This window comes from Dendropsophus ebraccatus, chromosome 3 (genome assembly GCF_027789765.1).
Source record: "Dendropsophus ebraccatus isolate aDenEbr1 chromosome 3, aDenEbr1.pat, whole genome shotgun sequence".
NCBI lineage: Eukaryota > Metazoa > Chordata > Amphibia > Anura > Hylidae > Dendropsophus > Dendropsophus ebraccatus.
In genome coordinates this window covers 25590416-25661271 of record NC_091456.1, presented here as the reverse complement: position 1 = coordinate 25661271, position 70856 = coordinate 25590416, and the positions used below count along the sequence as shown (strand labels likewise).

The 70856-nt window shown below is 43.5% G+C and overlaps 1 protein-coding gene across 1 annotated transcript; it reads right to left on the bottom strand.

Annotated features, from left to right (window-relative positions):
• Positions 1–19072: 19072 nt before the first annotated feature.
• SPPL3 (signal peptide peptidase like 3) lies at positions 19073–66123 on the bottom strand. The gene is made up of 11 exons (XM_069964072.1): positions 65814–66123; positions 30884–30961; positions 29536–29624; positions 26998–27117; positions 26845–26923; positions 24928–25040; positions 24394–24500; positions 22396–22559; positions 22114–22313; positions 20448–20557; positions 19073–20281 (listed from the first exon to the last, which is right to left on the bottom strand). Exons 1-11 carry the CDS (start codon positions 65834–65836, stop codon positions 20210–20212), a joined length of 1155 nt encoding a protein of 384 aa, XP_069820173.1. The 5' UTR covers positions 65837–66123; the 3' UTR covers positions 19073–20209.
• Positions 66124–70856: the final 4733 nt, after the last annotated feature.

Here is a 70856-nt window from a genome sequence, read left to right as displayed (position 1 = left end):
ACACCAAAAGATGTCTGGCTGAAAAAAATCTGTCAAAGTCAGAAACGGACTATAAACAGAGAACAGGTCGTAAAGATAAGTCTAAGGGGCCTATTCCACGGAGCGATAATCGGCCGATTATCGCTCGGTGGAATAGAGAAAAAACGATCAGCCGATGATTGTGTCATCGGCTGATCATTCATTTAGGCCCAAACCTAAAATCATTGGCCACCTACGGCTCATCACTTCGTAAAATAGCGGTGCACGGCGGGCGACCGACGATTTGAGAAGCACTATACATTACCTAGCAGGGCTTCTCCTCCGCTCCGTCTTCCTCCCCGGGTCCCGCGTCGCAGCATCAGCTTCGGTGCTGCCTAACTGAGCTGTCAGACCGCTCAGCCAATGATTGGCTGAGCGGTCTGCCAGCTCAGTCAGGCGGCTCCGGAGTTGATGCTGCGCCGCGGAACCCGGAGAGGAAGACGGAGCGGAGGAGAAGCCCTGCTAGGTAATGTATGCTGCAAGGACATCGGTAACAATGTCCCTGCAGCCCTCGCTAATTGATCATCAGGCCGTGGAATAGGGCCAGTAAACGAGCGCCGATCTAGCAGATCGGCGCTCGTTTACACTGTTGGTCGGGCCCTAAGATTTCTGATCTTTTCAAATCCATTCCTGGCTTTGGCTGAAAAAATCTGCAAGATAATCTGTCAGACATCTTTTGGTGTAATAGGGCCTTTATACTGGCAGCTTGTATTCTGATCTCTCATCAAGCTGCAGATCTGTCTTGAAAAGTTGAGAAAGCAACACTTTTAACCAATAGGATTGATTTGGGTTTGCAGCATACAAGGGATGTAATCAGTTGGTTCCCTTCGAAGTGTATCTAGAACACTGAAAATGCTGACAGACAGATTTTCCATTGTAATTATTGAAACTGAAGCCAGGAACAGACCGTAAATAGAGAACATGTGAAAGACTGAGATTTCTCCTCTTTTCAGATCCATTCCTGGCTTTGTTTTCACCAATTGCAATTAAAAAAAAAAATCTGTATGTTAGATCAAACCTGCTGATAGATTGTTATGTTATTGTGATGTCATGCCTTTGTTTAGTAGGTCCACTGCCTCATTAAAGAATAAAAAATTTCCCCCTTATATTTAAATAGGATGTTTAGTGCATTGGAGGCAGTCCTCTAACCCTCAATGTACCAATCCACCTGCTGCCTCCTTATTAATATTTATAGTGGTGCTAAACGCACAAAGTTTGGCCAGTAATCTTAACTTAAAGGAAATCTATCACTCAGGCCCTATCTAAGGTGCTGACAGTGTGCTGTAGTTGGCAGTCCCCTAGTAAGCATGGTACCTTTTGGTAATGTTTTGGTGGAGTGGATTATTCACAATCTCACATCTCCTCCTGTAAAGAAGTGTCAAAGAGGTGTTGTGACTCAGCGTTTGTGCCACACCTTACCACTCCTTCCTCCTCACACTCCATGAATAATCAATGTTGACCGGCCTCTTGCTCACTCAGCTGTCAGTAACTATCAACAGATATAGTTGAATCTCCTAACCTGTGTTGGAGCTTTGGTCTATGAGTATATCACTTGTCTAGAGACCACCAGCAGTTCATTTTTTGGTTCAAATCCCCTGATGGAAATGAAATACAGGTTTTTGTTCTCTCATTATTGTATCATTTTTAACAGTGCAAAGAATTCCCAATCAGGTCCAAAATTAGTTTAGCATTAAATACAGTGATGAGAAATAAAATTTATATATATATATATATATATATATATATATATATATATATATATATATATCATACACACACATACAATGATGTAAAAAATAAATAAGACTAAGTTTGGACCCGATTGGGAATTCTGATAAATGATACAATAATGAGAAAAAAACTATATTTCATTTCCATCAGGGAATTTGAACCAAAGAAAGACCTGCTGATGTTTTCTAGACAAATCATTTACCCCGGGACCACAGCTCCAACACACTTGGGCTCAGAGATTCAACTATATCCAATTGTTTCTTCCATACATAACCTTTCTACAAAAGGCCTGATCAGCAATCAGAGACACTTGCTGACAGTTAAGCAAGAGGCTGGGCAGCATTGATTATTCATGAAGATGAGGAAGGAGTGGTGAGGCATGCCAAAGTGCAGCACAAACACTGAGCCACAACTTCTCTTTGACACCTCAGTACAGTAGGAGAGCAGAGGTTCATAATTCACTCCAAATTTCATAAAGTTACCATGCTCACCAGGGGCTACCAGCTACAGCTCATTGTCAGCACCTTAGGTAGGGCCTGATAGCTGGCAGATTCCCTTTAAAGTGTGACCATCATTTCAATAAATTTGACATGACAATTAGCAGTGCATTGGGGAGGGGGGGAAAGGGGTCCTGGGAGCCAAGATAGACCAAAAGTGCACAAGTCCCCACAAAAGCAGCGATACACAGAGCACAGCGCTACAAGTGTTACTTCACCTTACATGTATCAGTGGTAGAGAAGCAACAGGACAGGAACAGTTTATGATGACTTATTTTATATATTTTCCAATAAAAATGGCATCCGATCATGAGAATAAATAGCTTCTTATCAGCACTAGTAGATCAGATTCTGTTTGTTTTCTTGTTCTAAATATACAGCCCACACTGAGAGCTGCAACACACAAGTGATTACATTAGAGATGTACTGTGTCTAAACCTGAATAGTGTTATGAAAACTATGCAAAGTATATTGGGTACTGTCATTTGCATTTATATTTAGTTTGGTAATAAGTCCCCCTAGAACCATTTCATGTACTTAAAGGGGAAGTTCAGCCAAAAGTATTTTTTAGGGGGTTCTGGTGTAAGAACTCTACTTGATAGTACAGTTCTGGTGTGGGTGTATAGCAAGTGCACTACTTGGCTGGGTCCAAAAACCGAAAAATATATATGCGTAATTAGTAGGCTCTCCAGCATTACCCCTTGAATGATACTGTAATAATGTTTGGTACTAAATATATTAATTATAAAAACATGGTGAGTAATATAAGTCTCGTATTAGAAATGAGTCACAGTTATATAAAACACTCTTTATCTTAAGCAAAATAAAAAAAAGTTAAAATTCATAGAAACATATGTATTTATACACATACACATAATCTCTCTCTCTCTCTCTCTCTCTATATATATATATATATATACACACTCACTGGCCACTTTATTAGGTACACCATGCTAGTAACGGGTTGGACCCCCTTTTGTCTTCAGAACTGCCTCAATTGTTCGTGGCATAGATACAACAAGGTGCTGGAAGCTTCCTCAGAGATTTTGGTCCATATTGACATGATGGCATCACACAGTTGCCGCAGATTTGTCGGCTGCACATCCATGATGCGAATCTCCCGTTCCACCACATCCCAAAGATGCTCTATTGGATTGAGATCTGGTGACTGTGGAGGCCATTGGAGTACAGTGAACTCATTGTCATGTTCAAGAAACCAGTCTGAGATGATTCTAGCTTTGACATGGCGCATTATCCTGCTGAAAGTAGCCATCAGATGTTGGGTACATTGTGGTCATAAAGGGATGGACATGGTCAGCAACAATACTCAGGTAGGCTGTGGCGTTGCAACGATGCTCAATTGGTACCAAGGGGCCCAAAGAGTGCCAAGAAAATATTCCCCACACCATGACACCACCACCACCAGCCTGAACCGTTGATACAAGGCAGGATGGATCCATGCTTTCATGTTGTTGACGCCAAATTCTGACCCTACCATCCGAATGTCGCAGCAGAAATCGAGACTCATCAGACCAGGCAATGTTTTTCCAATCTTCTACTGTCCAATTTCGATGAGCTTGTGCAAATTGTAGCCTCAGTTTCCTGTTCTTAGCTGAGCGGAGTGGCACCCGGTGTGGTCTTCTGCTGCTGTAGCCCATCTGCCTCAAAGTTGGACGTACTGTGCGTTCAGAGATGCTCTTCTGCCTACCTTGGTTGTAACGGTTGGCTATTTGAGTCACTGTTGCCTTTCTATCAGCTCGAACCAGTCTGCCCATTCTGCTCTGACCTCTGGCATCAACAAGGCATTTCCACCCACAGAACTGCCGCTCACTGGATGTTTTTTCTTTTTCGGACCATTCTCTGTAAACCCTAGAGATGGTTGTGCGTGAAAATCCCAGTAGATCAGCAGTTTCGGAAATCCTCAGACCAGCCCTTCTGGCACCAACAACCATGCCACGTTCAAAGGCACTCAAATCACCTTTCTTCCCCATACTGATGCTCGGTTTGAACTGCAGGAGATTGTCTTGACCAGGTCTACATGCCTAAATGCACTGAGTTACCGCCATGTGATTGGCTGATTAGAAATTAAGTGGTAACGTGCAGTTGAACAGGTGTACCTAATAAAGTGGCCAGTGAGTGTGTATATATATATATGTATATATATATATATATATATATATATAAGAAGTGATAACCAGCGGCACACCAATTGTGTGAAGAAAACGTGATGATTTATTCGTGAATCAAAACATCTCAGCAAACACAGTCCAGCACGACGTTTCGGCGGGAGTCCGCCATTTTCAAGTGCAAGGTAGTGAACTTCAGTGCTCATTTAAATACACACATGATTACAAAGGCATACACATGATTGGTGAACATAATCTGTCAGTCTCTGTAAGGGACCAATCGGTCCTAAATAGTGATTAAAAAAGGTGGAAAAGTGTTTCCAAACGTGATAATAAGTATGGTTTCAATATACAAAAACTCACTTGAAAAAGTATTAAAGTACAACTAATATTTTTGTACATTATAGGAGTAGACAACATCGGGTCATTTTTAAGAGGTACGCCACCTAATGAGTGCTAGAAAATAATTAACCGATGGCAATACTGAATGTTAATAATGCACTTTGTGCAGCTGTACACATAATCGATGTATGGACCGCATAGAATTAGGCCGAACTACCCACTGGTCGGAGGCTCCGTTGATCTTCTTCCTGCAATAGGATGAAAGGTCGGCGGGTAGGAAACCAGGACTCCACAATCGCACGGGAACCGCGCGCACAGTGTGAACCGGTTCCAATCCTCTTTCCAAAGTGTGGGTATTTGTCCAGTCAACAATAAATGAACGACTATTAGATGAAAATAACGTGGCGTTAACCTCTCAAGCCCGGTGTGTTCACTCTTAAAGTGCAGACCAAGTCTAAAATCAAAGAAAAAATGGTAAGTATATGACATATTAATAGACATAATGAAGAAATATAATAAAGAAATAACTCGTAAAGTTCACTACATATTATCCCATCCTCCGTATAACAGAGAGCCAGGATAACAGTTGACATGGGGATTATGCTCTATCTGAACATAGCAGTAGTCACTTTATATTCAACATTTAGACCTGTTGGTTGTAAGGTCCCCAACTCATGTATCCAAAACAATTCTCTTTTCATAAGGATTGTTTGTCTGTTGCCCCCTCGTTTTAATGGCTCAATTCGTTCTAAAACCATAAATTTCAAGTCTTTCTCCAGGTGTTTCTCTTCTGTAAAATGTTTAGAAACTGGCAGATCAAGTCTATTTTTCCTAATTGAGTACCTGTGTTGGGCAAGCCGTGTTTTCAGGTCATGTGTGGTTTCCCCCACGTACAATTTTTTGCAAGGGCAGATTAAGACATAGATAACCCAGTCTGATGTACATGTCAGAAATTGCTTAATGTGATATTCATTGTGGGTTGTTGGGTGCAGAAATTTAGTACCTTTAATCATGTACTTACAGTTCACACACCCAAGACATGGAAACGACCCCGTTCTTTTGGAAGTAAGGTAAGTCTGTCTGTCTTTTGTATGTTTGTTGAGTTCTGTCGAGACCAACCTGTCTTTAAGATTTCTATTGCGTCTGTAGGACATGAGTGGCGGACGTGTGAATTCAGGAATATTGCTGTGATTGCGTGTGATGATTTTCCAATGTTTCTGGATAATGCTGTTAATCTGTGAAGAGAAATCAGTGTATGTTGTCACAAATGGTATACGTTCAAGTTTCTGTTGCTTCTGTTTTGTTACCAGTAAATCTTTACGATCCATTCTCGATACCTTCTGTTTGCAGTCACTGATGACCCTTGGGGGATACCCTCTCTCACAAAAATTACTACCCATAGTTTCTAAGGCAATATCCAGTCTTTGTTTGTTGTCAATGATACGTTTAGCCCTTAGCATCTGGCTGTATGGTAAGGCAGACAGTGCTCTCTTAGGGTGGCAACTGTTATGGTGGAGGATTGTGTTACAGTCTGTTTTTTTTAACATAGATGTCGGTATGTATTTCACCGTTATTCTTTGTAACTAGTACGTCCAGGTAGTGTATTTTTTCACAGTCGAATGTCATTGTGAATTTAATGGTGTCGTCGATTGAATTGAGAAATTCTTTAAATTGCATGAGTCCATGTGTATCACCTGTCCAAATAACGAATATATCGTCTATGAATCTCCACCACCTCAGAACATGTCTGAAGTGGTGGGATCCATAGACTAATTCCTCCTCCATGCAGGCTACCACCGCATTGGCATAGGTGGGTGCCACATTGGCACCCATCGCCACGCCTCTCTGCTGCATGTAGATTTTCTCATTAAAGGAGAAATAATTGTTAGTCAGTGCCAGATCCAATAATCTTAGTAGGAAATCTGCTTCTTTGGATGCTAGACCTAGTGAGGGTAAAAGTGTTTGTATGCATTGCATGCCTCTATTGTGATCTATAGAGGTATACAGACTCACGATATCAAAAGTGGCCAATATGGCTGTGGATGGAATGTCTGTTTGTTGCAATTTTACCAAAAAATCCGTGGTGTCCCTCAAATAGGATCTAGCATTCTCAGCCAGGGGTCTTAGTGTTCTGTCAAGAAAAATGGAGATGTTATTAAGTATTGAACCCCTCCCGGATACAATAGGTCTTCCCGGGGGGTTCATCACATCCTTATGAATTTTTGGCAGAAAATATAGAACCGGCATGATTGGATATTTAACCACCAAAAAATCAAGTAAGTCCTCATCGATGATATCAAGACTTAGAGCTTCTTGAAGAAGACAATCAATCTTTTTCTGGATGACAAATTTTGGATCACTGGAAATAATAGCATACACGTCACTGTCACTTAGTTGTCTCTGAGCTTCCTCAATGTATTTGCTGCGATCCATGATCACAATTGCCCCGCCCTTGTCAGCAGGTTTGACAATTAAATTGCGATCCTGGATCAAAGCATTCAATGCCTGCATATCTTCAGACGTGATATTTGGATGTAATATATTACCCCCAATTTTATCCTTTAAACTAGATAAGTCATTTTTGACCAACGTATGGAATGTCTCAATAGTATGGGACATATATGGAGGCATAAAATTACTTTCCTGTCGCAAACCCAACCTTTTAAGATCAAACAGTTTTATAGGTCTATTCTCTTGCATATTAGGAACAGGATTTTTTTGGAACCACACTCGTAGGTTTAACCTTCTGATAAATTGTGTTACATCAATATCTAACTCAAACCAATTAATGTTGGGGCTGGGGCAAAAGCTCAAGCCCCTAGACAGTACATGCAATTGATCAGTGGTAAGTTCACATGATGATATATTTACCACATTTGTGCAGGGTTCTTTTTCTTGGTTCCGGCTTTGGATGTTTGGCCCCTGTTCACTCTGGGCGTTTTCTGTTTCCCGAAGTCGGCTTCCTTTTCTTTTTCTGCCCCCTCTTCGGTTCGGGCGTCCTCTAGGGGGCGAGATCCTAAAAAAGGTCGCTGTTCTTCACTGGTGGATGCAGTACGGTTATAGTCAGTCTTTTTTGTAACTGATTTCCTTGATGTATCTTGAAAATTGGTAGCCGTCCACAGGTATACTTTGCCTGTAAGATAGTCCTGACAGTCCCGATACCATTTTTTTCTTTTTTCTTCTTGGAGATCTGTTTTGAAAGTTTCCAAAAATTGTTTCTGTTTTAGTTGATATCTATCAAAATCATCAGGAGTCATAACAGTTTGTAATGAAATCTCCATCGCTTGTATCTTTGTATTAATGTCTCTCATTTGTCTCTGCATACTCTCAATATGTAATAGAATAAGATCCAATGCATATTTATTGGAAATCATTTCAAACTTAGTTCTGAACTCCATATCCAAAACCGGAACCAAGAAAAAGAACCCTGCACAAATGTGGTAAATATATCATCATGTGAACTTACCACTGATCAATTGCATGTACTGTCTAGGGGCTTGAGCTTTTGCCCCAGCCCCAACATTAATTGGTTTGAGTTAGATATTGATGTAACACAATTTATCAGAAGGTTAAACCTACGAGTGTGGTTCCAAAAAAATCCTGTTCCTAATATGCAAGAGAATAGACCTATAAAACTGTTTGATCTTAAAAGGTTGGGTTTGCGACAGGAAAGTAATTTTATGCCTCCATATATGTCCCATACTATTGAGACATTCCATACGTTGGTCAAAAATGACTTATCTAGTTTAAAGGATAAAATTGGGGGTAATATATTACATCCAAATATCACGTCTGAAGATATGCAGGCATTGAATGCTTTGATCCAGGATCGCAATTTAATTGTCAAACCTGCTGACAAGGGCGGGGCAATTGTGATCATGGATCGCAGCAAATACATTGAGGAAGCTCAGAGACAACTAAGTGACAGTGACGTGTATGCTATTATTTCCAGTGATCCAAAATTTGTCATCCAGAAAAAGATTGATTGTCTTCTTCAAGAAGCTCTAAGTCTTGATATCATCGATGAGGACTTACTTGATTTTTTGGTGGTTAAATATCCAATCATGCCGGTTCTATATTTTCTGCCAAAAATTCATAAGGATGTGATGAACCCCCCGGGGAGGCCTATTGTATCCGGGAGGGGTTCAATACTTAATAACATCTCCATTTTTCTTGACAGAACACTAAGACCCCTGGCTGAGAATGCTAGATCCTATTTGAGGGACACCACGGATTTTTTGGTAAAATTGCAACAAACAGACATTCCATCCACAGCCATATTGGCCACTTTTGATATCGTGAGTCTGTATACCTCTATAGATCACAATAGAGGCATGCAATGCATACAAACACTTTTACCCTCACTAGGTCTAGCATCCAAAGAAGCAGATTTCCTACTAAGATTATTGGATCTGGCACTGACTAACAATTATTTCTCCTTTAATGAGAAAATCTACATGCAGCAGAGAGGCGTGGCGATGGGTGCCAATGTGGCACCCACCTATGCCAATGCGGTGGTAGCCTGCATGGAGGAGGAATTAGTCTATGGATCCCACCACTTCAGACATGTTCTGAGGTGGTGGAGATTCATAGACGATATATTCGTTATTTGGACAGGTGATACACATGGACTCATGCAATTTAAAGAATTTCTCAATTCAATCGACGACACCATTAAATTCACAATGACATTCGACTGTGAAAAAATACACTACCTGGACGTACTAGTTACAAAGAATAACGGTGAAATACATACCGACATCTATGTTAAAAAAACAGACTGTAACACAATCCTCCACCATAACAGTTGCCACCCTAAGAGAGCACTGTCTGCCTTACCATACAGCCAGATGCTAAGGGCTAAACGTATCATTGACAACAAACAAAGACTGGATATTGCCTTAGAAACTATGGGTAGTAATTTTTGTGAGAGAGGGTATCCCCCAAGGGTCATCAGTGACTGCAAACAGAAGGTATCGAGAATGGATCGTAAAGATTTACTGGTAACAAAACAGAAGCAACAGAAACTTGAACGTATACCATTTGTGACAACATACACTGATTTCTCTTCACAGATTAACAGCATTATCCAGAAACATTGGAAAATCATCACACGCAATCACAGCAATATTCCTGAATTCACACGTCCGCCACTCATGTCCTACAGACGCAATAGAAATCTTAAAGACAGGTTGGTCTCGACAGAACTCAACAAACATACAAAAGACAGACAGACTTACCTTACTTCCAAAAGAACGGGGTCGTTTCCATGTCTTGGGTGTGTGAACTGTAAGTACATGATTAAAGGTACTAAATTTCTGCACCCAACAACCCACAATGAATATCACATTAAGCAATTTCTGACATGTACATCAGACTGGGTTATCTATGTCTTAATCTGCCCTTGCAAAAAATTGTACGTGGGGGAAACCACACATGACCTGAAAACACGGCTTGCCCAACACAGGTACTCAATTAGGAAAAATAGACTTGATCTGCCAGTTTCTAAACATTTTACAGAAGAGAAACACCTGGAGAAAGACTTGAAATTTATGGTTTTAGAACGAATTGAGCCATTAAAACGAGGGGGCAACAGACAAACAATCCTTATGAAAAGAGAATTGTTTTGGATACATGAGTTGGGGACCTTTCAACCAACAGGTCTAAATGTTGAATATAAAGTGACTACTGCTATGTTCAGATAGAGCATAATCCCCATGTCAACTGTTATCCTGGCTCTCTGTTATACGGAGGATGGGATAATATGTAGTGAACTTTACGAGTTATTTCTTTATTATATTTCTTCATTATGTCTATTAATATGTCATATACTTACCATTTTTTCTTTGATTTTAGACTTGGTCTGCACTTTAAGAGTGAACACACCGGGCTTGAGAGGTTAACGCCACGTTATTTTCATCTAATAGTCGTTCATTTATTGTTGACTGGACAAATACCCACACTTTGGAAAGAGGATTGGAACCGGTTCACACTGTGCGCGCGGTTCCCGTGCGATTGTGGAGTCCTGGTTTCCTACCCGCCGACCTTTCATCCTATTGCAGGAAGAAGATCAACGGAGCCTCCGACCAGTGGGTAGTTCGGCCTAATTCTATGCGGTCCATACATCGATTATGTGTACAGCTGCACAAAGTGCATTATTAACATTCAGTATTGCCATCGGTTAATTATTTTCTAGCACTCATTAGGTGGCGTACCTCTTAAAAATGACCCGATGTTGTCTACTCCTATAATGTACAAAAATATTAGTTGTACTTTAATACTTTTTCAAGTGAGTTTTTGTATATTGAAACCATACTTATTATCACGTTTGGAAACACTTTTCCACCTTTTTTAATCACTATTTAGGACCGATTGGTCCCTTACAGAGACTGACAGATTATGTTCACCAATCATGTGTATGCCTTTGTAATCATGTGTGTATTTAAATGAGCACTGAAGTTCACTACCTTGCACTTGAAAATGGCGGACTCCCGCCGAAACGTCGTGCTGGACTGTGTTTGCTGAGATGTTTTGATTCACGAATAAATCATCACGTTTTCTTCACACAATTGGTGTGCCGCTGGTTATCACTTCTTATCTGGATCAAGGGTTCGTGGTCAGAACCAAGCCAACGAGCACCCGCATCGCTGAGACCTGTAGTGCCACTCATCTCCACAGTATATATATATATATATATATATATATATATATATATATATATCTATATAAAATAATTGTAAAATTATAAATAATATAGTTCAGAATGTTACCATGGTTGGTTTTTGTAAGTTGTGGTTCATAGAATATGGTTTTGTCCACATGCTAGGGGGCGTGATTCAAATGGCAGAGTAGCTGAGGCGTCACTCGGGAACGCACCGTGCCCGAGGTTGGCGTGTTTACATACTGATGCTGGACGCCGCCGCGCATGCGCAGTGCAGCCACTTCCATTCCGGATGGACTGCGCCTGTGCAGAATAGCCTCGAACTCCGGCTCACAGGCTATTCTGCACAGGCGCAGTACAGCCGGAATGGAAGCGGCTGTACTGCGCATGCACGGCGGCATCCGGCATCAGAATGTCACATCTACTCGGCCATTTGAATCACAGAGGGGCGTGATTACAGCAGAACAACGCCCAGGGGACCGTGACTACCTGCTAGCCGCACACCGCCCAGATGACTACCTTTATAAAGTTACTTTGCGGCTTACACCGGGAAGGCACGGAGGCTATGAAAACACGTGTGGCAAGTGTGCTGTGTGCTCTAACAGCACATTTCAAAAGCTCTATATGCGTTTTTCCGGTGATTGGTTCCCTTTAAATATATCACCTCTGTGAAAACGTTAATAAGTATCATCAACTGTTGCAATCTACATTGAATTGACAAACAGAGAAACAATAATTAATTAAATCTCAGCACAGTAGTAACAAATCACAGCGACTTGCAAGGGCAACCACAACCACAACTTACAAAAACCAACCATGGTAACATCCTAAACTATATTATTTATAATTTTACGATTATTTTATGAGATACATATAGATTGTATGTGTATGTGTATAGTTACACATATGTTTCTATGAATTTTAACCTATTTTGATTAAGATAAAAAGTGTTTTATATAACTGACTCATTTATAATACGAGACTCATTACTCACCATGTTTTTATAATTAATATATTTAGTACGAAACATTATTACAGTATCATTCAAGGGGTATTGCTAGAGAGCCTACTAATTACACAAGTATTTTTTATTACTTATGTAAAGTTAGACAAATTCGTAATGTACATTAATTATGGGAAATGCACATATACTGCTATTCACCTTAATTTAGTAGATCATGGAGTGTTAAAATTCTCAGAAATTTGGTGATGTCACAAACCAGGGTGAAATTCCAATGGAGTGCCCAGCAGGAGGCGGACCGGGAGCCGGGATGTGATTGCAGAGAGCAGCGGCCGGCGGTGGCATAGTTAGAAATTGGAAGCTGCGAGGAGGAGGGGGCATGATGAAGCCCTTGTGAGGCATGGTAGTGCGGCAGCAGCACAGATGTAATGGGGATAGCACAGGTACTACTCCCCCATCATCTGCTCATACTATGAGCAGATGATGGAGTAGTACAGTGCATATGTGGTGGCGGGGAGGGCGGTCTGTTTGGTGATGGCCCTGGTACTACTCCCCCATCATCTGCTCATACTATGAGCAGATGAGGGGAGTAGTAGTACTGTGTATAATTTGTCCAGCACCAAGCAGGGAGGTAATTAGATGCATAGGCACATCTCTCCCTCCCTGCTCGGTGCCCTCCAAATATACTGATTGAATACATTTATGGAAAGTATTCCATAAATGTATTCAATCAAAAACACTGTACATTACATTTACATACACATCTACTGAATTCATAGAGTGTCCAGCAGGGGGGGGGGCGCACTATATATAGAAGTCAATGGTACTTATTGACTTCTATACATAGTGCACCCCCTACTGGACACTCGATTGGAATTACACCCTGGTTCGTGACATCACCAAATTTATGAGAATTTGAACTCTCCATGATCTACTAAATTAAGGGAAATAGAAGTATATGTGCATTTCCCATAATTAATGTACATTAGAAATTTGTCTAAATTTTCATAAGTAATAACATATTAAAAAATACTTTTGGCCAGAGTTGTCCTTTAAAGTGAACCTCCGGTGTTTTTTTCTTTAGAAAAGACTTCCTGCTCTGTTTCTATAGCTCCTATAGACGCAGCGCCATGTAAGTCTAAGGGACTGGGACTCAATGAAGATGGGTAGCTATGAAGGTGTAGAAAGCTCCCTCCCATAACTTTGTTTTTTATACAGTGAAACATAAGGTTTTACTGTATGTGGTGAAGAGAACAGGCACTCTGAAACCTATTCTGATGCCAAATTTAAAATGCATTTACATTAGAGAATTGACGAACAGCACTGCGTGAAAAAACACACTGAAGATAAACTGACCTATAACCAACAAAAAAGTAAGATGTTATCATTAAACAGCGTCAGGTGCTCTGATTACACACCTTGGTATGGAAGAACATATTAAGGACCTATACAAAGATATATGGGCTTGTATTTTGCCTGACAATTCAGTTAAGTCAGATAGGCGTGAATGTAATTTTAATAAATGGGAATAAATATTGGATGATATACGTGATTAAACAGTCAGGTGGTGATTATTCGGCACACACACCCTTCAGTGTAAAACCTTCACCCACACCCATCACCTAATATTGCCATTAATAAAGTGAAGTTCATCTGATTATTAACCCCTTAAGGTCAAAGCCAATTTTCATTTTTGCGCTTTTGCTTTTTCCATTTTATGTTTAAAAGTCCATAGCGCTTGCATTTTTTCACCGAGAGACTTCTATGAGCGCTTATTTTTTGCTAAACCAATTGTACTTTGCAATGACCGGCATTATTTTTCCATAAAATATGCTGCGAAACCGGAAAAAAATAATTTGCGCTGTCAAATTGAAAACAAAAACGAATGTTTTGATTTCGGGGAGTTTTGCATTTACGCTGTTCGCCCTATGGTAAAACTGACTTGTTATGCATGTTCCTCAAGTCGTTACGATTACAACGATATATAACATGTATAACTTTTATTGTATCTGATGGCTTTTAAAAAAATCAAAACATTGTTAACAAATACACGTTCCTTAAAATCGCTCCATTCCCAGGCTTATAGCGCTTTTATCCTTTGGTCTATGGGGCTGTGTCAAGTGTCATTTTTTGCGCCATGATGTGTTCTTTCTATCGGTACCTTGATTGCACATATACGAGTTTTTGTTCGCTTTTTATTACATTTTTTCTGGATTTGATGCGACCAAAAATGCGCAATTTTGCATTTTGGAATTTTTTTGCGCTGACGCAGTTTACCGTGCGAGATCAGGAATGTGATTAATAGTTCGGGCGATTACGCGCGCGGCGATACTAAATATGTTTATTTATTTATTAATTTATATTTATAAAATGGGAAAAGGGGGGTGATTTGGACTTTTATTAGGGGAGGGGATTTTTTATTAATAAAAACACTTTACTTTTTTTTTTACATGGACTAGAAGCCCCCCTGGGGGACTTGTATATACATAGCACTGATCTCTCATAGAGGCCATAGCAATCTATTGCCGAGCCGGGATCAGCGTCATTCCGACGCTGAGGCCCGGGCAGAAGAACGGATCTGCCCCCCGCGATCGCATCGCGGGGGGGGGATCCGACCCACTAGACACCAGGGATAGTGTGCATAAAGCACTTCAATGCAGCTGTCAGGTTTGACAGCTGCATTGAAGTGCTTAATTAGCCGCCGCGGCAACGGGACCCGCGCCGGGTAACAGAGGCACTGCCCGGCTGCACGTGTCAGCCAGGATCAGCCCCGCTCTGAACACCCCCGCGGCACCATGACGTATCAGATACGTCATGGGTCGCTAAGGGGTTAACTTAATAGTCAAACTTTAAAGCAAAAACATGTCAGGAACAGGAGCTCATTTTTGGGAGTGCAGTATTTTTTATTTTTTAATTTTTTTTATTGGCCAAAGTTCCTCTAAAGTATTCCTGTCATTTGCAATAACTTTTGACACGTCACCAGCAGGCCTTCAATCCCAACAGGAGGCAAGAGAACATCACAAAGAAATTCCAACAACATCCGTTAGTGTAAGTCTTTGGTGAAGTTTATCCATATACATGTGAGCAACTTTTCAACCCCAGCGGGATCTGTGATACAGACACTGCTGGGGTCAAAATGATGCTTACAGGGATATGGCTTTTTAAATAACACTTGACCAAGTGTTTACCCTAAAAGCCATATACATGTGGTCTGATTGCACCAGGTCTCGCTCCTCAGACCCGCTGCGATCCCAAGATACAGCTAGCGGGAGTGCGTGTTTCTGCCTGGCTGTCGACCAAGTTCAACTCATTTATAGTTTGTGGTGCAGAGAAGTCGAATGTTCTGCTGGCTGGCGGGTGGAACACACCGCTGCGCACTCCTGTCACTTGTATCTGAGGACATGTCAAAAGTTCCTGTGGATGACAGTAATGCCTCAAGTCATTTTTATGTTACTTACTATAAATGCCTATGGTAGGATAACTACAGCATGGATCACCAGGTCCTTGCAGATGATCTCTAAGTTTGCCAGTCTGACAAACTACATGAAATACACATATTGTAAGGGTAGGTTCCCACTACGAAATAGGGGCAAATAATCCGCCACTAATTCCGTCACTCACCCCCATCTCTGCCCATGCCATAGACGTCATTCTGCCGTCCGATGAAAGGATCGACATGACAATTCTTTTGGCGGAGGGCGGAATTCACCCGACCATACAATGGAGTCTATGGCACAGGCAGAGATGCGCACGGGCGGGGGCGAGAGACGGAATTGGCCCCTATTCCGTAGTGTGAACTAGTTTAAAAGTCAAGAGTTTACAAAACAGAACATCTGTCTAGGTGCCCTATACTATGTCCTAAATACAACAGCTACATGTTACCAGGCTGAAGTTACCTAAATGACCTCAGCCTTTTCCTACACTGCCCCACATTCTGCACCTATTGGAAGAAGAGTCCCCGCAGACTTCAGCTCCTTCCACCTCATGCACATAATAGAGATATCCCGGTTCATTTTTAAAGGGTAATTAAAAGCAGGTTAGAGACTTTTAAAGGGGTTATCCAGCACTACAAAAACATGGCCACTTTCCCCCCCTCTCTTGTCTCCAGATTGGGTGGGGTTTCAAACTCAGTTTCATTGAAGTAAATGGAGCTTAATTGCAAACCGCACCTAACGACAAGAGAGGGGGTAAAGTGGCCATGTTTTTGTAGCGCTGGATAACCCCTTTAACCTGGTATGTTCCCAGAGCGCTAAGGATAAAAGGTAATTTTCTTACTTTGATCCTTAGCGCCTTTTCCGGGATCTTTATTCATTATGCAAAGGACACCATTTGGTGCAATGAAGACGGGACTACCATCCTTATTGCAACGATCTGCCACGGCCAGCCCTCCTAGCGAATATTAAGGCGACGCTCTGCAGTGACATCACTCCAGATGAACATTATGAGGGGCGGGGCAGATCAGCACATTAAGGGCAGTTGTCCCACCCCCAGTGCACCAAACCAGTACATTGGGGGCAGGTACTTACCTGCTGTTTTAATGGCACCACCTGGTAAATATTTATCCAGAGATCTGCAGTGACATGATTTGAAGTGTCACGGTCATAATTTTCAAAATCTAAAACAGTAGATGTGATATAAAGCTGTTTTGCAATTTACTTTTTTTAAGTTATCATGGAAAACACAGCACTTTGTTTTTTCCCCTCAAAAAAACAGGAAGTGCTGTGTACCCCAGGCCATCTGGGCGCTCACAGAGAGAAGGCAGTCATCTGACTGATGGACACATTGAGCCGTGACTCTCTGTACTGGCCGGAATTACTGTGTTTAGTCTGTTTTTTTCCAACCAGCACAAGTCAGAAAATCTGCCTTCAGGAGACTGGACCTGGATTTCTGGTAAGTACAGCTTTGTTGTACAACATAACAATAAAAACAATGAAGTTAAATTGCAAATTTGCATTATATCACATCTACTGTTGATTAAAGAACAAGTCCGGCGAAAATTATTTTTTTATATGTTATTACTTATGGAAAGTTATACAATTTTCTAATGTACATTAATTATGGGAAATGCTCATATACTGCTATTTCCCTTAATTTAGTGTATCAGGAAGTGTTAGAATTATCTCTGAAGCAGTGACGTCACGACCAACGGTGTAATTCCTATGGAGTGTCCAGCAGGGGGCGCTCTATATATAGAAGTCAATGAGTACCATTGACTTCTATATATAGTGCGCCCCTGCTGGACACTCCATAGGAATTACAGTGTATGTAATGTAATGTAATGCACTGTACTGTACTGTTGTGACTTTATGAATACATTTATGGAATACTTTGGGGAGCAAGTGTCCTTGCTCCCCAAAGTATCCCATAAATGTATTCAATGAATACATTTGCAGGGCACAGAGCAAGGAGGGAGAGAGGTGCAATCTACCTCCCCCCCCTTGCTCGGTGCTGGGAACATATACAAAGTACTACTCCCCCATTATCTGCAGATAATGGGGGAGTAGTACCTGTGCTATCCCTATCACCGCCCGCGCCGCCGCCGCTCACACAGGGGCTGCTATTCATGCCCCCCGCCGCTCCCCCTCCTCCTCCCGGCATCAAACTTACGATCGCGCTGCTGATTCCCCGCCACCCGCGCCGCTCCTCACTACCCGCCCCGTTCCTGGCCGCCGCTCTCTGCTCATGCCGGCCGCGTCAGCCCGCCCCCACCCCGGCCGGGGACACCAGGAAGCGCCGTGCTCCCGGCCGGGGTGGGGGTGGGCTGACGCGGCCGGCATGAGCAGAGAGCGGCGGCCAGGAACGGGGCGGGCGAGCGAGCGGGCGGGTAGTTAGGAGCGGCGCGGGCGGCGGGGAATCAGCGGCGCGATGAATAGCAGCCCCGGTGTGAGCGGCGGCGGCGCGGGCGGTGATAGGGATAGCACAGGTACTACTCCCCCATTATCTGCAGATAATGGGGGAGTAGTGCTTTGTATATGTTCCCAGCACCGAGCAGGGAGGGGGGAGGTAGATGGCACCTCTCTCCCTCCCTGCTCGGTGCCCTGCAAATGTATTCATTGAATACATTTATGGGATACTTTGGGGAGCAAGGACACTTGCTCCCCAAAGTATTCCATAAATGTATTCATAAAGTCACAACAGTACAGTGCATTACATTACATTACATACACTGTAATTCCTATGGAGTGTCCAGCAGGGGCGCACTATATATAGAAGTCAATGGTACTCATTGACTTCTATATATAGAGCGCCCCCTGCTGGACACTCCATAGGAATTACACCGTTGGTCGTGACGTCACTGCTTTAGAGATAATTCTAACACTTCCTGATACACTAAATTAAGGGAAATAGCAGTATATGAGCATTTCCCATAATTAATGTACATTAGAAAATTGTATAACTTTCCATAAGTAATAACATATAAAAAAATAATTTTCGCCGGACTTCTCCTTTAAGATTTTGAAAGTTATAATGACAGTGACACTTTAAAGGCAGCCCATCACCACAGTGCACCGAATGAATATTCATCAGGAGGCGGCAGCAGGCAGGTGGATCAGTGCAAAGAGGTGTAAAGTATCTGGAGAGGACAGGCATAATAAAAAGGTAAATAGTGTCCCCTGCCCTAATGGTCATATTGGCAGGTTAATGTCAGATCTCCAGCTAAACTGTCCTTACTTGTCTGGTAGTAACATACTGCAGCTGAAGAAACAGTAGTAGAGGCAGACATACAGCACCATAGTTGTAGTTTTTTTTTTTCTTTAGTTTTTTTTCATGAGTGAGGGTAGTCACATGGAAAGATCAGAAATACAGCAGACAAATGAAAATACTAAAATACAAAAATAATAGAAAAAAGGAAAATATGTATTTACAGGAAGGTAACATTATTATGGAGGGAGCGATGAGCGCAGCAAGTTTGACATGCAATAGTCCAAGGGAACCGCTAAAAAGGCTGCGCACAAATGAAGACAAGGGTTTTGGAACATTTCATCTGCCCTAGGTCACTACATTGATCAGAACCAAATACAGTCACTAAACAGCCCATGAGTACATCAGAACGAGCACACAATACACTGGATTGGAACCGAGGCTTCACTTTGCTGGGATGGATTAGTCATATAAAGCCAAAGATGAAAGTGCAGGACATGCGACAGAACTCAGCAGGCCTGACCCGACCTGGCATTATTCTGTGAATATTTAAACTATCCATAGAAAATATATGATCTCAGACTTGCCCTCTGCAACATGAACTGGAGAAAGGTGAAATGGAATTAAATACGACAGACTATGTATATACTTTGAGTAACTCACACACTGGCTGAGATCTAAAAAGTCACTTCACACCACAGAAAATATTTAAACTAAAAAAAAAAAAAAAGAAAAAAAAAACAAAAAAAAGGAAAAGAAAACAAAAACAAGAACAGAAAGGAGAGCTGGTAAGAGGGCTGCACTGCTCCTCATGGGTCTGGTCCCACAGGTTTCACAGAGCCAAAGTAGTCCGTAGCTCAGAGGCCTTTAAAGTCACATGCTACATAGAGCCACAGTTAGGCCAGACCTTGAAGGAATCCAAGATTTACAATCCATATGGATCCACTGGATCCCAGTTCTTTTTTTTATATATTTATATATATATATAGTTTTAGTCTAAACTCTGATGTTCCAACAGGAATATAGTCCGCTGCTGAGGGCATGTTTCAGAGATAAGGACCCTGCGTAGAAGTCTCTAGAAAGTTTCTTTATTTCGCCATCATTTTACACAAAAATTCCTTTGAGGTCCATCAGTTGAAGCTGTGTCCATTTACACTGAGTTTATCCAGAGGAGAGAGAAGCCAAATTGAAAAAGAAATTCTGCCAGGTTTGGCTTGGTTTCCTGTTCCCATCATACCTCAAGGAAGCGGGAGCTAGTGGCCTTAGCGTGAAACGGTTCTGACCACATTCGGCGCAGGTCACCCTGTGAGAGAGATGGGTCAACAATTACTTTAATGTCCAGCATAACGTTGCAGTAACAGTAATAAGAAAAAGAACTACGAACAATACATCTATAAACATTACATGACGAAACCTCCTTGTGAGGCAATGTGAATTTTAGAAGATGAAAACGGGGGGACATAACTTACCTTTAAATAGGCCATGGTGAGGAGCGGTAATAAAGTAAAGGGAACCAAGTAGAGCAAGGCAGGCTGTGCAGCCCTGTGAATGCGTGAAGCTACAGTCGCTGTTAATAGTCCTGTAATGCAACAGTATTACCATTAATACAGAGAGCCATCATACATACCTCCCCATCTCACAATTTATGCTACTTAATTTACTTGTCAAGACGCATGTGACCCTCAGGGTGGGAGTGTACATGCGTGACAAATGTCAGACATATGTACCCTAGCTAACTACTGCAATATACACACACACACACTAGTGGCTATGAAAATGTAAAACCACTTTAATGTGGATATGGGGGCTGTGGAAGACATCTTAAAGGGGTAGTGCGGCGGTAAAAAATTATTTACAGAATAACACACATTACAAAGTTATACAACTTTGTAATGTATGTTGTGTCTGTGAATGGCCCCCTTCCCCGTGTCCCACCACCCCCACCAGTGTACCCGGAAGTGTAGTGCATTATACATACCTGATTCGTGCCGACACGCGTCCGCCATCTTGTGCCAAACGTAATCTTTGGCCGGCCCGAACACCTTCGATCTTCCAGAGTGCCGGCCGCGTCATCAGCCGCTGAGCCGCGATTGGCCGAGCACAGTTATGCTCAGCCAATCGCGGCTGAGCAGCTGATGACAAGGCCGGCACTCGGGAAGATCAAAGGTGTTCGGGCCGACCGGCCGAAGATGACGTTTGGCACAAGATGGCGGACGCGTGTCGGCACGGATCAGGTATGTATAATGCACTACACTTCCGAGTACACGGGTGGGGGTGGTGGGACACGGGGAAGGGGGCCATTCACAGGCACAACATACATTACAAAGTTGTATAACTTTGTAATGTGTGTTATTCTGTGAATAATTTTTTACTGCCGCACTACCCCTTTAAAGAGAACCAATCACCTAAATATAACTGTGCCTATTATGACAGTACATCTCTCCCTAAGTCTATTCATGAAGATACAGACTGCCTTTGCAGTCTGTATCTTTATACTTTACCAGATCCTCTGTTCCCTGGCTGTTCCGGCGGCGCCGCCATCTTGATGACGTCACGCTGGAACGCACAGCTGGAACGCAAGTGACGTCATCAAGATGGCGGCGCTCACCAGAACAGCCAGGGAACAGAGGATCTGGTAAAGTATAAAGATACAGACTGCAAAGGCAGTCTGTATCTTCATAGATAGACTTCATGAGGATACAGACTGCATTTGCAGTCTGTAGCTTTATACTTACCTATCCTCTGCTTCAGTGCCGCAAACCTGCAGAGGCAGTCTGTATCTTCATAAATAGATTAGAGAAGAGGGACTTTCGATAATACACAGCTATCTTGCGCTGTATAGCGCGAGATCACTGTGTGTTAACAGAGCGGCAGGCAAAGGATCATGGGAACCTTTCCTGCCACTCTGCATGACGGGAGTTTCCTGTCTCGCGCCGGCTCTTTTGAAAAGAGCCGGCTCGAGACAAGAAAGTAAAAAGGGAATAATTCAAAAACGTGACAATAAAAATAATTAATTATATTTGCAAATGTCAATTAAATTATGATTTGCATCTAATTAAGGAATAAAAAAAATTTAACTTTCGTCCATGATTGGTTCTCTTTAAATATCTAATAGAGGAGGCTCTTGCTACTTACCCACAAAGTACCCAATGAGTGTGCAATGGAAGTAGGAGACTTTTTGCATGCGTCCAGAAATGTTGGCAGGTCCCTGTGCACCACAAGAATCAGTAGTTGCCTGTTTCTTATAGTTGTCATAACGCAGAACAAAGCAAAGAAGCAGTCCTGGCATTACAATGTCCCCTATGCCGAGCATGGAAAAGTGACTGCCTGTAGAACTGTGAACAAAAGACGGCAATTAACCTCTCTATGAATACTCAAACACAGGCAGTTTCATCCAGTATAGGTAGACAGCCTTACCTGGGGAATACCAATTTTCCAGGTAGTGACAGCCGAGGTACATCCCTCCCAACGTTAGGGCCAAGATGAAGCTTCCGTGACAAGACATCCAGAGGATTATCAGCAGGTTGTGTTGCCACCTTGACCATCACATTGCTGTTAAATATGTAGGCAGAAAAGAAGACCTGCAGATGGAGTCAGAAAAATTGCATGAGAACTGTACCAAAGATGTGTTCAAAGATTTTATTTTAAAAGTTGAGAAAATCATCAAATTATTCTACTTGGATAGGCAGTGCATAAAAAATTAAATTGAAAAATAAAAAAAAACAGACAGCAAGTTTCTGTCCCTTGCATCTGCATAAAAGTTCTAGACAAATGTAAGGGCCCTAAAACATGGAGTGATAATCTGCCGAATCAGGCTGATTTGTCAGATCAGCTTTCCAGGTCATAAAGACGCCAATCAGGTGATGGTAGTCAAGTAGATAAGTTTAAAAAAATCGTCCGCCGACTGCGTATTGCTGTGTGTAATAGCGATACGTGGCCGATGGATGTGTACATTTCCTGCTTCCTGTAGCCGCCTCTGACACGCCAATCATTTGCTGCAGGGCTGTCCAATCTCAGTGATTGGCTTAGCGGCCTGTCACTTAAAAGAAGTGGCCAGAAATGTCAGTCGGCTGCGGGGAGGAGGAAGCACAGGTAAAAGGCACCAGGACACCGGGGGAGCCTAGGCAAGTATAAGCGTTATTACTTTCTATGTGACAGCAATGGCTGCATAGACATCGCTAAAGATATACATGCATCCCTTACTACACGATCATCAAGCACTCGCTTAAAGGAGAAGTGCGATGAAAACTTATTATTATAACTATTGTATTGCCCCCCAAAAGGTATACAAATTCAATACACTTATTACGGAAAATGCACATAAAGTGCTTTTTCCCTGCACTTACTACTGCATCAAGGCTTGACTTCCTGGATAACATGGTGATGTCACTTCCTGGATAACATGGTGATGTCACTTCCTGGATAACATGGTGATGTCACTTCCTGGATAACATGGTGATGTCACTTCCTGGATAACATGGTGATGTCACGACCCAACTCCCAGAGCTGTGGGGGCTGTGGCTGCTGGAGAGGATGATGGCAGAGGGATGCTCAGTGTCCCTCTAGTGCCCTGTGTCCCTCAGTGTCCCTCTGCCATCATCCTCTCCAGCAGCCACAGCCCGCACAGCTCTGGGAGTCGGGTCGTGACATCACCATGTTATCCAGGAAGTGACATCACCATGTTATCCAGGAAGTGACATCACCATGTTATCCAGGAAGTGACATCACCATGTTATCCAGGAAGTGAAGCCTTGATGCAGTAGTAAGTGCAGGGAAAAAAAACCCTTTATAAGCATCTCCTGTAATAAGTGTATATTGGTGATTTGTATAACTTTTGGGGGGCAACAATACTTTAATGAAAAATTTTGCCGGGCTTCTCCTTTGGGCCGTGTAATGTGGCCCTAAGATTATTTGCAAAGTGGCCACTTTTAGATGCATTAACGCAATACAATGGTTGCCAAGAAGAGTATACCCTTAAACATGTCATGAATGTTTTAGCAAGCACAGGAACACATTTGTCAACACTAAGGGCCCTTGCACACTGAGTAAAAGAGGTTCCCTCGAAATTCAGCCTGTCCTATTTCTTCAATGGGATTACTCTTGCGCCTTTCCACTCAATGAATTAACATGTTTATTCTTTAAGTAGAGAGGCGCAAGAGAAATCCCATTGAAGAAATAGGACAGGCTGAATTTCGAGCGGACTCCGGTCGTAAATTCAACCTCTTTTAATCAGTCTGCAAGGGCCCTTAGGAGGAATGTGTCAGTAAATACCTAAATCACAATATGGTATAATATCGCATAGAAAAAAAATATAATTTAAAAAAAAAAAAAAAAAAAAAAAAAGTGAATTTTTATTCCATAATTGTCCATTGAACATCCCTTAGAACAGGTCAGAGTTTCCGAAGTTCTGCTTACCCAAAACACATCATATATGAGCAGCCCAGAAAGCAGGAGACAGGAAACCTTCAGGCTGGGCAGGCGGACAAAGGCAATCATTGCTACACACAGTCCCATTGCAAGGGCTGGAAAGAGAAACAAAGTAGTGGATTGTTCAAAACTATTTCTTAAGAAGGGAATTCAGGCAATGTGTCATGACAGTTATGTGCTGTATCCAACTATTCAATGTTAAGTAGTAGAAAAGCTATAACTTTCGATCTAAGGGTGCCTTCACACCTACCGTATCGCAGCAGAAAATCCGCTGCGGATCCGCAGCAGATTTAACTAAATGAATGAACACAGCATCAAATCCGCACTTACAAATCTGCTGCGGATCCGCAGCGGATTTTCTACTGCGATACGGTAGGTGTGAAGGCACCCTAAAACAGCAAGTGACTCAAGGTTTAGGAGAAAGCACATTAATGGGGCACTAACCAAGGACCTCTATATACAGTCTGACATCCATATACAGTCCTACATCCCTTTCAGGAAAAGAAAATAGAGGAAACTCACCATCCATGAGCAGCCAGTGGCCTGTCAGCACCCAAATAAGAACTAGCATTACAGAAAGAGAAAATGATAGCAGCTCTGCCACTGTAAATCGGCCACAGCATCCAAAAGAAATCCTGAAAAATGCAAAAGAAAGTGTTTGTAGATCATTACCAGAAATTTATGTCTGATTATTACTAGACCATAAAAATAAAATGGCAAACATCTACAGGACCCAAGGATATAGTGATATTTAACCACTTAAAGCAGAAGACGCAGGGGGTGGCAGTGCCAATTTGCGATCATTACATGTGGGCATGGCTGCACAGTGTCTCCGCAATATTGGAGACACTGCAGCTTTCTGACATCACATGCTGGAGTAGTTTCACCCACGTGTGACGATTGCAACTCAGCCCCGTCGCCATGTCACAGAAGGCTTACTTCCAAGATGTGGAATCTCAGGAAGCGAGCACTGGGGAGCAGAAGGCTTCATCGGTTTTCTAACCTGCTCAAAGTTTCCCTTTAAGGCTGGGTTCACACATACCATATCCGCAGTGGATTTAACGCTGCAAGTTCACTGCAAAATCTGCTGCGGATACTTTCCCATTCACTTCATTGGGATGACATACTCGCAGCGGGATTGTCATCCCACCACGAGTAAGTCAAAGTCAGCGCCCTTAACTCCCTGCAGCCGGGTACATACTTTACCAGGTCCCACAGTGCTCAGCCAATCAGTGGTGGGAGCCCCTGAAGCAAGCTGAAGGGCACTGACGTTAACATACTCTCAGCGGGATGACAATCCCGCTGTGAGTATGTCATTCCAATGAAGTGAATGGAAAGGTATCTGCATCGGATTTCATTGGGAACTTACAGCGTGAAAACCACTGCTGATACGGTGTGAAAGTGTGAACCCGGCATCAAGGAGTTGTCCAGGGAGCAGAAGTATGTAACCTGCTGATATCTTCCTACAGGACATGAGGCACTGAGGATGAAAGTAAGTTTCTGTGATATTAGGAGTTAAATCCCTTTGCAAATAAGTCATTTTGGTGCACTGGGGGGCAGGACTACCTCCCCGGCTGACATGGCCCTTCCTAAAGAATATCAGCGGGACAAAGTCGGGATGATAGGTGCAGATTCCCATCTGCCACATTAGCCGGGCTGACAGGTCCTCTTTTAGTATGTGGAAGAATGGAAAAACTGCAATATTTACTCACTTCTTTTAATAGTATTGAGGGTAAAAAAAAAACAAGTTAACTTTACGTATTTGGCACTGTTGTAGTTGTATCGACCATTAGGAAAGTTAAGTTTTTACTTGCACTTAAGTAGTTTTAGACAACAGAAATAGTTTTTAGATTAAATGTATGTGTCCCATAACTATTCATTCGGTTGATGCAGGCATACAAGGGATTTTTTGTTTGTTTATATTGGTATTTTCAACTTTTTTTTTTTTTAGGTGCAGTAAAAATAAGTAGTTATCCATATTTTGGGTTGCTTTTCATTTTATACTAAACTTATTTGAGTTTGTCCTATTAGGGAACCTGAAACCACACATCATATGATTGAATCACATACATAATGCCTTCGAATAAGTATAGTAGTATTCCAAATTACTGCCGGTCAGCATTTGTTGATATAATTTACTAGGCCAGGGAAAGGAAAGACCAAAAAAAAAAAAAAGTTTTCAATAACCACCTGACTTGTGTGACTGTACACGTACAACCTTCTGTGCCAAGTGATAAAACAAATAATCCACCCTAATCAGAATGTGACTGATACTAGGAGGCTGTACAATACTTCTATCCATTCTTCCATAGCCAACCTCTCTGCTACAGCAGGACATATAGTATTTGTTTCCGCCATTTATAAAGCAAATACAGAAAATAAGAACTGAAGGCAAACAAAGCAGGGCGAGTTGTACCCAATGTATTGATATATACTCACTTATTCTGAGGAGAGCAGGGCCTGGTTAAATACTGGCACATAGGGAGCAGGAGAAAAGCAAATGCTATTGTTGCAAGAACTGAAAAAAAAACAAACTGAATGTTAGCTTTCATTTATCACCAAACTCTGAATGGGAACAAGAAAAGTACTCACCTGCAGTGCATATAGTGAACACCACCTGAACAGAGTCAAAGAAGAAGAACATGACCAGAAGAGACACTGAGGCTCCAATAGGGAGGAACAAAGCCTGAGTAGAGTCAATAGTCTGGATACCTGCAAGAAGAGCAAGATGGTTACAGATTAACAATGATTCACTATCTGTGAAGAAAGTTTCATATCTTTCACAACGTACCAAGTCCCTGCGCCGGGCTACAGTACCAAGTCCCTGCGCCGGGCTACAGTACCAAGTCCCTGCGCCGGGCTACAGTACCAAGTCCCTGCGCCGGGCTACAGTACCAAGTCCCTGCGCCGGGCTACAGTACCAAGTCCCTGCGCCGGGCTACAGTACCAAGTCCCTGCGCCGGGCTACAGTACCAAGTCCCTGCGCCGGGCTACAGTACCAAGTCCCTGCGCCGGGCTACAGTACCAAGTCCCTGCGCCGGGCTACAGTACCAAGTCCCTGCGCCGGGCTACAGTACCAAGTCCCTGCGCCGGGCTACAGTACCAAGTCCCTGCGCCGGGCTACAGTACCAAGTCCCTGCGCCGGGCTACAGTACCAAGTCCCTGCGCCGGGCTACAGTACCAAGTCCCTGCGCCGGGCTACAGTACCAAGTCCCTGCGCCGGGCTACAGTACCAAGTCCCTGCGCCGGGCTACAGTACCAAGTCCCTGCGCCGGGCTACAGTACCAAGTCCCTGCGCCGGGCTACATGTCTCTTCAAGCAACTCAACAAGGGAAAGTAGCCTAGTGCATGCAATTGAAGTATATTGATATACAAGCTACACTGCCTGTATACATATATACCACCTATACTTATCTAAATTTCACTATACAGCCATAGTGTGTGAACACATCCTTACAGCTATGGAATATTTGGAATTATTGGAATCATTTTGTCATATTACATTGCTGCATCTAGAAAAAAAAATGCTTCAGCTTCTTTGCAAGAAAAATGACAAGTCGCATTGTGTTACAATTTTTGGGCTCACAGCAAGAGAAAAACATGACTGCAGATTATGACGACGACACACCCATCTAGCTGCATTGAGCTGATAAATCTGAGTAATGCTTATTTTATCCGTTTCCACCCTGGCAGTAAATAAAAATATGCCGCCAGACAACCCCTTTAAGCTACAATAGTAGTACAAACAAATCTGACATTCTTGTATTCTGGTCTACACCTAGAACCAAAAGTGAGTGAAGCTTTAACATTACTGAAGCACATTCCACCAATTAAAAAAAAAAAAAAAAAAAAAAAAACGACATCAGAGATGGAAAGAAGGGTTCACTACGTTTTTTTCATCTGTTTTTAAGGGTAGCTTCACACGTACTGGATCCGCTCAGATCAGTTACGTGTGAAGCTACCCTACAAAAGTTGGATGAAAAAAACAGATGCATTTATGTGGATCTGCTTTTCCATTGACTTCCTTTTAAAAAAACAAAACAAAAAAACAAAACAAAAAAAAACCTCTTTTTAACATGCACAAAAACTTGGTCGACCACATTTTTGTGCACACTAAAAAAATGTTTCTAAAAAAATGCGTTTTGATTTTTTTTTTTTTTTTTTATAAAGGAAGTCAATGGAAAAACAGATCAAAACACATGCACTTAAACACAGGCGCTTAAAAAAACTGTAAATCCAGCCTAATAAAAAAAGTTTTTCACAGGATAAACTATTATTATGGACAATCCCTTTAAGCAGCCTGTATACATTAGATTTGGAAAGAATCTAGTACAGTGACTGGCCACTATATAAGTGACACCTGCCATTCTATGAAGCTTCCCTGTATGATAGACACAAGGTCCAAGTGCAGCAGAAAATCAAGTCAGCAAGTGGATCAGTTAGTGCACAAACTGAGTGATCTGACTGACTTGGAACTTGGCCTGGTCATCATTGCTGGACTAGTTGGGGCCAGGACTTTAGAAACCACAGACCCAGCAGTGTTCCTTCATGCAGCATTGTTGACAGCGTCGCAATAGGGCAAGTAAGAAAAAAAAAAAAAGATCCAGCTAAAGGGGATACTGAGCACGAATAAATCAGCAAAAGGGGTCAGAAAAGGATGTCACACTAGTGCTCCAACTACTGTGTCCAAAAACACAGGCTGCATTTTTACAAACCTAGGAATGAAAGCGACCAAAACCACACTGCCATGCGGTTCACCAGTAACTGTGCAACATTGCCTTGATTGTTCAGCAACAATGTGCAGCTACTGGTGAACGCACGGGCCGGTTTCATACATACAAAGACAGGAGGAGCAGTGCCAGAAAGAGGAGGAAGGAGGCTACAGGGACACATCAGCAGGTTTGTTTCCCTTTAAAGAATTATTCTCCCAAGAAGCTATGTCATCACTCTGTGATAGCTAGGGGTCGGACCTCTAGCTCCATCACTATAGGCTGCAGTCACCTTTCTGTGAAATGGAGATTCCCATCTTATGTATTCTCCTTCAGCATCACAAGGCACAATCAAGTAAATGACATCGGCCTTCTCAAATACAAAACTAGACAAGAAACACGAGCTGAAGCCATGTCTTACTATTATTGGTGCTGTTCCCACTAAATGTTCCTGGAGAGCTACTGCCGTCCTTCTCTTTATCTTGATTTTCAAAGTCCATGTTAAGAGACCTAAAAAGGAAAAAAGAAATCCACTGAAATCGCAGCAAATATCGTAATATAGGAAAGCAGTTTCCCTATGTAGTCATTAACTAGTTTTACCTGCCCCACAAATAAAAGGATAATACATAATACACAGAATTTGTAGCCTCAAGGTTTCATTTCAGATGTAAGTATATGTAAAATTAATGAATGAAATGTTGCCATGTGTCATATTTAGCACATCACATTCTGCTTAAAGGGAATGTGTCATCAGAAAGTGACCTATTGTATAAATAATGAGTTTATGGTAAACATTTTTTAAGAATTTTTGGTGACTTTTTTTCTCCTAATTTTCCATTTTCTATCTATATTATATAATAATCCTGATATCTTTTTTTTTGGGGGGGGGGGGGGGGGGGGGAATGGGGCAGACAGCTTATTAACATATAACTTTGTAATGTGTGTTAAAGAGTAACTGTCATGTTTTTTTTTATTGCAGAAATCAGTAGTATAAGCAATTTTAAGAAACTCTAATAGGTTTCATCAGCCAAAAAAGCCTCCTTCTGTACTCAAGAAGCAATCTCCCAGCCTCCCCCCCTGACTTCTTATCTGTGCATTATCAGGCAAACACGTCTTCATTACAGAGAAGCCAGTGAAGACGGGCTCTGCTCTCTCCATTGTAAGCCTATGAAGGGGGGGAGGGGCTGAGGGAGATGAGGGAGCAGGAAGAGGTGAGATGAAGGTCAGCTGTTTGTAGACTCTCTGGGCACCTAAACCGCTAAATTCAGGTGTCAGAAAGGTCAGTGCTTATCTATGAACTTACTGAGAGAAGATTGCAGGGTGTTGTGCTTTGCAGAAATCCTCCGTGCTCAGTCACTCCTAACAGCCCCTCCCCTCTCCATAGCCACATAATGGAGACAGAAATCCTGCTTCATTTGATGTGAGGGGGGAGGCTGGGAGATTGCTTTTTCAGTCCAGAAGGAAATTTTTTTTAGTACATAAAACCTATTACAGAGTTTCTTAAAATCACTTGTACTGTTGATATTTAATGTTATCAGAAAAATGACCCTGAAATGACAGTTACGCTTTAATTAAGCAGAAAAAGAAACGCCACACTACTCCTTTAAGACAGGACCATGAAGTGGTGATCAGCTAGGTCTTGGTGAGCATCAGACAGGTGAATTTATTTTTTTTTTTTTTAAACACAGCCTGACCCCCCTTTAACAGAAAAAAACAACTATGTAACTAAAAATTTACTTTTTATATGTTGAAAAACTTTCAAAACATACCTGAAGCTGCCATAGACTATGAGAAGGATTGAAATGAGGAACGTGGAGACTTGACTGGAATCCACCAAGGAGTAAGCCCTGTGAGAAGAACAGAAAGAAGTTCAGTGCCAACATATGACAAACAGCTATGTGTAGCTTATGCTGCAGACAGAGGTTGGATTATCTGTAATCTACATATCCAGTTTCTGCCAGCAGTACACTCATTCCATTCAGTCTATACTCATTTTTAGGCAGGAGTCTGGAAGGGATTACTGTTGGGAATCACTCATTTTAATACAAGCAGGAAAATGTACAATTTTGTAACACATAGCCATACTTTTCAGTGGCTCTACCTCTGTTCTGATAAATTGCACTTTAAAGCGCATTGTCCTAATTGGATGGCATAAATCTGGCCATACATATAGGACTCTGATCGGCCCCCAGAGAAAATATGGCAAATCATCAGCTGAAATTCTACATGACCGAGCACATTTTGGCAGACGACAGTCTATCCCTGGCCAAACCAACAGCAAAGAATTGTATACATATAATTTTTAAGCAATGGTTAACAGCAGCCAATATTAGGCAACTGATCTCTTGTGTATGGCCGGCTTCCATCAAATTGTAATTTTGCAATGGACCAATTGGGAAAAAAAAAAAAGTTACTTCGTACCCTGGTCCTCTACTCATCACTACCTGTATGAGATAAGACAATGGAGAAGGAACTGCTTGATCAGCCAGTCACAGACTAGGCTGGTCCTACTGAGAAATCTGTGCAGGGACAGGAGCTGCGGGGACTAAGATGGGGATTTGTTTTGTGGCGAGCAGGACTTGTTTTTTTTCCCCTGCCCCTGAAGCAACATATCAATTTAAAAAATAAAAAATACTGGAATACCCCTTTAAGATTCTCTACTGGCCACTGATCTCAGTAACAAACACATGGCCGGAGCCTTCAGTGACAGGCTACTCAGCTAATCACTGGCCTTGGAGCTGTCCTGTCTCTGCTAGTGTCACTAAAGAGATTGGGCAATAAGCCTCAGCGAGGAAAGGCTGCGCTTTTTTTTTTTTTTTTTTTTAATAGTGTCAACCACCGGCCGTCGAATGATGATTTTTTAAAAATAGGAGTATTTTAAGCTTATTTTATAAATGTATATAGTCTAAAGAAACAATTAAAAGAGACAATAAACCACCGACCCGACACCTCTCCAAGATAAGCGCTATGCAAACTACACTGTTCAGAGTAGTCTCTGCAAGTGGTGCTGTGGCTGAGAGATAATGCAATGTACCCTTTAAAGGGATTAAAGCACAGCGGCACTCACCAGGCTGAATTCACATTTACTGATTTTATTTAGTAATTCTCGGACAGTTACCAGCAGTGTTGCAGAACATTCTGGGATGCTCCACAAGTTGCCTACGGCTGTTTTGCGGTATATCCGCTTCTTCTGGCCACTACGTGTAAGGTGGAGGAGGAAGTGTCATGGTTAGGGGAATGTTTTCTGCAGGAGTTGGACCAATTATACAGCTACATGGAGTGAATGCAAGTGTGAATTAGAATCTTCAACAACACATGGTTTCTTGCTTGCCGTTCATTACTCAATCAGCAGCAATTTTCATGTAGGACAACATCCCCTGTCACACAGCAAAACGGGTACAGCAGTTCCTTGAAACTGAGAACATTTAAACAATTAAATGGTCCCAGCCCCAAGTCCTGATCTAAACCCAATTGAAATCCTTGGTGACAAAGTTATGGCCAAGAAACCCACAACACCAAACTAAAATATGGAGGAGCTCACCATAATATTATATAACAAAGGGGTGCAGCTAAGTGTCCAAAAAGACAGCTTGATAAACTATTGAAGAAACAAAGCTGGACACTATAATACAGCGCACACCACTGAATCCAAAGAATATATACAAAGTTTATTGGGACAAACACAAAAGAAACACCACAAAGAGCAACAGTAAAATCAATTAAAAAACCACAAGGGTATATGAAAACCTGAGCAGGAGGACAGTATCCACTCCTACTTTACCAAGGGACCAAACATATTAGTAATACTCCACATGATTAAATATGAAATTCATAAAGTGCTTAAGACTGGCCGGCAGTGTAAAATGAAGACACATCTATACATCCAATTCAATATACCATATAAAGGATCCAAAGTGCTATAGTGTAAATAAATGAATAAATAATAAATAAATATATTATATAATAAATACAAACACCAATATGAACCTCTAATGTAACAAAAAATGCCCAACCATATAAGCCACAAAAAATAGACTACATAGGAGCAGAGACCCTGGTACAGACCCAACGCGTGTCGTCACACACAGTGACTTCGTCAGGGGTAAAGCTGCAAAGGAAGTGGTGTCCTTTTATAGCTGGAATAAACCGCATGACACATGATTGTCAAATATTGTAATTACCTGTAGGCCCTTTAAGTGTGGAGAGAGCACATAAGTGTGGACATTGGCACATGTAAGATGGCGTCGCCGGCGTCTGTCATATCCTACTGCGCATGCGCCACCAAATCCCGTCATATATCCATAATGCGCATGCGCAGTTAGAGCACATCACGTGATCACCGCGCATCACGCGCACATCACGTGACCATGTGCGTCCCACATCGTGTGTTGTCAAATCACCTGATGTACATCATGTGACCATATGCGTGCCACACTGCGTGTCATCCAGATAGTTTCAGTATGGCGCCTGCGCAACTGTTATACATCACGTGACCACATGCGTTCCACTGCGTGTCACAGGGATGCCAAAGCCCTCAAAGATCTCATGATATGTATATCATGTGACTATATGTTTTCCAAATCAACCCACACATTATATAAATAAGTAAGGAAACATCAAAAAGGTAACACATATCAGTCACACTCGATATTAAGACGCATATAATGTATATTGATGTATTATCGGATCTTGATAAATAACTGGCACGCATATATATACTCCCAGACACTTATACATCCCCATAGATCAGAGCGCACATTATAAGGTAAATCGGCACATACCGGTCCCTGATAGCATAATATAATATAATATAAACGCGCCCATACACCCCAGAGTGTACATATTGTCGTTCATCATAGATGGAATATGAGGATAAAATCGTGGCTCTCACGCACATAAATAAGTAAGGAAACATCAAAAAGGTAACACATATCAGTCACACTCGATATTAAGACGCATATAATGTATATTGATGTATTATCGGATCTTGATAAATAACTGGCACGCATATATATACTCCCAGACACTTATACATCCCCATAGATCAGAGCGCACATTATAAGGTAAATCGGCACATACCGGTCCCTGATAGCATAATATAATATAATATAAACGCGCCCATACACCCCAGAGTGTACATATTGTCGTTCATCATAGATGGAATATGAGGATGAAATCGTGGCTCTCACGCACACATGAGCATGGAGTCATAACCTCGACGCATATCTATACCAAATGTATATAAAATTGACAACCGAGTACTCGGTCACAATAAATCAATATATATGTATATGCCGTAGCGCGAAATGTATATACCATAGTACGGGTTATGACAACTCCACACAAACACTTCATCCCAATGAATAAACATACACTATAGTACGGATTATGACGACTGCACACAAACACCCAGTCAACCTATGTTTAAGTGTGCATGCCTTATTTGTCCCACAAGATGTTCCTAGCAAATCCACCACTCACAAAGTATAAATATACATGTATACACCAAAATACGGGACCATCATCTAAGTATTTCTGGCATACATGTGTGTAGATAATGCACGCATGCGCATATAACAATAAACAAGGCAGAATCATACGCAGTCCGGATACTAGATAAAGAAGGGCTGACTCCCGGATACATTTTATGATCATGGACACTTGTATCACTGGACATGTTAAGAAGAAGAAACAAAAATGAGATGAGGGTAGAAGACATGAAGATGGAAAGGAAAAGATTATGCTGCTCCCCCCCTTTCTGGACCTGGGTGGGACTCATTTGGCCCGGGCGCGACGGATGCTCTTGTTGGCTTCTGGTGACCTCCATTGGCTTTTGGCTTAATTTGGAAGCCTTATTTTTGGACTTTCTTGAACTTCAAAGATTTAAAGATGTAAATATTAATAAAATGTGCAACAATTTGTTTGTGTAATAATAAGTATGTATAATTTAGTTTATATCTTCTATTGGGACAACACATTATGCAGAGACCCTGTGGGGCCCTCGTGTGGAGAGAGCATGTTATTATCTCACCAGAGTTAGGACTAATTAGAGAGAAGGGGCCAGATATGGCCACGTGATGTGGAGGGTGCACGCATGCGCATTGGACTGCGTATGATTCTGCCTTGTTTATTGTTATATGCGCATGCGTGCATTATCTACACACATGTATGCCAGAAATACTTAGATGATGGTCCCGTATTTTGGTGTATACATGTATATTTATACTTTGTGAGTGGTGGATTTGCTAGGAACATCTTGTGGGACAAATAAGGCATGCACACTTAAACATAGGTTGACTGGGTGTTTGTGTGCAGTCGTCATAATCCGTACTATAGTGTATGTTTATTCATTGGGATGAAGTGTTTGTGTGGAGTTGTCATAACCCGTACTATGGTATATACATTTCGCGCTACGGCATATACATATATATTGATTTATTGTGACCGAGTACTCGGTTGTCAATTTTATATACATTTGGTATAGATATGCGTCGAGGTTATGACTCCATGCTCATGTGTGCGTGAGAGCCACGATTTCATCCTCATATTCCATCTATGATGAACGACAATATGTACACTCTGGGGTGTATGGGCGCGTTTATATTATATTATATTATGCTATCAGGGACCGGTATGTGCCGATTTACCTTATAATGTGCGCTCTGATCTATGGGGATGTATAAGTGTCTGGGAGTATATATATGCGTGCCAGTTATTTATCAAGATCCGATAATACATCAATATACATTATATGCGTCTTAATATCGAGTGTGACTGATATGTGTTACCTTTTTGATGTTTCCTTACTTATTTATGTGCGTGAGAGCCACGATTTCATCCTCATATTCCATCTATGATGAACGACAATATGTACACTCTGGGGTGTATGGGCGCGTTTATATTATATTATATTATGCTATCAGGGACCGGTATGTGCCGATTTACCTTATAATGTGCGCTCTGATCTATGGGGATGTATAAGTGTCTGGGAGTATATATATGCGTGCCAGTTATTTATCAAGATCCGATAATACATCAATATACATTATATGCGTCTTAATATCGAGTGTGACTGATATGTGTTACCTTTTTGATGTTTCCTTACTTATTTATATAATGTGTGGGTTGATTTGGAAAACATATAGTCACATGATATACATATCATGAGATCTTTGAGGGCTTTGGCATCCCTGTGACACGCAGTGGAACGCATGTGGTCACGTGATGTATAACAGTTGCGCAGGCGCCATACTGAAACTATCTGGATGACACGCAGTGTGGCACGCATATGGTCACATGATGTACATCAGGTGATTTGACAACACACGATGTGGGACGCACATGGTCACGTGATGTGCGCGTGATGCGCGGTGATCACGTGATGTGCTCTAACTGCGCATGCGCATTATGGATATATGACGGGATTTGGTGGCGCATGCGCAGTAGGATATGACAGACGCCGGCGACGCCATCTTACATGTGCCAATGTCCACACTTATGTGCTCTCTCCACACTTAAAGGGCCTACAGGTAATTACAATATTTGACAATCATGTGTCATGCGGTTTATTCCAGCTATAAAAGGACACCACTTCCTTTGCAGCTTTACCCCTGACGAAGTCACTGTGTGTGACGACACGCGTTGGGTCTGTACCAGGGTCTCTGCTCCTATGTAGTCTATTTTTTGTGGCTTATATGGTTGGGCATTTTTTGTTACATTAGAGGTTCATATTGGTGTTTGTATTTATTATATAATATATTTATTTATTATTTATTCATTTATTTACACTATAGCACTTTGGATCCTTTATATGGTATATTGAATTGGATGTATAGATGTGTCTTCATTTTACACTGTCGGCCAGTCTTAAGCACTTTATGAATTTCATATTTAATCATGTGGAGTATTACTAATATGTTTGGTCCCTTGGTAAAGTAGGAGTGGATACTGTCCTCCTGCTCAGGTTTTCATATACCCTTGTGGTTTTTTAATTGATTTTACTGTTGCTCTTTGTGGTGTTTCTTTTGTGTTTGTCCCAATAAACTTTGTATATATTCTTTGGATTCAGTGGTGTGCGCTGTATTATAGTGTCCAGCTTTGTTTCTTCAATAGTTTATCAAGAAACCCACAACAGTCACAGAACTGTGGAAGAGACTGGAAAAGTGGCCCAACATCACGCAAAAGCAGTGTGCAAGACTAGTGATTAGGAATGAGGGAATTTACAGAAGGAATAAAGCAAAACGCTTGGTTAGGATCAGTCGGCAGCTTGTCAGGCTGCTGGCTTTAAAGGGGTAGTGCACAAAAAAATGTTTTCTTTCAAAGCAACTGCTGCCATGAAGTGCCAGAGATTTGTAATTTACTTTTATTAAAAAATATCAAGCCTTCCAGTACTTATCAGCTGCTTTATGCCCAGCAGGAAGTGGTATTATTTCCAGTCTGGAGAGCACGAGAGGTTTTCTATGGGGATTTGCTACTTCTCTGGACAGTTCCTGACATGGACAGAGGAGGCAACAGAGAGCACTGTGTTAGACAGGAAAGAAAACACCACTTCCTGCTGGACACACAGCAGCTGATAAGTACTGAAAGACTTGAGATTTTTTAATAGAAGTAAATTACAAATCTCTGGCACTTCATGGCAGCAGTTGATTTGAAAGAAAACATTTTTTGGTGCACTACCCCTTTAAGGCCACATTCACACGTCAGTATATTTTCCTGGATGAAAATCTGGATCCTCTGATTTTCACCCACAAAAAAAAAATCATCCGTTTAGCATCCGTATTGTGTTCCGTATTTTTATCAGTTTTTTGCGGATCCACAAAGAAAGGTCACCAGGTTGTCTGGGGGCCATTTTACAGTCATTTCTATCAGGCAGGATATTTCTGGCAGAAGGAGCTTGGTAATGTCACAAAAAAACGGATCTGTGATACGCATGGTTTTGCAATGTACTCTCCGCAAATTTTGTGCTCTCCATAGACTTCTATTGGGGTGTCCATTCCAATAATGGGTTGTAATGGATTCCGTACTTCCTGGTCCGGGAATAAAAATACTGATGTGTGAGTTTAGCCTAAGTCTGTGCCGCTCCTCCCTGGGTGCCGGGAAAAGCTGGATCCAGTTCTGGGAAACTTTTCCTAGTTTCCTAGGACTGGATTCAGCTTTTCCTGGAACCCGGAGAGGAATGGCACAGACTTCAAAGCCAGCAGCCTGACCAGATGCTGACCGATTCTAATGAAGCCTTTCACTTCACTCCTACTGTTAATTCGCTCATCCTGCTACTGATGTCCTGTGGCAGCAAAAGTGCAGAAGGTCTGTACACGTCCTCCTGGTTGGTGAACGTTGTAACCTTCAAGACATGTAGCTGTAATCTCTCTCCATGCTATGGGCATTGCTGTTCTCTAAATTATGATCATCACTTATTAAAGGGTGCCTTCACACCTACTGGATCCACAGCGGATCTCACTTTCGCGAATTCAGAGCGAGATCCACTGCGGATCCGGTACCAGTCACCCTAATGATAGCACATACCCGCAGCGGGATTGACATCCCGCTGTGAGTATGAGCTTTAACCCCCTGATGGCCGCAGCCCCGCTGCATCCCCGCCTCCTGCAGCTCCACCGCTGCCCCCATCAGCCCCGGCGCCCGCATCCCCGATCGCCGCCCGCATCCCCCATCATCCCTGCAGCCATCACGCATCCCAGATCATCCCAGCAGCTGCGCCGAGGAGCAGGTAATGTATGCTCTCGGCGGCGGCCGGCGGGCTGCGGGGATGATCCGGAATGCAGACGGGCTGCAGAGATGAAGGGGGATGCGGGCGTTGATCGAGGATGCGTGCGGGCGGCGATTGGGGATGCAGTCGCCGGGGCTGATGGGGGCAGCGGTGGAGCTGCAGGAGGCGGGGATGCGACGGGGCTGCGGGCATCAGGGGGTTAAAGCTCATACTCACAGCGGGATGTTAATCCCGCTGCGGGTAGGTGCTATCATTAAGGTGCATGGTACCGGATCCGCAGTGGAACTCGCTCCAAATTCGCAGAAGTGAGATCCGCTGTGGATCAGGTAGGTGTGAAGGCACCCTAAGGGGAAAATAAAGGGTTTGTTAATATTATTTTGTTATTTTTTAAAAACACTGTACCAGTGGCATGGTGTACCCCTTACATAAAAAAAAAAAAATCCAATAAATGTTGATCAATGTAGATTACATTTTGGAAAAAATTTAAATAAAATAGTATGTAAGTATGTGTGTGTGTGTGTATGTATATATGTGTGTGTGTATATATATGTGTGTGTGTATATATATGTGTGTGTGTATATATATGTGTGTGTGTATATATATGTGTGTGTGTATATATATGTGTGTGTGTATATATGTGTGTGTGTGTGTGTGTGTGTGTATGTATATGTATATATATATATATATATATATATATATATATGTGTGTGTGTGTGTGTATATATATGTGCGTGTGAGCTCTGTAAGCGAGCACTGATCTAGCAGACGGGGGTTCGGTACGTCTAGCACGGCCTTAAGACATTTATTAAAATTATACCAATGTGTAAAGTCGTAAAACATAGCATCAAGAGTCTTTACATACTGTAAAAATCTAACCCAAAATTCGATTTCTGTGACTAAGGACAAGCAAACACAAGCCCTTTTTAATTCATGTTGGACCTAGTAAAACCAGATCTGTCAAAATCCTGTGAAGAATCTGCACCTGTATTATTCAGATTGCCCACAATTACATTACACAACGTTGAGCGCACAAACTAGCAGACACTTCCAAAAATATTGACATTAAAAGGGACCGGCCAGACCTGTTCTGCATGCTGACTCCTCAGCAGCACGACCTGAAGAACCAGCAGCTATAGATACTGGAGAACAAATCCTTATCTACTACCATGGAGGCGCTATATCTCCCGATCCCACATGCTAACTCCATCTTCTGTGAATAAGTAACACGTGCAAACTAAATCCTACTGAATATACCTTCTGTTACCCACAGTAAGGCATGTGTGGCCCCTGAGATATTTAGCACTTTGGAGAGAAGTGAGCACTTGCGGCAAATACTATGTTTGATAAACTTGCCAAAAAAAGTTCTGTAGGCTGACAGGATGACGCTAGACTTCTGCTTCCACCCACATACGCTCTATGCAGACTACGTCTGCCATTCAGAGACAAAAGCACCACCCAACCCCGTCTCTGAACTCACAACACAGGCCACAGCGATTCTAATAACTGGTTTGCAGTCTTCGTCTATTTGTGTCTGTTACACAGGCAAGGGTTTCCACCACAGAAGGGCTGTAGAAATGCCAGGCCAAAAAACACAGAGCGCTCTGTCAGGCCCGGACAATGAGTACATTCTCCTCTTTCCCCCATAACAGCCAGCGCTCCCACTGCAGTCACCTTCTACAGACACACCGAGATCAGCGAGAGCTTGTCACCCCGGGCACACAATGAGCACCACACACACACACACACATCCACAGCTGCCTATTCACACCCGCCTGGCCAAAGCTATGGAATGTTTAAAAAAAAGCCAAGCTGATGTGACACAGCTGCAGGTGTGAATTGTGTGTAAGCATGGGTGCGCTTGCTGGCATCTGGTCAATCCACAGCAGGTGAAAGGGAATGGAGAAAACAGAAATATCTTGGACAATGACCCTGGTAATGGTTATACAAATCGTGGAGCCTTGTATATACAAAGACGATTGTTGTAGAGGACCCAACACTAGTTTTATGACACGTAAACCAATATCTAGTGTTCTGCAGACACCACTAACACTGCATTAATCCCAGATTTACCGAGGCCAGAACAGTTATCTTCAAAACCACAGTCATTGTACAATTGAGCTTTTTCCAAGAAATAAAAGGAGGCCTTGTTTTTTAATCAACAAAAATACCCATTCCCCCAGCATTTCTATATAATCTGCTGGAGGAAAAATAATAATCCAGTCACTGGGAAATCTAAGCCGGCTGCAGCCCTGAGACAAATGAATGAGCGGCAAGCTCCGTACCAGAGTAACGATGGGGGCATCGCTGTGCCAGTACTGTGGCCAAAGGTTCTGGCCGGAGCACAGGTGAATCCCCGGTAAGCTCTGGTCATTCAGACTGTGGAGAAACTAGTCTACAGCTGTGGAATTGGTACAAAGTTTGACAGAAAAGAAAACCACAAAGCCAGCGAGATGACATTGATCCAGGGAACCAGAATTAGTAAAAGCACAGCTACATTCATACAAAAAACAGCACCACCCCTGTCCTTAGGTTGTGTGTGGTATTGTAATTCAGCTCCATTCACTTCAATGGAACAGAAATGCAAAGCCCACACCCAAACGGAGGAGGACAGGAGACAGGAAGAAAGCAGACATTTTTTTCTAAGTCTAGACAACTCTTTTAAAAAGGAGTTATCAAGCAATTTTTTCTCTTTGATATCAATTAGTTTCAGAAAGTTATATAGATTTGTAATTAAAGGAGGAGAAGTCGGGTCGTGACATCCCCATGTTATCCAGGAAGTGACATCACCATGTTACCCAGGAAATGACATCACCATGTTATCCAGGAAGTAAAGCTTTGATGCAGTAGTAAAAAAGTAGAAAAAAAGCACTTTGTTTCCTTTTAAAGGAGAAGTCTGGCAAAAATTTTTATTTAAAGTATTGGATTGCTTACAAACACCTCAAAAACGCAGATCCAGCTTTTGAAATGTGCTGGTATTTCACACAGCACACTTGCCACACGTTTTCATAGCTTCCTTGCCTCCCCCATGTAAGCCGCAAAGTAACTTTATAAAACTGGGGCCCTGTATACAAATTACTTGAGGTAGTCATCTGGGCGATGTGCGGCTAGCAGGTAGTCACGGTCCCCTGGGCATTCTTCCACTGTAATCACGCCCCTCTGGGCGTGATTCAAATGGCCGAGTAGCTGTGACGTCACTCGGGAGAGAGCCGTGCCTGATGCAGACGCGCAGGCGCGGTACGGCCAGAATGGAAGCGGCTGTACTGCGCATGCACGGCAGCCACGGCGCGCTCCAGAGTGACATCACAGCTACTCGGCCATTTGAATCACGCCCAGAGGGGCGCGATTACAGCGGAAGAACACCCAGGGGACCGTGACTACCTGCTAGCCGCACACCGCCCAGATGAAAACACACGTTTCAAAAGCTGGATCTGCGTTTTTTGAGGTGATTGGTTCCCTTTAACGCCTATTTAAAAACTCTCCAGAGTTTCAGTACTTAGCTGCTATATGTCCTACAGGAAGTGGTGTACTTTTTCTAGTATGACAGTGCTCTCTGCTGCCACCTCTGTCCATGTAAGGAACAGTCAAGACCAGTAGCAATTCCCCATAGAAAACCTCTCCTGCTTTGAATAGCTCCTGACATGGACAGAGGTGGCAGAAGAGAGCACCGTTTCAGACTAAAAAGAAAACATCATTTTCTGCAGGACATACAGCAGCTGAGAAGTATTGGAAGACTTGAGATTTTTTAAGACCTGATATTTGCTGAAGTTCCCCTTTAAAGGAAAAGTCCGACAGATTATTAAATCATGCAGTGGACAGGGGGGAAATTGATTACAAGCCTTAACTTACCTCTCCCCATGTCCGCAGTGAGCGGTGGAACCCCGCCAGAAGGCATCCCCCCCCCCCTCCCCAAAGTTGTGATGACGTCTAGAATCCCAGAGCACAGCAGGATGTTGCCAAAATTATTAGCAACATCGCCCGGGAAATGGTAACCACATGGCGATGAGGCCTACGAATGCCCAGCATCAAACCACCTAAATCGATGAAGGTGGAAAGCAAGGAACAGAAGACAACCAAACAGTTCAAGAAAAGATGCCGCAGCATTGTTACTTAAGGAAAAAATGTAAATACTGACAAGACACTCCCTCTCATAATAATACCACTAGTCTACAGCAGTGTCCTCCCCTCCAGTCCTCAAGGACCCCAAACAGGTTCTAGAATTCACTAGAATTGTATCACCTGTGAAATCCTAAGGAAATCCTCAAAACATGACCTGTTGGTGGCCATGAGGCCTGGAGTAGAGAAACGCTAGTCTAGATCCTACCCTTACAGAACATGGCACCATCTGGTCTTACTGAAGATGTCACTAGGTAATGAATAGTTCATGTGTCAGCCCATTGTACTGACCATGTATCTCCTGTAATGTAATCCTACAGACCTGAAGAGGGAGGCCCAGGAGCTCCAGGAGGAAGGCGGATGTATAAGCCACCAACCAAGTAGTAAGGAAACCTACAGCAAAGTATCTTACTTCTTATTGCATCCTTTTTCATTGGGGACTATGGGACTTGTAGTACTCTGCAGCTAACCTTAGCCCAATCCCATTTTCTGGCAGAGAATCAATTTATCTTTCATGTAAATACTTTTTCATGCATTTTTTTTCAAAGCACATTTAAAAAGGTCTATGACTTCTAAAATAAAAAAATGGCAGGGACCAAAAAAAAATAAAAATTTTCACCTAAATGCGATAAAAAAAAAGCTGTGGTGGTGGGCGGGAGCTTTTTAGTTTGATATAAGCAAATCTTAAAAAGATATTACAAGTTATTATCCCCTATGTACAGGATAGGAAATAACTGATCAGCGGCCCCCCATTTACTCCCCCACCTCCCTGTACATCTTCCTTCTCCATTCCAATGTGCTACTCAGGTAACCTATGTGCAAAAAAAACTTTAAACAGTGACACTTTAAAGACTAATTTTAGATTTCATCACTATTACTGAACTTTTCTTTGGATGACCTGTACAGTGTGGAGTAACTAGGCCAGTGTTGCAGCTATTGGCAGTCTCCTCTCCTAGGTGCTCAGCACTGGAGATTGCTCAGGCGGCTGACTGTTACCCCACCCAACTGTTCTCTGGCACAGCTCCGCTCTGCTACCAGGAGAAATTACATATTTCTGTACCAGTCAGGAAATTGATGCCCTCATTCAACCCACACCCTGGCTCTTTCCTGGAAAAAAAAAAAAGAACACTGTTCAGCACTAAACAATGGCCAGAAGCTGCACAAAGAAGGAATTGAGTGTTGTGCTCCACTCATTTGAGGGCAATATTTCTTGGTTCTTGTGATTGGTAGGGGATCCAGTGGTCAGAAAGGGTAAAACATAGTTGAGTGTTTACCTTTACTATAATAATTGTAATATGTCCATAGGGAATCACTGCTCCGGTGGTTTCCTAAGGACATGGGACTCATCTGTATAATGAGTGACCAGAGAAGGCAATGGGACCGGCCTGCTCTCCCAGGGTGACAGGTTCCCTCTAAATAGTCACCGTCATAACCGTCACCGTCAAGATCAGCAGGGGGACATATGTCCAGTATTTTAGGCAAACTGGAATCAGAACCTTCAACTGAACCTCTGACACGGGTGACAACAGAGACTTGGCTAAAACCATGGAGCATGGTCAGCTTTCTGGGCAGACATTTCCCAGCATGTGTACAGCTTGTACTGTCCAGTAAAATGCTGCACGTCCGCACCGAAAACCTGTTCATCTGGACCCAGCCTGATGGTGCCAATAAGAATTCTGTATTAAAGGCAAGTACATAGAGGGAGATAGCTGTATTGGACAGCAGGATGTAGACATGTTGGTGCATCTATATATTGCCGAGTAGTAAACCCAAGAAGACCTGGCATCAGCGATCTGTCAGTGCAGAAGCAACAACAAAATGTACTTCAATACAACACATTTTGTCTGAACCCCTTTTAAAGCGACTCTGTACCCACAATCTGCCCCCCCCCCCCAAAACCACCTTCGTTTTACCTTCAAAGATCTGTCTTTGGGTCCATTCGGCAGGTGATGCAGTTATTGTCCTAAAAAAAACAACTTTTAAACTTGCAGCCCCGTGCCAAACAGGAGTATCTGTGCCCTAACTTTGCACCACCCCTCCCCACCCTCTTCATCATTAGGAATGCCACTGGAACATTTTCTCAATGCTGAACATTGCACGGGTGGCCTAACGATCCAGCCCATGTGCCGGGCTGACACAGGTGGGGAATAAGAGACAATCTGCCTGGAGCATTCCTAATGATGAGGAGGGTGGGGAGGAGGGACAGAGAGGTTGTGCCAGCCTAATGCATACACAATCTAAGCAACGCCAGTTGGGCACAGGGCTGCCAGTTTAAAAGTTGTTTTAGGACAATAGCTGCATTACCTGCCGAACGGACCCCAGGACAGATCTTGGATTAAAAGCAGCTATCTGAAGGTATAAGTGGTTTGGGGGGGTTTGATTGTGGGTACAATGAATAATGTATGATATATACAATATACATGAGCTCCAAGTGTGTGTCATGCGAAAAAGCAAACATACAAAAGCACACATACTTGGCAGAAGTCCATCAGCACGATAAGATGGCTCCTACGCTATGTGCCAGTATCTGTATGCAAACATAATACACCAATGCATTAAAAATATGAACTAAGTATCAATTATGTGGGCAACAGATAAAAGCAATTCCATGTACAAACACACACACACACACACAATGTGGTACCTCTGTACTCAACCACAATCTGAAGGCTGGAGTACTGAGTAGTGATGTCACAATACTAAAATTTTGAGTTCGATATCAATACAAATTTTATTTTCAATACTTAATACCATTTCGATACTTAACATATAACCCCCCCCCCCCAGTAATACAATATACAGTAGTATGGCTGACACACAGTATAGTATGTTGGGGGTAGTAATTGTTTGGCTGACACATAGCACTTGTATAGTATATTGGGGATAGTAGTTGTATCGCCAACACATAGCCATACAACTACTATGCCCAATATACTGTACTAGTCAGCCATACAACTACTATGCCCAATATATTGGGGATAGTAGTAGTGGAGTTGTCATTACCTCTCTGTGCAGTCCTGCTTCCGCAGCAGGGGGGGGGGGGCAGCACACAGAGCATTGCAATCGCTCTTCATGTTCTCTTCACTATACATAAAGTATTGATACCAGGAAATCCTGGGACCGAACTGTTTTTTCCCCCCAAATATCGATGTTAGTATCAATATTTTGGTGCATCCCTAGTGGCCATGTTTCTCTAATGTTGGATAACCCTTTTATTAAATGCAAAAGATAACAGACAGGCTACCAAGGCTTTGTACACACCTAGTTTTGCCTTTAGGGCAGATGGCTGTGACATTGGATCCCATACAGTAACATTTAACACTGCAATTACATGACAAGTTCAAGGTTATATGTCAGTGATAGATGCCATATAGAGGTCATCAGTCATATGTACTATGATGGCATCTGTATAGATTAATACTTTTAGAGGATCCCATATCTTAATAAGTATAGTCTACATTATTTCACACACTTTTTAGTGATATCGTTTCTTGGCCCCATTTGTGCGAATGTTAAGCTGTCCACACTAAACGTAGATGGGAAAACCATCATATCATCAGGGCCTGAAAGGAGCCCCCAATTTGTGCCGTAAATTTAATAACACATTGTAGGTTATCCAGGTTAGGCTGTCCTCAGGTTGTGTGCAATATTACAATATAGCTCTATCCACTTCTATGGAACTGAACTGCAAGACTACATTCAAACTAAAAGACAAGGCCATGTTTTTATGACCCTGGATAAGCTCTTTGAAACTAAAAACCCTGGCAACCCACTTCAAAGGGGTTATCCAGTGCTACAAGAACATGGCCACTTTTCCCCCTCTCGTCTCCAGATTTGGTGTGGTTTGAAACTTAGTTCCATTAAAGTAAATGAAGATTAATTGCTAACCACACCTGAACTGGAGACGAGAGGGGGAAAAGTGGCCATGTTTTGGTAGAGCTGGATAACCCCTTTAAATAAACAGAGGACCAACTAGATTTAAAAAGGAGTTTACAGGGTATTAAAGGGTATTAAAGGGGAACTCTGGATAAGAAAAACTTGTTTTCTATTAAAAGTACATTAAAAGTTATATAGATGTGTCTATACAATGTATTACCGTATCTGTACGGTTCTGCCACACTGGTAGCTGATAGAAATCCAGGAAGTGAAAAAAAAATGGCCCCTGTGCAAATCCACATTGTCTCCAGCTCCTTCTGCTACCCCCCCCCCCCCCCCTAGGAGACAAATCTTCCATGCCTCTGTCTCACATTGTGTGTGTTTGCTGAGATCAGGCTGATGATGCAGACAGGGGGCAAGGAGTGATGTCCCAGGAGGCTTGGCTGGATCCCCCATCTCTGACCGGCAGAAGCAGCTGCTGCACTGATTTCTCTAATTGTGCCGAAGTGTGCAGTGAAATTAGGGCTGTGTTCACACATGTTGGAGTGTCATTGCAGTAGTGCAGCGTATTCACACAAATGATGCTGTAACACAAGTAAATGATGCTAAACGGCAGAGAGGATCAGAGCCTTATTGTGGGGTTCAACTTCAAAGATAACAGATGCTTGATCATAATATGTGTGGAAATGAAAATAAAAAAAATTTCAAAAAGTTCTTTACTTTATTCCAATATCAGCGTTACAGGTAGAAAATACAGCGTGCTGTGTGGTGTTACAGGTAGAGAATACAGTGCTGTGTGGTGTTACAGGTAGAGAATACAGCGTGCTGGGTGGTGTTACAGGTAGAGAATACAGCGTGCTGTGTGGTGTTACAGGTAGAGAATACAGCGTGCTGTGTGGTGTTACCACAATCAAATCATAAATTATTGCAAATAATTCAGTAACACAATGAAACTGCAATGTGTGAACACAGCCTAGATGTTCTGCAACAGCTTTGGGCGGGTAATAGGCAGGCTGGAGGACTGTGATGAACAGCTGAGGGAAAGCAATGCATTCTGGAACTGTAGTACTGTGTACAACTGATAAACCAGAAGTGCAGAAACACAAAACAGAACAAAACCCCCCAAAACAAATGGATTTTTGGTAGTTTCAAAAAAAAATGGAATAGATAGGCAAGTAATGCTTTATGCTTCTGCAGAAGTTTCATTTTTTTTAACCTCTACCTGAAGTTCCCCTTTAAGGAAAAAAAAGTTCTGAGATCGAAAAAGCAATGGCCTATTTGGTTGCTATAGTGACAACATCTCATTTCTTTGCCACCAGTCTTTATAATAAAAAGACACTTTTTTTAAATTTCACATTCTAAAGCAAAACCACTTGAAAAGTCAATTATCACCTCCAGTAAAGAAAAAGTCAGGGCATAAGTAATAGGAGAGGCTCCTCTGACTACAGCCATTGCTTTTGCTGTGACATGGCAGGCCCAGAGTCTTTGTATGTAGCTACCAACACTTCTGCGTAGCTATCTGACCAAACACAACAGTGGGCACCGTGCCCTGGCAAAGCGGCAACTGCGAATTTCACACACAATTATCAACGCTATAGTTTAGCATCAGTCATCCACAAAACTCTTCAGAAGACTTTCTGCCTGCTAAAGTACTGCCCTCTATTTCATCCTTTCAATTTCCCATGTAATGGTGCGTTTACACAGATTTATCTGACAGATCTTTGAAGCCAAAGCCAGGAACAGACTATAAACAGAACAGGTGGTAAAGGAAAGACTGAGATTTCTCCTCTTTTCAAATCCATTCCTGGCTTTGGCTTCAAAAATCTGTCAGATAAATCTTTCTGTGTAAACGCACCCTAAGATTGTAGTCTAAGGACCACCGCTCAGTTACGCACCTAACACAATACACATATGCTGTGTTTACACGGAGCGATAATTCGCCCGATCGTACGATTAACGATATCGAAAGAACAATGTTTGTTTTTTTTTAGACGGAATGATATATCGTATAGAAAAGTCGTTTTGCGATCGCTTAAGCCTATCTCGCACATAAGTAAAGTCGGTAAACGACTGTTTACACGGAACGATCTGCGAACGACGATTTAAGAACATGTTGTAAGATCAAAACGAATAATTTCTCGCTCTTCGCTTGATCGTTCGCTGCGTTTACACGTACGATTATCGTTCGAATTCGATTGTTATCGTGCAAATTCGCACGATAATCGTTCCGTGTAAACGCAGAAATACCCTGTGCCGTTTGATAAACATGTACACCTAATCAAGTCAGCTTCATATGTCAAAAATTTTTACTTTCCACTATAGTCAATGGTGACTGATCTAAACGGAAAAGGGATTCCGTTCACTTCTGTTTGCAATGTAGCTGTTATCACTTTCCTTTATGACCTGTGCCCTGTTTATAGTCTGATTTCTGGCTTTGGCTTTAAATCTTTGGCAGATAATCTGTCAGATAATCTTTCTATGTAAATGGACCGTAAAAACGATCTGATAGATTATCTGACAAAGATTTAAAGCCAAAGCCATAAACAGATCCATTCCTGGCTTTGGCTTCAAATCTTTGGCAGATAAGCTGTCATAATGTTTGTGTAAATGGACCCTTAGGAGGTGGAGGGATTAAACAATACAAAAATAAAAAATAAAAATTATAAATGGATTATTTGGCAATCCGTTTGCAGATCTGAGTGGTCCAATTAATATGGACAGATCTGTTCATAAAGGAGAAAAATGCTGGTGTGAATGTAGTCATCTTACATCAGTTTTTTTGCAGTCTGTAATTTATAACTCGCAGAATGTGCTATTACCGTTCACCCATTGAATTCTATGAATGGGAATTAGTATTGAATCTATATTGGATCTGCTTTTCAAAGTGTAATTCAATTTTATGCTTAGAGAAAAAAAAAAAATATATATATATATATATTTCCAGTACAGAAATATGGAAGGAATCCTGGTGCCAATTCATCTATGGTGTTCCCTGATTCTTTTTCAATACACTTGTGTAACGCAGATCTCGTGTGGGCGCCTCTGGGCCTTACCGCTGCAGTATGCGTTATATCGCGCATTTGATGGGGATTGCGACCCTGCAGCTGTAGCCTGCAGCCTATTACACAAGACGATTATTGCGTGAAAAATTGTTATATCGTTTGAATTTAACCCTTTAAGGCTCAAACCAATTTTTCCCTCCTAGTGTTTAAAAGGCCACAGCACTTGCATTTTTTTCACCTACAGACCCACATGCTTATTGGAAAGACCAGATGGAACACAAGTGGTCTTTTTCTGCCGACAATTTTCTATGTTTCTCACACGGCAAAAAAAGCTGCCGTTTATCATCTGAAAAATCTGCAGTGGAATAAAGTAGAAGACAAGTGGATGAGAAAAAGTAGTGTAAACGTTTTGGGAAATAGAAGATTATGGTCCATTAAACTGAATGAGGTATACATTATTACATCTTTCTGTACAATTTCCAACATATGCTGCACATTCTAAGAACATTGTACATAGACCCGTCCATATACTGCACAGACAGCCATGCAGTATATTTACATATAACTAAAATGTAAATGGCTAACTATTTTGTGCCCCAGGGATCACTAAAATGGTGTGTAAACTAGTAAATGAGAACTGCAAAGAGCTGAGGGGGTACCTATGGTTAGTAACACCCTACCAAGGTAAATTTCTTTGTCTGTGTGATCGTGTCATCGGCTGATCGTTCATTTAGGGCCAGACCTAAAATCATCATTCCCCCACCGCGCATCGCTACGGTTGAATAGCGGTGCGCGGCGGGCGACCGACTATTTGAGAAGAAACAGCAGCAGCATCATCATACATTACCTGTCCAGGCTTCTTCTCTGCGCGGTCTTCATCCCCGGGTCCCGTGCGCTCTATCTTCTGAATGGCCGGTCATTCAGAAGATAGAGCGCGGGGGACCCGGGGAGGAGACTGAGCGGAGGACAAGCCCTGCAGCCAGGTAATGTATGATGCTGCAAGGGCTGCAAGGACATCGGTAACGATGTCCTTGCAGCCCTCGCTCAACGATCGGGCCGTGGAATAGGCCCAGTAAACACATTGTTGATCGGGCCCTCCTTGGCCCGTGGAATAGGACCCTTAGGCTCTAGAGCAAATGGCTTGATCACAGAATCATTTAATATGTAAGCGGTTTTTGGCCATCTTCAAAAAAATTAAAACAAAGCATACTCATCCCTCCAGTCACTACTGTTCCTGCACTATGACAGCTCTGGAGTGCCTAGTGACATATACTCCGAGAATGACCCCATATACTCAGCACCACACAGTATAGCCAGTCAATCACTGGCCTGGGCAACTACGTGCACTTGCATTTGACCATAGAGGTCAGTACCTGCCTGCAGTGTTTGAACAAGAAAATCTAACATGTAGGACAGGTGACACAGGTCAGGTGCAGGTATCAATATAGACTTGAACTGCAAGACCAGTTTTCCAGCTTGCTTTTAAATTTGCAAGAAATATGATATCTAATGCTGAAGATGTAGAGAAATGCTAACATTAAGTATGGCTGGTTGGACAACTTAGATTTCATATTCCTTAAAGGCTAAACACTATAATGAGAAATCTGCCAAACCCACCAACTGACTAAATGCATATAGGAGCCTCCCGACTCTCCCGGACAGCTGATGTTGGTAGGAGAAAGGTCAGGGGCGTTGGCTTTCAACACCCAACACTGGCCGAGCCTGATGTTCAAGTGTACAGAGGGGATCAGGAGCGATAGCCGACCGCTACTAAAGGTATATGGCCACCTTAAGGCTATGTCTCCTGTGCAGTAGGGACATATCAGCAGGTTAATTTCATCTAACCTGCTAATAGTTCCCCTTTAAGTTTGACATTATTGGCGCATTATGCAATACATAATACCAGTTGCGGCGGGGGGTTAACTAACATACTCAGAGCGGGATGTTAATCCTGCTGCGAGTATGTGCTCTCATAGGGATAAATGGCACTGGATTTCGCTGTGAATTCCCAGCGTGAAATCCGCTGCAGATGCGGTACGTGTAAAGGCATCCTCACAGTATACTGCAATACTAATGCAGTGTACTTTCAGTTTCACTTTCTCCTGTTACACCTTTCAGATGGACACCAGTTGCCGCTGGCACCACAGGATTGCTTCAGGGGTGGAGAGATGGGCTATATTTGACTATGGACTAACACCTGGCTGCACCAGAAGAATATGCTGCTAAAAATGCCACACAAGAAAAACAGCACGAAAAAGCAGCAACACTTTTTTGCAGAGAGTTGTTTAAAAGGTATGTATTCTTGAGGGTTTTTTTCTTTATCATCTATGGCACTATCTATTGTAAAATAACCCTAAATTCTTGCCTTTTTTTGTTATGAGTCCTATGATAAGCTGATACTTCCTGCAGTGTCCTCACGATTATCGGAGGCAGGATTACTGTGAAAGGTGAAACCTCCGGATAAACAGCAGACGATCCTTCCTGTGTGAAAACCTCCGCATTTGTCAAAAAGCGTGCCTCCCCCACAGAAGTCAATGGACATCTCCAGATTGGTATGGTCCATGTGGCCCTCTGAATGCAGTCAGCCAGATACAGAGCCATAAAAAAAAATCCCATAATCATGTACAAAAAGTAGAATAAAAAAAAAAAAGTAAGATATACAATCTTAAAATAAAAGCCTTGAAGCAATTTTACTCAACTTCCCTCCTATATCCATTGCCGTAACATGCAGGCTAGACATTGCACAAAATAAGGAAGTTATACATGGGAGAGATCAGTAAGTAGCTGCTTATATGCAACATACAAATAACTCACGCAGACGCTAATTTCATGTTCAAGCACAAAAATGGAGCTTTACAGCCTCTCTGACTCCATTGACACAGAGATAATCTAACCTAACAGCAAGGCCGGCAGGTATACCCTTCATATGTAAGTATGTTTACCAGTAACTGCAACTCCTAATAAAACGCACTGGATTTCCTGGCACACCATTGTTGCATTTATACCACTAGTTACATTTACCAGAGAGCATCTGAAAAGGAGACCGGTCCTTACTGAAAAACAACCTATGAAAAGCTTTCCATTACAAATGGCCCTCCTTAGTTCAAACATAAGCAATGCTTACTCTACTGTCATTTTTCTAGTGCTTACATGTCCAAAGTTTTGACTGGTCAGAGTCTAGGTATCCAGACCGCCACTGATCACTAGAATGAATGGTGCACTCTCATATCACTGCAGGACAGATTCTACTGCAAGTCCAGGGAGTGTCTCCTGCCCCAAGGCAGGCAATGAAGCACTCAGCTATGCGCTTCCCCCAACAATACGTGAGAGTCTAAACATAAAAAAAACAGACTGACCAAAACTTTTGACAAGTCTGACATGTCAAAGGTATTATCAAATGACTGTGACAGCTTAAGGAATCCATCAGTGCCAAGAAGAAAGGAAGCTGGAAAGCTGGTGAGTAATGTGTATATGTTTATAATTACATTCCTGGAACTACACCCAAACCCATTGTCACCACCTTGGGTGGAGAGAGTAAATGATATCAAGGAGATTGAGAAAAATAAAATAAATAATAATAAATAGTAATAAACGTCAGTCACGCTCTGTAGTGCTGGGGGTACTAGCGTACTAGAAAAGTGTTTCGCTCTGTCAGCCGGCTGCCTTTCAACTCCGTGCCACTCCTCTCCAGTGCCTGGAAAAGCTGGATCCAGCTTTTCTAGGCACCTGGAGAGGAGTGGCACAAAGTTCAAAGGCAGCTGCCTGACAGGCCAAAGGCTGAGCCCAGTAAAGCACTTCGCTAGTACTGTGAATTCACTCATCCCTAACTGACAGGGTCATAGGCCAATAGCTCCTGCCCCAGTGAATCACAACTCCACAACTGGCCAGCATCAGCATCCGGTGGTGCTTTCTCGTATGCTGGCCCAGGCTACCATGCAATGCAATGGAAATTTTGGATCTGCATCCAGCACAGTTAGGAGCCAGGAGGAGGGCATAGGCACAGGAGAGCCCCAGGCTTATATAAATCTTTGCCCTCCTTTCAGTTAACACTTTCTGCACTCAAGAAGCATTTACAGAATGTTGCAGGCAGTACAAATGGCTTTGAGATTTTACTACAGGAACGGCGATAGGACAGTAAAGCAGCTGCATACAGACAGCAGAAGCAAGGACAGGTTATTCTGAGGCAAAGCTGCTAAATGGTCAAGTTGTGTCTTCAGCAGAAAGCAGCAGCAGCAGCAGCTTAGAACTGTGGGAAGGAGACTGAATAGATAATGAAGAATCGAATGAGTTGTAAGTCTCACCATGAGCAGTAACATGAAAAGTTATGTTTGTTTGAGTGAATTACCCCTTTAACCCTTTTTTTCTGATGTATAATGCAACCAAAAATCAGCAATTTTGGTGTTCCGATTTTTTTTTTTTATTATTTATGCCATTAAACCTTTTAAGGAAAGAGCCAATTTCGTTTTTGCTTTAGTTTTTTCCTCCTTGTGTTTAAAAGGCCATGGCACTCGCATTTTTTTTCACCTAGAACTTGCAACTTGCATAACTTATATTATTTGATGGCTTTTAAAAAATAAAACCTTCTACAGAAAAAAAAAAAAAATTTAAAAAAAATGTTCCTTAAAAATCGCTCTATTCCCATGCTTATAGCGCTTTTATCCTTTGGTCTATGGGGCTGATTGAGGGGCTGATTTTTTGCGCCATGATGTGTTCTTTCTATCAGTACCTTGATTGCGTATATGCAACTTTTTGATCGCTTTTTATTACATTATTTCTGGATTTGATGCGACCAAAAATGCACAATTTTTGCACTTTAGCAGGTCTTTGCGCTTACGCCGTATACCGTGCAAATCAGGAATGTGATAAATAATGAGTTTGCGCGATTACACACCTGGAACTCCACATGCAGCGATAACAAATGTTTATTTTTCTTAACTTTTTTTTTAGACTGTTAGATGCAGCAATTGGCCCGCTCCCGCTAATAACCGCGGTCCCGTGCTGCAGATGGCAGTCAGGATCGCAGCAGTTCAGAGCGGCGACGCGGCGCGGCCCCCTCTGAACTCCTTTTGCGGACACATGCCGTATGGGTACGGCATATGTCCTTAAGAGGTAAACCTGTGGTATTATATTTTAATAGATTGTACATTTCCACATGCAGCGATAACAAAATGTTTATTTTTCTTAACTTTTTTTTTTTTTAAATAAAAAAAAAAAATATATATATATATAGGTAAGGGTAGTTTGAACTTTTATTATAGGACGTGGTTTGAATAACCCAGCCTAAAGGTACAAACACAAGCTGGATCTGCTGCGAGTATGTCTTCTCACTGAAAATCACAGGCAAGGGAAACGCAGCACGTTTGCTGCGAATTCGCAGCGTTAAATCCACTGCGGATCCGGTGTGTGTGTTGGTACCCTAAACACAACTTTCCAGCAGCATTTATACTTCACCTTGCAATGTCTGTCATAGCGCCACTGGGCGGATTTGCTGACAGAGACATACAGTGCCATCCATTTCCCATAAAATGAATATACACATCTGACATGCGTGCCAGCTTACACAGTACAGATAGCAATACACACAAAGGGAGTAAGCCTAACCTGGAAGTAAGAATGAACTGGTCAGAGAAGGCAAATTGGCCAATGATCCTGTTAGATGACTGCATCAGGTCATGTGTGGCCAGCTGAACAGGTTATACTGTAACCAAACACTAATCTATACACAATAGGACTCATGTATGAATAATGTTGCTTGGATGAGCTTTGGCACAACACTAAAACTGACCTCTGTGAAGCAAGCATATGCTGCGCATCCCACCAAAATGCAAGTACAGCCGTATAAAGGTATAATCCTGCATTCAGGCATTAGCGTATAGTGCCGGCTGCAACCAACAGGCCAAGTCTAAGCTACAATGTCCCCACAGAAAATGGCGTTCTTGCAGTTTTCATTGATGCCCCCCAGCAGATTGGGCAAAGGTTTACAAAATACAAATTCAGGCTGGGTTCACACTACGTATATTTCAGTCAGTATTGTGGTCCTCATATTGCAACCAAAACCAGGAGTGGATTGAAAACACACAAAGGCTCTGTCCACACAATGTTGAAATTGAGTGGATGGCCGCCATTTAATGGCAAATATTCGCTGGTATTTTAAAACAACGGCTGTTATATTGAAATAATGGCCGTTATTAACCGTTATATGGCGGCCATCCACTCAATTTTAACATTGTGTGAACAGAGCCTTTGTCTTTTTAATCCACTCCTGGTTTTGGTTGCACTATGAGGACCACAATACTGACTGAAATATACGTAGTGTGAACCCAGCCTTAAAAAGCAACAAACATTGAACTGTTTATTATTTACCATGCAGTGTGGAAAGGAATGGAAGTTTAATTCCCTGTTGAAAGTGAAAGTGCACACGGCTGTGACACGCACAGAATGCAGACGCAAACAGGGCTTTATGGCTCTATGCTATGAAGTCACAGGCGCTGTTCTTAATGCAAGATGTTCTGTACTGAACCATAACAGTAATGCATCTAGGCAAGAACAGAACCAATGTACATCATCCAATAGACTCATTGGCTGAGCAATGTGGTCCTTGAGGTGGCCGCAATGGTGTGGGAACAAATAGATTAAAGGACAATTCCGGCCAAAAGTCTTTTTTAATATGTTACTACTTATGGAAAGTTAGACAAATTCCTAATGTACATTAATTATGGGAAATGCAGATTAAGGGCTATTTCTCTTCATTTAGTAAATTATGGAGTGTTCAAATTCTCTTAAAAACCGTGGCGTCACGAATCAGGTGTAATTCCTATGAAGTGTCCAGCAGGGGGCGCTGTATATGTAGAAGTCTATGGACTGTATTGAAGTGTATGGAAGATGCAATGTAATGTAAAAACTACCCTTTATTGATAGACTATGTATATGGAATAATTTGGGAAGCAAGGACACTTGCTCCCCAAATGGAGGGCACAGAGTAGGGAGGGAGAGAGGTGCCGGTTCATCTAACTACCTCCTCCCTTCCTGCTTGGTACAGTGGAACAGATAGAAACTACTACTCCTCCCATCTGCTCATCCGGGACAGATTTGGTAGGACGCAGGGGCGGCAGTCAGGACCGGGGCGGCAAGGAAGTGAGTTGGACATGCAGCGGTGGGGGAGGCTGGGGGGTTGGTGATAGGGACCAGATCTGGGAGATTACCGGCTGCTGTGCGGCAGATGTGGAGATCTCCCTAGTACTACTCCGCCCATCATCTGCTCATACTATGAGCAGATGATGGGAGGACTGGTAGTGTATCAGTCCCACTGCACCAAGCAGGGAGATGGGAAGGAGGTAGTTAGATGCACCTGCACCTCTCTTCCTCTCTGCTCTGTGCCCTTCATTTGGAGAGCAAGTGTCCTTGCTCCCCAAATTATTCTATAAACACTGTCTATCAATGAAGTGTAGTTTTTACATTACATTGCATCTTTATACACTTCACTACAGTCTATAGGCTTCTACATATACTGCTCCCCCTGCTGGACACTCCATAGGAATTACACCTGATTTGTGACGTCACAGTTTGAGAGATGTTGAACACTCCATGATCTACAGATGAAGGGAAATAGCCCAATATGTGCATTTCCCATAATTAATGTACATTAGGAATTTTAAGCATAGGTTCTATTTTCCAATTTTAAAAAATGGAGTATAAATTTTTTTTTTTTTTTTCAGAATACAAATTCAATGGACCTGACGGAGTCCACTAGTGACTAGACTGGTCTAGTTTTATTTTGCGTGACTAAAATGCGTGGTCTACTCTACACTTCATTCCCACAAAATTAAAGAATACAGCTAGTAGACTATAGAATCTAGTAAAGTGAATGGACCTCTGATACCTCTGTACTGCCCAAACATAGCAGGACAACTTTGTACTGAAGGTATGCTATAGAACTGGTAGGAAATGGTTAATACAGGAGGAACTTCTTTTTCGTGGAAGATGATTGACATTTTAAATACACTACTTGACAATTACCTGGTTCTATACTGTATGTTCTATTAAAAGATTACCACACCTATGGAAATGATCCACCTTTCCTAGACAAAGTGTTTGTAGAAGTGGTGAGTAATAAGTACTTGACTTTTACTTGATCGACTAATGAGGACGTGAAACAGCTTGGTCCATCTACACCTAAGCATCATGGTCACATCAAAGCCAGAATAGACATCCCTCATCTTTGGCTTCCTCACAAAATTTATTACAGTCACCTATTTCAGGGCTCTAAGACAGACATGTTTATTGTAGGTTTTACATTTCTTCCTGTTTGGCTTCTTTTCATATAAAAAAAAAAAAAAAAGCCACCACGTTCCACCAGATACACTGCATAGCAGTCTTTGTCAACATACAGTATAACGTAGTCCATCAGGGCTGTGTAAAACCTTTTGTCATTTAGGCCGCAAAACTAGTGCAGCATAGCACACTACTCCGACACCCTGAGTTACAGGAAACCCAACGCAAAACTGAACAGAAGAATTACATATTTTACCATATCCAACAACTTTGATTTATTCAATGATTCAAGATGTCTTAAAAATTTTAGTGACATGGCAATAATACCCATGAAAATTGGCTTTTACATTCTTTGTAACAAGGTCACAGGTGTTTCTCATGTGAAAAAAAAATTTCTAAGGCAGAGGGGGGACCGTAAACTATCCCAACCCATCTCTCCCCGTGCCTATCCAGTGCTGGATTGCCGTTCTGCAACCCCCGCCGGGCTCCAGAATCTCCTGCAGAGCCAACATCCCGACCCGGTTGATGGACAGTCTGCCCAGCCAGTCAGTGACTGGGACAGGGGGCAGCAGCAGTTACTGATTGTGCAGGCTGTCCATCAGCCAGAAAAGGCCTCCCCCGAGTTGTGAAACCAACAAAACTCAGGAGGAAAATGCCTTCAGGAAGGGGGTCCCAGAGCCTGTCAGGTGGCATATAGCGGGCATGGGTAAGCAATTATTGATTTTTATGTTCTCCCCTGTCACTGACCAATCAGTCTAAACAGTTTCCTGACAGCCAGAGGTCTAATACTTACCTCAATGCAGTCAGATCGACTGTAGCATTGAACAGTATAAGCAATCCCCTGGAGTGACTTAAAAGGTATGTATAGAGACATTATATATATATTTATTTTGTATTAAAAAAAAAATCACTTCCTACCTCTTTTTTTGTAACAAGTAAGCATATTCGGTATCGCTGTGTGTATAGTTTGCCAATCTATTAAAATGTAATACTTACTACCCAATATTACTATAAACATTTTTTTCTCCTCCATGATATTGTTTCTGTGTGTTTTTTTTACCTCCAAAAACAATGTATTAGTGTTTTCTCGGGGGTTTTAGCTGTATTTTTCTTATTAGAAGTAATGTGACTTCTAGGGAAAAGCCACCATGGAGAAAAGCATGGTGTTTTGTTCTTTGTTTTTTTTTTTCTCAGTAAGCGGGGGACCCGGAGAGGTCACCAGAGGGCTGCTGGGGAACACGGAAAGGCAAGAATGGCTTTTACATTTTTTAACATAACCACAGCCCAATATGTACATTTTCACAACGCTATGGCACTCGATTCTCACATTGGCATGAAAATCCATACTTTAATGGTAACCAGTAGCAGATTTTAGCGCAAAACTCACAGCACAAAATCCAATGCAATATGGTACATGTGAACAGAAGCCCAAGGGTGAATTGACACTTACTTTTAACAGGCATTTTTTCATCGGGGAACTCATAAGTCACCAACAAAAACCAAAGACGTATGTTAAAAATGCAACATAAACGCATTGTGTACACAGCCTCTGGTTGTTTTCACACATGCAGGCTTTCAAATTTTAATTCCTGAATAAAAGCAGGAAGAGATCCTTAATGGAGAACACACAAAGGAGACAGACTTTTTTCATATCCATTCCTGGCTTTGTATTCAATGTTTGCAATTGAAAACCTGACTGTGTGAACACACCATACGGCTAATTCCAAAGGAAGCCAATTAACATTTCTGAGGCATGTGGGAAGAAACCTATGCACGTGGAGGAGACTCCCACAAACACAGGAAGAACATACAAAGAAAATTTTGCCAATACCAAAGTGAAGTCACTTATTGCGTGCGGACACCTGGCATAGAAGAAAAAAAAAGCGAGAAAAAAAAATGCATTACCACCAGAGTAATACTTATCCAGCAAATATTTTTTTTTAGCTTAGGCTAGCAGATTTTGTTCAACTACAGCAAACGAAGATAGCCAGCTCCTCACTTCCCATTGACATTAATGGAGTATGTTGGGTTTTCAACTAGTGCCCATCATTTCACTGGATTTGAACTGGACAAATGGCAAGTTACCTCTATCCACAGTGGTCACACAATAGCTGGACAGATTTGCAATTCAGAAAGCTGGAACCTCTGTGAAAGCTATAACAAAGACAACGAGATAGCGGAGTTGTGGACAACCGAGGACGTCCTTACTGTAAAGGCCCTATTACACGGAACAATTAGCGGCTATATTCGGCCGTTTATAATCGTCCTGTGTAGTAGAACACAACGATCAGCTGGCATGAATGATGTCGGCTGATCGTTTTAGTCGTTTGTGTTTCAACATGTTGAAAGACAAATGACTCATATTGCAGCGATCTGCTGCTGCCGCTCTGTGGGACAGGGGCAGCAGCAGACCGTCGCTATACACACCTCTCCACTTTTTTTATTAATTTTTTTCTGGATTTGATGAGACCAAAAACGCGCAATTTTGCACTTTGGGACTTTTTGGCGCTTACGCCATTTACCGTGCGAGATTAGGAATGTGATTAATAGTTCGGGCGATTACGCACGCGGCGATAGCAAACATGTTTATTTATTTACTTTTATTTAAAAACTGGGAAAAGGGGGGTGATTCAGACTTTTATTAGGGGAGGGGGCTTTTTACTTATAACAATGCTTTTTTTTTTTTTGGAGCGGTCCCCGGCCGGCAGCAGTAACGGAGACCGCTCCTCCGGGACAACATCATTAACAGGGGTTGCTCTTTTGCACCTTTGGAGATGTCAACAAGAGCAATGCTGTTTTTGGAAGAAAGTGGTCATTTTTTCCTGAGCCTGGAAACCCAAAAACTAGCAAAGCGATACACATTTATTAGACATCTATGGCGTATATAACTATGCCAAAAAAACTGCCAACATGTGAATTTCCCTTTAACAGGGACACAAATAAGACTACTTCCTTTTCTTAAGCAAAGGTTGCTCACAGGTGCCTGTTCAGCCTATCGGTGACTGAGGCGGGACACTCCTGCAGTCACTGATTGGCTGAGCAGGTATTTTCCCCTGGGTCATGACATACCAGGAAGCTGGGAAAAACTAGAGCCTTGGGGCTGTCAAGGAGCTGGGGACTGCACTGCAGGAGACATGGGGACAGGTAAGTATACATTTTTTTATGTTCTTGTACACCCCTGCCTTCAGCAGAGTTTTCATTTTGGCCAGACTACTCCTTTAACCTTATTCCGGTGACATTTTGACGACATCTACTATACTTTTTTTACCCATCCCAAAAGTTATTCACCCAACTTTAAAAGGATAATTATAAGGCACTGGAGTCACTTCACATTACGCATTCATTGCTGAAGGTATCATCCCAGTAAACATGGAATTAACCACCCTGTTTCAGCACATCGTACCAATAAATAAAAATATGCTGCTGTGCTGCAATGAAAAGCAGCGAGCATCATGTCCAGACTAGAACGCAGCTTCAGCAGTGCAAGGAGGCAGATTTGCTAGAGGTGGCCATACAGGTTATATAATTGCTGCCCAAATGCTTCCGACTCGGCATATACAGGAATTCTTGATGGCAGGACTTCTTTGTTTTTCCTTCTGGGGAGTGGGAGAGGTCCCTGCCAGACACCTCTGGCAGCAGCTTATCTACTGTGGAAACAAAGGATCGCCCAAGTTATAGCTCCTACTCCATATCATTCCTCCCCACCTGCAAATCTGGTATTGAGGCAATGAAGTTGCCCATACACATTAGATTGGCTGACGACCGTGCTATTTGAGGGAGAAGTGTGCCATATCATTTACACAGCACAAATCCCAAACCGCCAACTTCAATATTCTACTGCTAGTACTTAGGCCCTATTCCCACATCCGCAATTCTGACAGAAAATCGGATATGTTTATTTCAACGGCCCCATTCACACACCGCAAAAATTCAGATCCGCAATCCATTAATTTGCGAATTTCTAACGGAAAAAACAAAAAAAAAAAACAACTCAAACCTGCGGAGTGAAAAATATACTGTGTGAATAGACCCCAAGCTTAATGTTTACAGGAACCCTTATTACCTAACAATTATCTGGCTTTCTAAGCTGTCCACCCCTTAATTTATTAAATTTAGTATCTCCATATAAAAATATAAGAACTCTGACGGCATATAGTGGTTTTCTGGTCTTTTAAGGAATTGTCCATGGGTGATATACATAAAAAATAAAAATATACGTACTTACTACTACTGTTTTTCCCCACTGGTGTCTTGCTACGATGCGGCCAATCACTTCCTACAGGAAGAGGAAGATTGGCTGCAGCACCACATGCTCAATGTACATCACTGCAGGGAACACCGGAGCAGTGGCAAAAGGAGTTATTTTTTTTATTTTTTTTAAAGGGTTATTCTGCCTAAAAACGCTTTTGTGGGAGAGGATATAATAAACCGGTATACTCGCCCAGCATGCTCCCCAACCAGTTTTCCAAGCTCCCAGTCTCATACCATACGGAGGACAGAAAAGGCCCACTCAGTGGCTGATCCACATGAAGGAGAGGACCACAGCAGAGACTGGGAGGTGGTTCAGGTAAGTATACCTGCTTGTTACATAACTTCTGATCTACAAAACAAGGCCGCTTATTTGAATGGTGCAGAATGGAAATAATAGTCAGTCCACTGGGTCAGTAGCCGCACTCTCTGAATTCTCAGCAGCACCCGAAACCCCAAATCAGCCCATTTACAAATTCTGTATATGACAGTATACAACCTCAGAGACACCAATGCCTTTTTATACAAGTTTGTTATACATCAGGTACGGGGTCATGCTTTGTGCCCTTCAGGCATGCATCTGGTTACACAATATGCACCCAGCAATGTTACAGTCTACAACAGGGGAAGGGAACCTTGGCTCTCCAGCTGTTGCAAAACTACAACTCCCATCATGCATGGACAGCCAAAGCTAAAGCTTCTACTATCCAGACATGATGGGAATTGTAGTTTTGCAACAGCTGGCGAGCCAAGTTTCCCTACCCCTGGTCTCCAATGGATTTCTACTCTGTTTCTTAGTAAAAATAATAATAATAATAATGAATTATTATTATTATTATTATTATTAATAATAATAATAATAAATCCACACACACAGTACTAATGTTTCACAGTGTAACATTTTGTTGCAGATCCCTATGGCGGCAATAACCCCAAACCTATCCCTCCAGCTGTTACAGAACTACAGCTCCCATACCATGGCATGATGGGGGTTGTAGTTTAGTAGCAGCTGGAGGAAGGGTTGCGAACCTTCGGGCCTCCAGTTGTTGCAAAACTACAACTCCCATCATGCCTGGACAGCCGAAGGCTGTCCGGGCATGATGGGAGCTGTAGTTTAGCATCAGCTGGAGATTCAACAAGGTTATCACTGCTCTATGGAGCGAGGGTGATCTTTAGGTAAGCTAGGCCTCCAGTCCTGAGGGAGGAAAGAGACTGCTGGGAGTTGTAGTGCATCCACTAGGATTCCCTTCATTATATCAACCATAGGAGGAAAAACATGCTGGTCTGTATTCAGGGGGAACAAACGGGGGGGGGGGGGGGGGGGGGGGGGTAACAGGCAGGAAGGCGGGGTAATAAGCAGTGATTGGGGTGATAGTCAGGGATGGGGGGGTAACAAGCAGGAAGAGGGGAATAAGCAGGATGGGGGTAACAAGCAGGCATTGGGGTAATAGGCAGGGATGGGGGGGTAACAAGCAGGAAGGGGGGAATAAGCAGTGATTGGGGTATTGGGGTAATAGGCAGAGATGGGGGTATCAAGCAGTGATTGGGGTATTGGGTAATAGGCAGGGATGGGGGGTAACAAGCAGGAAGGGGGGAATAAGCAGTGATTGGGGTAATAGGCAGGGTTGGGGGGGTAATAGGCAGGATGGGGGAATAAGCAGGGTTGGGGGAGGTAATAGGCAGGATGGGGGGGTAATAAGCAGTGATTGGGGGGTAATAGGCAGGATGGGGGAATAAGCAGGGTTGGGATAGGGGTTATAGGCAGGATGGGGGGGGGGTAACAGGCAGGGATGGGATAGGGGTTATAGGCAGGATGGGGGGGGGTAACAGGCAGGGATGGGATAGGGGTTATAGGCAGGATGGGGGGGGGGTAATAGGCAGGATGGAGGGGGGTAATAGGCAGGATGGAGGGGGGGGTAATAGGCAGGATGGGGGGGGTAATAGGCAGGATGGGGGGGGTAATAGGCAGGATGGGGGGGGTAATAGGCAGGATGGGGGGGGTAATAGGCAGGATGGGGGGGGTAATAGGCAGGATGGGGGGGGTAATAGGCAGGATGGGGGGGGTAATAGGCAGGATGGGGGGGGTAATAGGCAGGATGGGGGGGGGTAATAGGCAGGATGGGGGGGGGTAATAGGCAGGATGGGGGGGGGTAATAGGCAGGATGGGGGGGGGTAATAGGCAGGATGGGGGGGGGGTAATAGGCAGGATGGGGGGGGGTAATAGGCAGGATGGGGGGGGTAATAGGCAGGATGGAGGGGGGTAATAGGCAGGATGGGGGGGGGTAATAGGCAGGATGGGGGGGGTAATAGGCAGGATGGGGGGGGTAATAGGCAGGAGGGGGGGGGGTAATAGGCAGGAGGGGGGGGGGTAATAGGCAGGATGGGGGGGTAATAGGCAGGATGGGGGGTAATAGGCAGGATGGGGGGGTAATAGGCAGGATGGGGGGGGTAATAGGCAGGATGGGGGGGGGTAATAGGCAGGATGGGGGGGGGTAATAGGCAGGATGGGGGGGGGGGTAATAATAGGCAGGATGGGGGGGGTAATAATAGGCAGAATGGGGGGGGTAATAATAGGCAGAATGGGGGGGGTAATAGGCAGGATGGGGGGGGTAATAATAGGCAGGATGGGGGGGGGTAATAATAGGCAGGATGGGGGGGTAATAATAGGCAGGATGGGGGGGGGGTAATAGGCAGGATGGGGGGGGTAATAGGCAGGATGGGGGGGGGGTAATAGGCAGGATGGGGGGGGGTAATAGGCAGGATGGGGGGGGGTAATAGGCAGGAGGGGGGGGTAATAGGCAGGATGGGGGGGGTAATAGGCAGGATGGGGGGGGGTAATAGGCAGGATGGGGGGGTAATAGGCAGGATGGGGGGTAATAGGCAGGATGGGGGGGTAATAGGCAGGATGGGGGGGGTAATAGGCAGGATGGGGGGGGGTAATAGGCAGGATGGGGGGGGGTAATAGGCAGGATGGGGGGGGGTAATAATAGGCAGGATGGGGGGGGTAATAATAGGCAGAATGGGGGGGTAATAATAGGCAGGATGGGGGGGGTAATAATAGGCAGGATGGGGGGGGTAATAATAGGCAGGATGGGGGGGGTAATAATAGGCAGGATGGGGGGGGGGTAATAGGCAGGATGGGGGGGGGGTAATAGGCAGGATGGGGGGGTAATAGGCAGGATGGGGAGCAGAGCCGGGGCCCCTTTGTTGACATGTCCAGGGGCCCTCCGTGTAGCCGGGCACACCACATACACCGCCAGCAGCCGCACAATGAGAGGAATCGGCCGCCATCCTGCCCTCACCGGCATCCTCCTGCCCCCCACACCCGCCCGCGGGCAACAACGAACACCGCGGCCCACAACGACCTCTGGCCGATCGTGTCCATCACGGCCGCCCGGGGCCCATCCAAAGCCCGTCCATCCCAGCACAGCCCCATCCCCAGCACACCGGCCTCCCTCTCCTCACCACGAATAGGTCTGCTCGGCCATGGCGGCGTCTCCTCAGGGGGGTCGGGGCTCCGGCCCAGTGTTTGTCAGCGACGGCTCTGCGGCTGTGCACACAACATGTCGGCCCGAGCTCAGTTGTCAAGAGGACGATTATCCCAAGGGGGCAGGCCCATAGTAGACGAGAAACGGGGGTAGACGAGCGGCGAGCACCGGGGAGAACACTGGCGGAGGCTCCGCGGCTACGCGCTCGGGAGTTACGAGCACAAAGCGCGTCCGCGGTACGCTCTGCAGGGTATGCGCAGACGCGGTGAGCAGGTCGGGTCACGTGCTCTCCGTGGGCGTAGTTATTTACTATCTCGCCGTGACGTCACGCCGAGAGGCACGGCGCTCGCATCATAATAAACACCATAGCGCCCCTATAACAGCCAAAGTGCCTTGGTTGCCCATAGCAACCAATCACAGCTCAGCTTTGCTTTTCGGAAAGCTGAACTAAAATTGGTTGCTATGGGCAACCGAACGTTGTACTATGAGACCACAATCACATGTCGTACGTGAAGTCATAAATGGCTGCAAAACATGAAACACAAAAAAATAAAACCTGTCTTTTATTTCGACTTTGGTCTGTTTATTAATTTACAGCTAAAAATCGTTTCGTGTCACGTTTGTGGTGAATATCACGGGTATCGGGATAGTGATATATACTATGGCGTATAGCAGTTGGTGCCATTCATTTCAATGGCTCAAAAGCAGTCACTAAATTAAATGGCATCCACTGTATTCTTGTCAGGATGGCAACAGATAGCTGTCATAAATGCAATGTGAACTCACCCGTAGGGCAGCTTCACACATACCGGATCGCTGCGTTTTTATCGCTGCGTTTTTATCGCTGCGTTTTTGGTGCGATTTTTACATGCGAGTTTTGATTTTCACATGAAAATCATGTGAAAATCAAAACGCGCATGTAAAAAACGCACCAAAAACGCACCATAAACACAGCAAAAACGCAGCGATACGGTACGTGTGAAGGCACCCTTAGACAAGACATGGGGATAGCAGCAAAAAAATATAAAACGTATACAATGTCATACCTACCATAGGCAGGGCCGGCCTTAGGGTCGATGGCGCCCTTTGCCAAACTCTTTCGGCGCCCCCTAATAGTGACATAGACTAAATCCTACAGCCTCCCACACCTTTTGTGGATTTATCTTGGGGGTTGTCTGGAGGGGTGGGAGGCTGTAGGATTTAATCCTTCTATGCGAACAGATGTCCTACCCTCCTCTCCAGGGCCGGATTAAGGTTGGTGGAGGCCCCGGGCGACAATTTTGTTGGAGGCTCCCCCCCCACAAAAAAAAAACAACAATATCACGATCTATATAGATGTCAGCTTACTGTAGGCGACTTAACACAGATCCCTCCTCGCTCCTGGCTGTATGGCTCAGCATCCTCCTCTGTTGTGCACGTGATGGTCACTAGAGGCTGCAGTGCAGAGGAAGACGCACAGCCCTAGAGACAGGTGCAGGAAGGGGTGAGTATCAGGGTGTGTTCTCACATCGTGTTTGTGTTAATAACGCAATGTGAGAACCCAGCACTTTCTGTGTGCTCTTAGCCACTGTGTTAGTGCCATTATACACAGCCTGATATCCTGGGTAAGCAGCGCCATTCTGCTAGATTGGCGCTCACTTACAGAGCCTATGATAAGGCTAGATCAGCCATCAGCCACACATCACTTTTAAACGTAGCGATGCATGGCCGGTGGCCAATGATTTTTGCTAGCGAGAAGCAGTGATGGTATTATGGCTTAGAGCAATATAGCCTAACTTTTTTTTTTTTTTAATTAACTCGAGGCACCCCTACCGAATAATGTTCTAAAAAATACAAAAGAAATGTCATCCAGTGACTTACAGGTGATGTCTTCTTTGATCTGAGGCGTCACTTTCCGTTTCCTCTCCATCCGGCCCGGATCACCAGGAAGATTTCTTGACCTGCCAGACAAACATCTTAGGCTCCGCACTTTTACAACAACTTCCCTCCCTTTTTCCAACCCATAAGGTCCCAAACAGTATTAATTCCACTTTTTGGTGTGATTTCCAGTAAAGTGAGTAGGTATGTGGGTTGCCCCCTGTATGTCCCTTGCTGTTCCCCAAATAGTTTTAAAGTCCCTATGTCCCCATATAGTAATAATGTCCCCTGCTATGTCCACATATATAAATAATGTCCCTGCTGTACACCCCATATAGTAATAATGCTTCCTGTTGTGCCTCTATATAGTAATAATGCCTCCTGCTGTGTTCCCATATAGTACTATTGCTCCCTGCTGTGCCTCCATATAGTAATAATGTCCCCTGGTGGCTGTAGTCAACCCCTAGTGGTGTCCTGGTAGCTGTAATTGCCCTCCCCCCATCCCCAGTGGTGTCCTGGTAGCTGTAGTTCTCCGCGGGACCCTGCCATAGATGCAGGCCGTATTTAGAATTCATGCTGCCCTAGGCACTTTGCATGACCAGGGTATTGACAAGGCTCTCCATACAAAGACCTTTACTCTAAGAACCCCCACCCCTTCCCTCCCTTACCCCTGGTAACTGCCCGAAGAACCACAGACAACTTCTGGATTTTAATGGCCACAGCAGCCGTTTATTAAAACATCCTCATAATATTAACCAATATATATAACCAATATATATAACAATTCTGTAACAAATAAATGTACATTGCTATTCGACGGGGCGGTCCTCGGAGCCCCAAAACCCCACAGGCGGCTTTTTGCCAAACTTTCCTTCCCCCCCGCACCCAGGATTTGCCTCTGGCCGACGAGCACTTGACCCAGAGACACCAACTAACACCCGGAGTGCAGGGCCACTGTAACTTCCTCTTATGGAGGTCGTATCCCCTTAAGCCATTGGCTAACTATTGCCGCCCTGCCATAACCTTCTCCATAGGCCCAGGGAGTCCGGAACCACTCCACGGTCCCCTCCCATCACACCAAATATTTTTCCACCGACACCAACCCCGAGGACCCCCACCGCCGCGCCCAGCTGCCATGACAAACGGTTACATCTCCCCCATTACCCCCCAGCTGCTGGACCATACTTACCCCGACCAATTCCCAGCTAACCAAGCTTCCGACCCTACTAACAAACCAGGGAGGGTGGGCGGGAGATCTTCACCACTGCTTAACCTAAAATGGCTGCCAACCCCCTGTGGAGCTGACCTATATAACCTGTCCCCCTATGTTACTCCTCCCCCCCCCTCTCTCTGCCCAATCACCCCCACTGTTTATACCCCCAGGGACTACCCCCCACCATCACTCCACCCTTCCCCTGCTTGTCCCAGTCGCCTCTACCCTTTCTCTCACCCCTTACTTCCATTCCTGTCAAATCCCTGTCATGAGGGACTCCCCTCAGGCTTTGCCCCCAGTCCGTCCCCACTTGACCAGGGTATTGACAAGGCTCTCCATACAAAGACCTTTACTCTAAGAACCCCCACCCCTTCCCTCCCTTACCCCTGGTAACTGCCCGAAGAACCACAGACAACTTCTGGATTTTAATGGCCACAGCAGCCGTTTATTAAAACATCCTCATAATATTAACCAATATATATAACCAATATATATAACAATTCTGTAACAAATAAATGTACATTGCTATTCGACGGGGCGGTCCTCGGAGCCCCAAAACCCCACAGGCGGCTTTTTGCCAAACTTTCCTTCCCCCCCGCACCCAGGATTTGCCTCTGGCCGACGAGCACTTGACCCAGAGACACCAACTAACACCCGGAGTGCAGGGCCACTGTAACTTCCTCTTATGGAGGTCGTATCCCCTTAAGCCATTGGCTAACTATTGCCGCCCTGCCATAACCTTCTCCATAGGCCCAGGGAGTCCGGAACCACTCCACGGTCCCCTCCCATCACACCAAATATTTTTCCACCGACACCAACCCCGAGGACCCCCACCGCCACAGACGCCAACGCCTGACCTCCTTAGGTGTTGGCGTCCCGCCACACCCGCAATGCCACATCTATACCATCTCTCAGAGACAAGGTCCACATATCCGTTCCAATGGCGTTCAAGTGAACCCCGTCCCTGCGCCAATAGGCACCCTCACCCTTCTCCAAGTCAGTATGCCGAATGGCCACCGCCCCGTTCCTTGCCATGAAGCGCGCCATAGCCCTGTTAACCTTTATGCGCGCCTTGTCAATACTAGCTACTGACCGAGCCCCCTCCCACCGCTTGCGAGGCACAATGTCAGACCATATAGTCACCAGCTTTGGACACATAGACCATAATCTCAACATATCGAACTTCATGTCCGCAACCAACTCACGAATGGGGCGAGACCCCAAATCATTCCCTCCTACATGTAGAAGCAGAATATCGGGCACTCTGTCCAGGCGCACGTACTTATGGAAATCCGGCAGGACCCCTTTCCATCGCATGCCCCCCCGCCCCAGCCACCGAATTACCGCCTCCGCGCGGGGGACCCCCAGCTGTCTGCCATCCGGCCGCACCCCCGCTCGCAGGGCTCCCCAGCGGACATAGGAGTGGCCCATGATCCATATCAAACACGGTGTGGGACCTGAGGAAACAAAAACCAACAACTAAAACACGGAACAACGTAAGCCACTCCCTACCCACTTGTTCCCTACACCCACTCGGGGCGAATGTAGGAACGAAAGCGACGAGATTCCCACCTGCCAATTCTACGCACCACATCCTCACTCAGGCCCCACCGTGCCGCCTCTGTAGCAGCCCCAATCCTAAAAGAATGTCCACTATAATCCCTGGGACTCAAACCCACCGCCCCCAAACCCTTCCGAAACACCGCAACAAATTGAAACCGCGACAAAAAGGATCCATCCCCATGACGCAAAAGCGGCCCAAGAACACCCCTCGCAAGACCATACTCCCTCAAACACACTACCGGACACATCCGAGACCCCGGCACCCCGAACAACACTACTCTCTTACCCCTCCCCAACTGGTCCGTCTTTGACCTCCTAATCCGGAACTCAACCCTGTCGTCATAACAATCCACATCCTCCCAAAATAAACCCCCCGGGACCGAAGTC

Excerpts from the sequence above, each read along its gene's own strand:
- SPPL3 (XM_069964072.1), bottom strand. The coding sequence starts at position 65,836 with ATGGCCGAGCAGACCTATTCGTG. Across the intron at positions 24,501-24,927 it reads CCACTGGCTGCTCATGGATG|CCCTTGCAATGGGACTGTGT; the intron begins GTGAGTTTCCTC and ends TTCTCTTTCCAG. Across the intron at positions 20,558-22,113 it reads ACTCATTGGGTACTTTGTGG|GACTATTAACAGCGACTGTA; the intron begins GTAAGTAGCAAG and ends GTTGCATTACAG.